This window comes from Uranotaenia lowii, chromosome 3 (assembly GCF_029784155.1).
Source record: "Uranotaenia lowii strain MFRU-FL chromosome 3, ASM2978415v1, whole genome shotgun sequence".
In the NCBI taxonomy this organism is placed as follows: domain Eukaryota; kingdom Metazoa; phylum Arthropoda; class Insecta; order Diptera; family Culicidae; genus Uranotaenia; species Uranotaenia lowii.
This window is the reverse complement of record NC_073693.1, coordinates 219,491,078-219,563,166: the sequence shown is the minus strand read 5'-3', so window position 1 is coordinate 219,563,166 and position 72,089 is coordinate 219,491,078. Positions and strand designations below refer to the sequence as shown.

At 34.8% G+C, this 72,089-nt stretch overlaps 1 protein-coding gene and 1 non-coding gene across 2 annotated transcripts; one reads left to right on the top strand and one right to left on the bottom strand.

Annotated features, from left to right (window-relative positions):
* Nucleotides 1-35,909: 35,909 nt before the first annotated feature.
* Nucleotides 35,910-48,385, bottom strand: LOC129756724 (uncharacterized). Its single transcript, XM_055753719.1, has 2 exons — nucleotides 47,465-48,385; nucleotides 35,910-36,691 (listed from the first exon to the last, which is right to left on the bottom strand). Exons 1-2 carry the CDS (start codon nucleotides 48,316-48,318, stop codon nucleotides 36,133-36,135), a joined length of 1,413 nt encoding a protein of 470 aa, XP_055609694.1. The 5' UTR covers nucleotides 48,319-48,385; the 3' UTR covers nucleotides 35,910-36,132.
* On the top strand, nucleotides 37,058-37,129 carry Trnap-agg (transfer RNA proline (anticodon AGG)). Its single transcript has one exon. It is a non-coding gene; the product is annotated as a tRNA-Pro (tRNA).
* Nucleotides 48,386-72,089: the final 23,704 nt, after the last annotated feature.

Below are 72,089 nucleotides of genomic sequence, written 5' to 3'. Positions count from 1 at the left end.
GCATGCTAAGAAAAATGCTTCTTGTCAATCAATTTGACTTTTCATACACCTGGAATGAATATAAATAGTTTGATTCATTTAATGTTCGACAAAGTACCGAAGAGTGGGGAATATCACTCCCAGAAACGATACCCAACTGGTAATTCGCGTGGTTGAGAGTATTTCAATTTCTCAAAGTGAAAAATCCTTATAAAACACCAATCGGTCGTTGCTAGCTGCATAATTGCTGGGGTACTTTTCCCTCCCAGGAATAATTGTAGCCGAGAAAGTTTGCAATTTTTGAATAATTGGCATGGACCTTAATAGGTTACAATTGCTTCAGTGTTGGGGGAAAAACACTACCGAGCTGTTCTCTTAGTTCATCTAATGGAACCCTTGTAAAATCTTTACTCTTGACTGGTATATTTTTCTCCCGGAAAATTTCACCAACAGATTCATCACCTCAATCGAAGTTATTTCGAGAGAAAATTAATGCCATAGCAACTCGTGGTAACGTTAAATTATTTCGGTGGGTAAATACTTGAAGAAAAACCAATATACCAATTCTTTTAAAAATATTTCGAACTTAAATTTTTATCAAACATGTACTCTTCAAATTATACCGGTAAACACAAGTGAAAACAAACAAATAGAGTAAAACTCCTAATTTAATCTAAGGACCAGTTCAAAAACGATTTTTAACTGCATCTGGTTAGTGAGAAAAAGTGATTTTAATTTCTTCTTCTCCTTTTTAAGCAACCTAGACGACGGCAAATCAGGTTAAACTCGCCTGCCAGAGTCTTTAGTTGACCTAGATTCCGCCCAGAGAGTAACAATGCAATCCGCATATTTCACGATCAACCCTCGTCGACTCTCTGGTCCACTTACAGAAAACACACAAGTGGGTGTTCCTTCGCCGTCCTTCCGTTTGGTTTCGTTTCGTTTCGTTGCATCTGAAGTCTGAAGCCGGTGGCAGATAGAAAACTGTACCGTTCCGGTGTTCCGTTTACTGTACATCTCCTAGGAGAAATCTCGTTAACGAAGCTGATCTTTTATCTTCCAGGTCCGATAAAAGGATTCCACCCGTTGCTGCTTCCGGTGGTTTTCCTACTAGCAGTTCATTAGTGTGTTTTCCTGATGGCAACTAGAGTGTGTAGCAATTAGCAAAACGTGATGCAAAATGAAATTACATCTCTTTATGTTTCCCCGCATCGTTTGTTGGTCCGCCGCTCGTAGTGGTAAGTGATATTCCGCTGCTGCCATGGGAACGGAAAAGTTGCTTGAGTGTTAAGTTTCTCTTTATGTCTGTGAATGGTCAAGCGAAAATCTGTTGCCAAGCGAAAAGTTACTGTTAATGAAGAAGCGCTAGCATGGATCTAGGATGGAACTCGATTGGAAGTGGGATAAAAACGGAGTTGGGAAGTAGTGGAGATTGAATAAAAATGGAATAAACAATAAATGAATAAGGAATTGAAAAAGGATAAAGAAGGAATAGAAAAGGATTGAAATTGAAAAATAATTCAAATTGAAATGGAAAGGAAATGGAGTTGAGAGCAAATTGAGATTGGAAAAAGATATAATGGAAATGGAATAAAAAGGAAACTAAAACGGAATGGAAAAGAAATTGAGAAAGCTTTAATATGGAATGGAAATTATACCAGGCGCGGTCCTAGATCTGCCTCTTGGGGTGAGGGTGGAGGTGTGTGATTTTCCAAATTTTCAAAACTCTTATCTATACATATAAAAAGCAACTTCTGTGGGTTTGTTTGTTTGTTTGTTTGTTTGTTTGTTTGTTTGTTTGTTTGTTTGTTTGTTTGTTTGTCCTCTATAGACTCAGCCCTCTTAAGAGCTAGAGAGCTGAAATTTGGCATGAATGCTCATTAGGACCAGGAATGATGAAAAATGTTCTCAGATTTTCGCATGACCCCTTTTGAAAGGGGTTGTCCATACAAGACAAATATTGTTTTCACGTTATTGACGTTATTTTTCGTCGGATTGTGATAAAAATTTACACTTAGAGGTTTTGAGAGATGGGAAATTGATTTCAGCTACTGAATTTTAGGTCAGGGGTCGGCCAAACGGGTCGTCCATATCAACTTTTCAATATTTTTTTTATATTGACGTTATTTTACATCGGAATGAGATAAAAATTTGCGTCCGGATATTTTTAAGGACGGGCAATCAATTGCTGGTATCAAATTTTATGTAAGCGGCCAGCCAAAAAGGTCATCCATATTAACTAATCGCTATTTTTGCGATATCGCCGTTATTATACATCGGATTCACATGAAAATTGGTACACGATAGTTTTGAATGACGTGCAATCGATTTCAGGTTTCAAATTTAGCACAAGGGGTCGGCAAAAGGGGTCGTCCATATTAAATTTTCAATATTTTTGTGATACTGACGTTATTTTACATAGGATTGAGATGAAAATTTGTACATAGAAATTATTAAAAACGAACAATTGATTACAATTAACCAATTTTGGATCAGGGGTCAGCCTAAGGGGTCGTCCATATTAACTATTCACTGCTATTTTTGCGATAATGACGTTAATATGCAATGGATTGGTTTGAAAATTTGCACATGGAAGTTTTGAGGGAAAGGCAATCGATTTCAGATATTAAAGTTAGTAAAAGAGGCCACCGAAAGGGGTTTAATTTGTTGGCAATAATTCTTTTTTATCAAATAATGGAGTCAAAATTTATACCCGGGGGTTGGAACGGTCAATTGATTTCTGATTTTATAATTTGAATCAAACGACAAAAAAGGCGGTCTTCCATATTACCTGTTTTTGCAATAACTACATGAGTGTGTATCGCATCGGGACGAAAATTCATATATTGGTATTTTTTTGACACGGTCAATTGGTTCTTGATTTCAAACTAAGTAGCAAACGACAGAAAAAGTGACCGTCCATATTACGTGTTCAACATTTTTGCAATTATTGCTTAGGGGCCGTTAAAATATTACGTAACGCAATTTTCGAGAATTTTCAACCCCCCCTCCTCCCTACGTAACACATTCGTCTTGAAATTTCTTAGCAAAATTCACAAAGCATAACAAGCTGCTATACCCCCTCCCCCCCTAAAAGCGTTACGTAATAATTGAATGATCCCTTAACAATGCATTCGCAAATGCATCTGGAAAATGCCTGGCAATTGACATTCATTAACTGCTCATGACATATTCTAAATTGTAAGCGAAACGGAGTTCGTATGGGATCAGCTAATAGATATATAAAAATGGAGGCGTTTTCTTTGTAACACAATCACGTTTAAACGGACGGTCGGAATGAACCGAGGGGTTTTCGATTCAGAGATGGTTTGTATAATAGTTTTGAGAATCTTACTTTTTATGGAAGGTGGGCTCCCATACAAAATCAACTTAAAATGGGACATAAGTCGAACAATTTAAATACGATTTTCACAAAAATTAATTCACAAGCACGAAGAAGTTAAGAATGTGTCGATGTAGTTAAACATTTATAACCACTTATGAATTGAAAAGTAAAACGAAGTTAACCGGGTCAGCTAGGGAGTCAATAAGAAGCAACCCCCTGGCAACTTGAGAGTTCCGTCGAGTTTCGTGCCCAACAAACATTTTTTGCTGAACAACCGCTGAAACATTGTTTAGTTCTAATTTTAAATCAGCTATCTTGCTGAAAGAAGGCAACCCAAATTCAGAGAGAAGCTGCTGTTCAGCCCTTAAACATCGAGATCTGGAGAAATTAATCAGCGAAGATGACATGAAACCACATGAAACGTCAATTGACGGAGCAACAAAAAAAAACAAAAAGAATGTTGACCGATGTATGTCCGATGTTTGCCAGCTACTTTTCCCCTCCCGTGTTATTTTTTCTTCATTTATCTTGTCTCGAACTTTCAACCTACGTCTTGTTGGTCGCATGCCGCAGAAGGCAGAACCAACCATGCATTCTGCGAAGGAACAGAAAAGTGTCGCTCTTAAGCGACCAAAATATTTTTCAACCAAGGTCAATTTCATATGAAGAAATTGAAATTGCTTCGAGAATAAAATGTTAATTTCCCGGCAAGGCCATTTTATCATGCAAAATGAGAAATTTCGAATCATTAGACGATTCAAAAGATAATTATTTTGATTCGTCATGAATAACAAAAAGTTTGGTATTGCTGAAAGACGCTTTCGAAGCTACCCTTGTACAGGTGACGGCTGTCAAATTTGAAGGTGTCAAAACTGGTTGGACAAAGGCTGAACGAGTTATTCTTCAGCCAATTTTCCCCTACTTTCTATTGGCTGAAATAAAACTTCCTTATATGCTGAAACAGCGCTGAAATATTTCTTTCTTCAGCCATAAAGCTGAAACAGCAATCAGCACCTCAAAACAGCATACGATCAGAGAATTGGCGTTTTTAATCAGCAAAAATGTTTGTTGGGTGTGCCTGATTCAAATACGCAGATGTAGTATGTGTACCGCTTGTTTACATACTTTTCGAACTATGCGTATGGATAGGGCACATCATCAAATTTGGTGCAAATCAAGAAAATTCATAACTTTCAAATGAATGAAAAAAGGTGTCGTAGTTTCAAACGTTTCTTTGAAAAACTCATGCAAATCTTAACCCGAAAAACTAACGCGTGCTTCGTCACCAAAGTTCGTTAATAGATTGAACTCTCATTCATCATACAAGTATTGGTGTACTTCTATATGATTCCAAACACACCACTACAATCAATCTACATTCAAATCTCATAAAAAGGGAGATTCAATTTTGATCAGTGCTATTTCTCTACCACAGTTGACACATACTTTGCAAGCTTAGGGTGTGTCGACGACACAAGCTATAATATTATTCCTAACAATACTTTTGTTGTTCAAATTATTTTTGTGTCCCAGGCTCTATTTCCTACAAAAGGTTCAACCGAAATTATTACACTTATCCAATATTTCACCTGTTAATTTATTGCAAAGGAACAGTTTTTCCATAGAACGAGGAATGTTCTGCTTTAATTTGAATAATTTGTCAATCTAAAAATTTTATATGCATCTCAGTTTATGAGAATCACTTGATGATTGTTGTGGTAATGTTTTGTTTTACCTTATCCTCAATAGTTTCGGTGGAAGGGGTACTTGTCCCAAAAACTGCCGTAAATCAGTTAATTATTTTGATCAGTCCAGAAGTTTTAGATTAAGTTAAGAAGGACACAAAGATTAAGTGAAAAAAGTTCATGGGACTAACAGTAAGGCATCTTTCAATAATTATTGTGTGTAATTTATGTTGCAGCACATGAGATCCGATTTTATTGAAAATATATGCTTAATCTAGAACATACAACAACTTTAGCCAACTTTTCATGATCCGAATGCTAAATACAGCTATATTGCATTGGATGAAGAACAGATAATTGAAAAAATGTGTAAACATCAAGTCTGTATAGAGCCGTCCACACTTACCACAGGTGGGGTTTGGAATCAGATTTTTTTTGTAAATAAACTCTTTTTTCTTCATTTTCAACCACCGTTTCTTTTCCTCACTAGTTGTTTCGAATGTAAGGATTGTTTCAATGCAGAGTTTTTAGTCAAGAGCCGTCTAGTTTACGAGAAATTTGCAATTGAAAACACGCACGTCAACTCGACATCGTAGTTGAAAATAGAAAATTCCCAAAAAGTCGCTGTACACATCCGTTACTGTCGGAATCGTATCTTTTTCACAGTTAATGGATACAAGTAAATTGAACATTCTGCATAAAAAGTTTGAAAAAATAGTGCACAATATTGTTTTAATATCCATCGTCCACACTTACTCCGGTGTACTTTACTTGTAGGTTGTACTTTGAAAAAATTTAAATTAGAGTGAAAACTTTTAAAAAGTTTTCTCAATACACTTATTTTGATTCACTGCGAAAAAATGTTGATAAAAAGATAATTTTCGTAATTTGTATTATTGGTCATTTAAAAATTAACACTTTAAGAACTCTTTTGAGAATCGTCCGATATAAATGTCATTTCACAAATGAAAATAAAACACACATTTTCTTAGAAAAAATCTTCAAGTTATCTACAATATTTTTCCAGGGCATATTCATATCAACGCAAGACTCTTACCAAAATTTTATTGATTTTCATTTTGCAACATTGCGTTTGGAAATCCAAACAATTATTTGAGAAATGTCTATATTAATAATTGCTATGAATTTTAAACTGAATATTTAATTATTTTTCTGAAGTTTTTTGCTGAATCGTGATTCGAAAATATTGCATTATTGTTAATTTCTATTTTCGATTCTTCAATTTTCAATCATAAATTTAATTCTAGAATAAGATCATTAAAATCATATTCTTAGGTATGAAGCTTTCGGAACTTCATTTAGATTAGATTTTTTTTATTTCAAGCTCTTATACTACATTTTGAATTTTATAAGAACTTAATCGAAAAAAAATAATAACGAATTTGCAACGAATGATTTATGAAAAAACTGAAAAGCCGTATTTTTTTCATGCACTCAATATTTTCAAATTATATGTATAATTTTTGAATGAAATAAAAAAATATTGAATAAAAAATAAATTTCTAATAGTAAATACTATTTCAATATTTTAATGAAAAGTCATAATCAATTACAATTGGAATAATTGGAGTGGATTTTTTAACTTAAATAACTAAGTTGGATTTCTCCTCAAAATTTTGAATATTATTGTTTAGATAAGCTTAAAACAGTATCGACGATATAATTGATGTGAATCTTAAAGTCCAACTGTGTTGATTAAAAATAAGAAAAATGTCTTCTGAATGTTCAACTCGAGCGATTGCCTTGTTACAGAAAAAATAGTCGATTGATGACGGAATAGTTTTTTCTCACCTTAGGAAAATTAGAACATAGGCAAGTTTTTTGAGCCTATGCTTAGTGGGCTTGTGATATAGCTTAGCCGATGTCCGTAAGTTCGAGCCCAAGAGTAAACAACGAGCACAGTGTACCGGATAAGAGCCTATGCTTTGAAATTGATTTTAAGAATAAATTTCTGAAGTCGATGTTTTATCAGATTTTGTCCAGTTTCAGAGAAGTATTTTGAGTATTTTTAGAAAATTGAATAGATATCATTAGAGATGTACCGAATAGTGCGAACGGCTAAATACCGACTTTTGACCTTTTCAACTATTCGGTGAAACGAATATTTGGAAAATAAAAAGCATGAACATGAAAAATCGTAAATAAGCTGAAAAGTGTTCAAAAGTACCGTCTGCATCACCATATTCTGCAAAAATTACCATTATACTTTAAAAGTGATGATAGAATTAATGAAAATTAATTTCACTGTTTGCATACAACACAAACAACGCGCAAAAAACTGCACTCACATACATACGCAAGTAACGTGAGCCTAACAGCTTTGGAGCAAAAGAACTTAGCATAGCAGGTAAACACACAATTTTTTCGTGCTTTGTATAGAATTTGAAGCATAACTGATACCAAGTTGCAACCAAATAATTCAAAGTTTCATATTTTTCATGAAATTGATTATAACCATTAAATCCCTTAAATTAAAATTTATTTCCATAATTTTAATCATAATTTGGTCTCAGAACAACTTTCTCGGAACCATTTCATACTTACCATAATTTCGAAAGTTTTTAATTTATGAATGATTTTTTATAAAAAAAAATATTGATCGTTATCAATGTTTAGTTGTGATAGCGGCTCAAAATTTATGAGGCCCTTGGAGCCAAAGGAATATAAGTGCATAAAAGCTAATGAAAGACGTAAAATATCACAGTAAACGAGTATTCGAAAGAAAAATGAATTATATATTAAAAAAAAGAAGCTTAAATTTAATTTAAATTTAATGTACAATTTTTTGGAAATTTTCCAACTTTAAGTCATATAAAGTTGACATATACATTTTGCCAAAAACATACGAAAAAAGTTTTGCTCATCGACTTTAGAATGAGATCAAACGAAATGCAATATGTCTTAAAATTTTTAATGTTCTCATATTCTTTGTTCAGAACTTAGGCATTCACATTCGATAAATATTATAAAATGTAAATTGAAAAACATTATCCAATAATTTAGAGTAGACAATCAAATGCATCAGGTAACAGATAACAAAAAACAGAATAGAATATGGAAATTTGCTCGAAAAAATTAAAAAAAAGTATTTGCGAAATTTAATACCATGAGAAGAGTTTTTTCGGAAACACAGCATATAGTGTCTGTAAATTTGGTATACGGTGAAGAATACTTATAACACGATTGAAAATGGACTTAACAATGTCTGGGATCTTCTGTATACGAAAAAAATTAAGTAAAACGGAAGGAAAATCATTTTTATGTTCATCCCAGAAGATATTCACGTTCAGCTTCCGCTGAAAATAAATAACTAAAAACAAATAAGATGGAGGTAAGCATCACGATCACATTTCTTCAAATATAAGTATGGTTAAGGTTGCCAGAATTTTTTTTATCACGTATCCGGAAAATTTGATATAATAATCTGGCAAAATCCAGGATTTGGTTTCAAAATTGACGGCCAAAAATCCGGGCAATCTCCGGGCAAATTTTGCTAAAAGCTCAGCAATTACTAAACAAAAATAAAAATAAATCATCAAAACTGATCGGCAGATTTTAAATCGTATTTTAGGCCAGGTAAGGTCAGTTTGCCAGGTCAGCTAGTATCAAATATAAATAAAAAAAAAACTTCGGTAATCTTACCATTAGCTTATAATACTTTCAACTAATTTTGTTGCACAATAAAAACTACAAGTTAAGAACACCAAAATAATGATTTTGAGTAGAGCTAAAAATGTTGTCCTTTTTGAAGACCAACATTATTGGTGACAAATATTATGATTGAAGATCTTGACTATTTTGAATAAGAATTAAGATTCAGGTTTCTAAATAAAACACACATTTAGACTTCATTATTTAGATTCATATTCAAGTCTCGATAATCATTTTTCAAAACTAGGATTTAAAACTAAGTTAAAAAATCAAATCTGATATGAAAAACAAGAATTTAAATTTAGTTTTCCAAAAGCAAAATTTACGTTATAGCTCAAATTTCGAATTGTTGGATTTAGAAATCAGAACTCAATTTCTGAAGAGAAATTATATTCAGAGTTTAATCTCTTTTGTTTTTTCTAAGGTTCAGATTCATATTTCATTATGTCGTATGAAACATCTTAAGAATTCACAGAAAACTGCTGCAAAAGTTATAAAAACATCTTTAAAATTTGTATTTTACATATAGAGTATTTTGTCCAGGCTAAAAAATTACAAAAATGGAAAAAGTTGCGACTAGTTAATGTCAGTTTTTGTATTTTGTTTCGCAATAAAACTGTTTGTTAACATTTTGTTTCATACGACATAATTTATTTTCTAAAATCGAATGCAGATTGAAGACATCTGAAAAAGATTTCATACTTACTTACTTACTTAATGATCCCGCGCCGTTCCTCCGGTGCATAGGGCCGTGGTAAAAGACCTCCACTGTTGACGATCCGGAGCCAGCGTCTTCACCTGGTCCCAGTCAAGATTCTCGTCGACAGTTCGGATTTCAGCGGCTAGGCTTCGCCGCCACGAATTTCTGGGTCTGCCTCTTCTTCGATGACCTTCTGGGTTCCAATCTATCGCCTCTTAGCAAATCTCGTTTTCATCTCTTCGCAGCGTGTGCCCAATCCATCTCCACTTACGTTCCCGAATCTCGATTTCTAGCGCCTTTTGATGACACCGGCGATGTAGTTCCTCATTCGAGATCCAGTTGCTAGGCCACCAAGCGCGGATGATATTCCGCAGGCATCGGTTTACAAATACTTCCAGTTTTCGCGTCGTTACCGCATATGTGTACCAAGTTTCGCACCCGTACAGCAATACGGATTTGACGTTTGAGTTGAAGATTCGGATTTTTGTTCGTAGAGAGATCTGGCGCGACCGCCAGATGTTTCGGAGACTCGCAAACGCAAATCGGGCCTTTCTGATCCGGGTTTCGATGTCTTTCCTGGTACCACCATCAGGCGTTATCTGGCTACCAAGATACTGGAAGCACTCCACTTTCTCAACTTGTTGCCCAGCTACCATGAAACTGGAGGGATTTCCTGTGTTGATCCCCATCGACTTGGTCTTTCCGACATTGACTTTGAGACCTGCTGCCTTGGAACTTTCGGTGAGGTCGTCGAGTTTGCTCTGCATATCTGGTTGTGTTTGGGCGAGCAAAACAATATCGTCAGCCAGGTCAAGGTCGTTCAGTTGCTCCATTGTTGAAGGATTCCACGGCAATCCTCGGTACGGTGCACAGTCAATCGATCCAATCAGAATCTCATCCATTACGATTAGAAAAAGTAGCGGTGATAGAATACATCCTTGTCTCACTCCAGCAGTTACCGGGATTGGTTCGGACAAGACACCGTCGTGCAAGACCTTGCACGAGAATGCCTCATACTGTGCTTCGATGAGATGGACTAGTTTCTCTGGGACCCCTCGTCGCCTTAGAGCCGCCCAGATGTTTTCATGGTTAAGTCGGTCGAATGCTTTTTCGAAATCAACGAACACCAGCAGAAGAGAGTCCTGGAATTCGTTGATTTGTTCCAGTATGATTCGTAGCGTTGTGATGTGGTCCACACATGATCGTCGAGATCGGAATCCAGCTTGTTGCCGTCGGAGTGTAGCGTCTATTTTCTCCTGGATCCTTTCATGATGAATGAAAATTGGGAAATAAAAGAAAATCTGCAGCGTGATTGAAAGCGAACTGAATATTTTTAATTGAAATTCGATTGATTACACCCAAAACCGTACAAATTCAGTTACCATTTTTTTCTTCTTCCTAAACATTTTTTATTCACGTTTTGAGCAACGAGTCCCCAAATTCAGCGGTAAACAATTGAGGTCCGATGACAAATGCTATACGAGAAAACGACTGTCCTTCTCATTGGTCCTCCCATGATATGCTCATTATTCATGGAAATTTTTCTTTCGTTCACTTTTCCGGGCAACTGGACTGGAAAAGTCCCTTTGCTGCTGTTGTTTTTTTGCTTTTGTTCTGCTGTTTTTACACTATCAAAGCTATGATTTTGTTTTGTTTTGTTTTTTTTTTTTCCGCTGACTCTGCTCCGGTAAACAAAGAAACAGGTCAACGATGCGATGAAAGCAGTTGTCGAAAAAAAAAGAAAACAGCTTGAAAGGACCCACGTTGCAGATGCTATTATGATAATTAGAAGGTTCTGGAAGCAATTTCGAATGAATGCGGGAAAGTCGTTTGTTGGTCATTGACATTTTTTTGCGGGTGACTTTCGGCTCCGAATGGCAACTGGTTCGTTTTCGGGACAAAAACTGATTCGTTTGTTGTTTGCATCTTCCAACGAGCAACGGGTTCCGCTGAATTCGTTGACCGGAAACGGCTAATTAGCTTCTCTGGAATCGAGGATTTGAACATTTTTTTTGATGGAAGTATTTAGAAATTAAAAAAAATGTGATTTCACCCAACATCTAAAACAGCGATAAATGATGGTATCCATCCAAAAAATTAATAAATAAATGAATAAATAAATAGATAAAGAAGTTTACGGCCTGTTCAAAAAGAAATCAGTTTCAATTGTGAAATCGAATATGAGAGAAATAAACTTTTGATCCAGCGGTTATTTCACGAGTCTGACTCGTAGCTTATTATTTTTTCCACGAATTAAAGACACGAGTCAGGCTCGTGGTGAGTAGAATTCGACACAGTTTTTATCCGCATTTTGAATCTTCAGTGCGCGTATTATTTGTGAGCCTTACAAGATAAAAAAAAAGTAACTCCGTAAAAACGGTAGCATGAGAAAATTACTCAGATCAGTAATCCATCACAGTGTTACGCCAATCCCACATTCACACAGTAGATTGAGTTCCATGTAACTTATTTATTTCCGGCGTCCGCACAGAGATTCGTTCCTCCGAAGCTGTCTAAAACATCGTTTTCCATCAATCTATCCTCAAGGAACGGGAACAGTGAAAAAAGGGGGAAACCAGTTCCTTACAATACCCAGTATAACGAATCTTGTAAGCATCAGCCGAAGCTAAATGTGGCAGCTGAGTCTACCCCCATCTGCAGTGATGCTGAATCGAGCTAAAACTTCTCCGATGGAAGCCGGCAGTGGATAAGTGCTGGAAAACATTCCATCATGTCTTTGCTGATGTTGTTCGCAGGCAGCCCTTCAACTTAACACTCTTTAAACTTACAGTATCCGGATATCAGCCCTTGTTGTAAAAGAACTACGGGATTCCACTTAACATCAAAAGAATACTTTTCTTGTTTTCAATTGGTTCTTTAAAAAGTTTTAAAAATAATTTAAACAAAATTTTAAAAAAAATCGAAAAAAGCTTTACTTAGCACAGTTATTCCAACGGTTGAAATCTACCTACTCAAAAGCATCAATTTCGTCGTACGTTTTCTGGGTGACGACAGGCTGATGTTCTTTTCAAGTGTAGACGAGACAGGGACAACACACTTGTTAACGATTGTGTTGTCCCCAGTGAGAAGTGACCATTTCTGGGGATATGTGAAGAACGGAAACGAAAACACCGGGCGGGTACCATGAAATTGGACAACTTATACTATGTCCCGTCATCGGTGGTTTGACGTTCGTCTGGTCGAGAGAGAGAAAGTTTTGAAGTCGAGTGCTCTCTAAGGTATAAACACATTTGAAAACTCATCATAGGGGACTAAGTTCCTAGGAATTGGCAATTTTGACGAGTGTTATTTTGAAGAGTTTGGAGTTGTTGTGGTATCAAATATAACACAATACTATTTGTATCGAAAAACAGTTAATATAATCATATCTATTCTAGTCAAGTCCTGTAAAAAGGTCAGGTTACAATAGTGATTGATACATTGGATTATCCATCCGTCATATTGACAACACTTTTCTAATGATTTCCTATCTGTTCAACTGGCAACAATTCCAGTGAACACTATACCTATACACTATAACTATACCTACACGGACAAAACAAAACTACCCACTGGACTACTCACTACTGGGTTGATCTGCATAAAGCCCAAAGTACGTAGTTTTGGGTGAGTAGTTTTGATCTACTTTGAGGTTTTCATCAAAGTACCCACTGGCTGGGTAGCATTTTTTCCTGCATTGTCAGACATTTTCTTTTAGCGAAGGTTTGCGTTTTTCATTTTAGGTTATAGTTTCCTCGGAAAGAAGAACCTCTCAAGTTTCTGGTAAGTTGTTCTGTTTATTTTCATAAAAAAAACTAATTTGAATAAACAAACACCTTTTATTTCACAGGTGCAAAATTCACTTTCCGGCTTGGTTATTTTGAGCCAGCATAACATTTTTCATACGATGGTAAGTGCCCTACCAGTCACCTGAAGTAGCATCTCTCAATGCATTTCCTGGATCAGATACCTCCGGCGGAAAAGAACGAGAGAAGCAACAGTGGGACGGTCGCATTCAAAGCAGGCAAAAACGAGTCCGGAAGGCGCAAGATGTGGGTTAGTTCCGCTTCCGGCAAGAAAGCTTCTGGTGAGTTGTTTTACTTTTGATTCCAAGAGAATTTCAAATCTATTGATTAGAATCTTGTTTCCTACTTTTCAGCTGAACCGCCATTGAACAGAGCGCTAGATGGTCCGGAGGGTAACGCTTTTTCCACTGCTTCGGCTCAACATAAAATTCACTACCGCCTGATGGCAGCAGCTAGCAGTTCAGCAACAGCAGCAACATAAGTTGGAAGAAGGTTGGCTCGGGCTTGCGATAGGAAAGCTGCAGCGCTCACAAAAAAAAATCATCCAGCAAAACAGGCTGGGCGGATCGTGGCGGAAGACCAGTGACCTTCATCGCCGTCCAAACAGATGCAGCAACACAGCACAAGCAGATTAATGGCAACAACGACACATGGAAGGGACCGATCTCATCGACCGGGAAAGGAGGGCAGTGGCAGCACCGGAGGACATCCGCCTAGCTAACATCAACAAAGTGGATATGATTCTATCCGTATCCGGCACGAATTTGTGAATCAAATCCCAAACCCGCTGCCCTATCAATGATCGACATGATTGAAGTTTAATGATCTATCGTATTATCAATGTATAATGTGAAAAAATGAATAAATTCACTATAAAAACTACGAAACCTGGCTTTAATAAGTGGGTCCATGCTTTAAAATCATGAGAAATGTCACAAACAGCATTAAAATATCGATCCGACGTTTTTTTATTAATTTCCCATAAATAAATGAAGTAAGTCATTTTCACCCACTGGGACCTTAAAGCACAACTACCTACTTTTAGGTTGTTGTGCTTTAACCTACTAGTAAGTTCCTGCACTGAAGGGGCGATTTACGTCAAAAGTACCTAGAGTAGGTTGTTTTTTCTGTCCGTGTAAGGGTCCGGCGCCGATTGACCGACGTATAGGGTTGAGATAAAAGATCTCCACTGCTTGCGATCCAGATTCAGCGTCTTCACTTGCTGCCAGCCAAGGTTCTACGGAGGCAGAGCATGTGCAATCGCTTATTAACTACAAGAAATCACCCGAACCACAAGACCATAATACACCACGTACACACGACTAACTCGTTCAACTGCTGAAATACGAAAGGAGGAGGCGACGCTGACGAACAGCGTTGCCAGATTGCAAACTGCTCAAGTCCGTAGGTTTGACGGAAATTGAAGAATGTATTGATTTTGGGCAACTCTTTTTTTTATTGTCTGGTAGAATTTTTGTTTATTCGCAGAATCCCGTTCATATTTTCGAAAATTCATAGAAAATCCGTAGGAAATACTGAAAGCCCGTAGATGGTTAGCATCGATCTGTAGCTCCGTAGAAGTGCTTAAATTCCGTAGATCTGACACCGCTGCTGAAGAGAGAGACAACGTTTTGCTAACGTCAGAATGTATTCGTACGCGCCACACACGGTTAATGCAATCTATGCAGTATATGTCTGCTGTTAACTCTTGCGCCGAACACAGCATCGCAAGCTACACGCTCCTTTTTTTAAACTCAAAATTAAGTAGTTTTGGTTCAAAACAGCACTTCGGTGCACAGTGCAGTGGTTTAAAACTCGAAAAACGTGATCATGGGCTTTTTGATGCCTTAGATGCCAAAATAGTTTAATAGGGTAGATACTCTAGATTTCGACAGGAGCTAGTTTTCGACAAAATTTTAATGAAAGGCTTATCTTTCTGTTTGGTGACTCAAGCTATCTATCTTCATATTTTTCTATTTTTGCTCTCCCACTTTAGTATACCTTGAATATAAAAATTCCTCTAAATAAATTATTGAATAGTTGTAAATAAATAATTTAAAAGTTACATTCTAAATCACCTGTGAAATTCAATTCCAACGACCAAATAAGAATGATTTTGAATCACGAAAAACCCCCGTTTTATTTGATTAAAAGCAACATAAAAGGAATCAATGGAAAGGTTAAGGTTCTGAGATCAATCTTTTCGGTACTTTATTGAATATTTTTGCTAACATTTAATGAAATTTCAACTGTTTTTTGAGCTGTCGAAAACTAGCGCTGAAAATTCTCCCAATAATCTATTTTTCGACACCCATCTTCTTCTGTATGTTTATACTGTTTCCATGGTGTAAAAAACGCCGTGAAGTAGACCAATACGCCAATACGCATATATTCATATTGCTGAGCTAACAAAGAAGGTGGAAATATGCTTGTCGAAAACTAAAACTTTTTGTGTCGAAAACTAAAATTGAATGTCGAAAACTAGATCATCGAGAGGTTTTAGTAAAAGGCTAATAAAAACGTTGTTTTGAAACTTTTGATCAATAAAAAAGGTAGAGAATGAAGAAAAAAATCTGATTCATATAACCAATCACATTTGAGTTGAATAACTTTAGTCAAATAGTTTATATACCTGGTTTTTCTGACAAATCAAGCCAAAACTGTCGAAATCTAGGTATTTTACCCTAACATGTTCTACAATGTTTCATTATTTTCAATTGCGCATATTTTACCATTTTTTTTTTCTGATAGATCCACCTAAAAGTGAGATATTTTTTTTTTTATTTTTTGAACTTGTCATCCAATCAAAATGATGTGTTCAAAACACTTGTAGACAATACAATTTTTAAAAACTTTGTTAAAGATTTTGAAGCTCTATCTTTCAAAACAACAAATTTATAGACATTTTTCTAAAAACTAACCTCAAAAAACGAAATTTTCGTTTAACTTTTTTCAAAGCGACTTTCGAGTCTTACTTTATATGAGAGAGTTGTAACAATTGTAAAAGTACACAACTTCATTGAAGGTGTCAAGTTTCTATCTTGGCGTTAAATGGTACTTTTTGTTTAATTACGTTTTAAAATTGCATATTTTCATTGTTCCATATCTCTAAAAGTTGCAAACTTATGAAAACAAAATTATATGCATTTGAAAGGCACACTCTTAAGCTTTAATGAACATATAATTTCATTTGTATGTATCAAGTTTTACTACTAAAATCATTTATCTGAAAGATGGTAGTTTTGAAGTTTTTGTTAAGCAAGCCTGGCAATCTCTTGCTGTTTAGCAAAAGGAAGAATGAAATCTTCTTTTTTTTCTATTCCTACCGTTGAAAAGTGAAGTCAATAGTTCTTAATTTGTTAAGATTGAATAGTTGGCCCTGTCTAGAAGCGTTAGTTCCATTATTGTGAGTAAATCATTTATCTGAAAGAAGGTAGTTTTGAAATAATGGGCATTTTGCGTATTTTATCAACACACATCTTTACAAATATTGCCACTTTAACACGAAAGTGGCATAGATGGATGATTTTGTAACCTTCAATTTTCATGGCTTTCTGTAAAGTTTTGTCTTTGTTTATAAAGTTTTATTTTTGGTTAAATAGTTGTTTAGGAGAAAAAATAGAATGAAATATTAAAATTAATATTCATGATCTTCTTCTTCTGATTGTTCTAAATCTAGCATGTATTTTGCATCGGCAACAAAGGAAAAATGTGGTCTTGGCTTAGATTTTCTTAGGCTTGTTATAAGAGGGTCCGAAGATCCGAGCATCCGATGCATAAGGTCGATGTTTGTTGCTTGCCTTGAAAATTTTCGAGTGTGATGCTCTCTAAAATTTCGAATATTCTTATTCCTAGACTCTTGAGCGTCTTCGGATAATTGCCCAATGGGTATTAAAAAGTGTTTCACGATTTGAGCCCCATGAAATAAAATTTTGTGAACTGCTGCGGGTATATAATACCACGGATACAAATTGACTAGTTTCATGGCCGTTTCCTTAGAAAACTTATTATATTTTTCCACATTTATTTTCTGTCCGCCTTGCTGTATTGCCATCAGATCTTTCAGATAAATGATTTACTCACAATAATGGAACTAACCACGGTGTGTGAAGGACTTAAAGAAAAAAAATACAGTAACGCTATTTTTTGCATGGGCAGAAAGTAGAGCTTTTCCCGGTTCATTTCCACCAGAAATTAAAATATTTGGTCGGTGACCCCCCATACAAATTTTTTTTTTTTCAAAATTTTCTATTTGAAATCTTTATCAAATATACATATATTTCTAGTGTTTTTTAATTTCAGAGGTGCTTATTCCCTTAGTTCTAACTTTCAATATTTTTAAATTAAACTCAACAATCATATCGAAAACTTTGAAAATTTTTAAAAATTATTTCAAACTAGTTACAGAGCTATTAAAACGAAGAAAATAGCATAAAAATATCTTTTAATCCTGAAATTTATAAACAGCAAGCAAATCCTGTCAGCAGTCTGAGAGGGTGAAATTATCTGAAACTTTAAAAATTATCTGGAATAATTTGAATCTATTTGAATCCATTATCTTTATATATTCTGATTGTGGAAACACTGGAGAGTATTTCATTTAAAAAGAATTAAGAAAATCAGTTAATACAAGAAACTGCTATAACTTTTTTGTTATAACGCTTATCGTGTTGCGCTCTGGAGTAGAAACGTTTGTCTTAATTTAAGCTTTTAAAAAATAGAAAAAAATCAATATTCAAAAGTAAATGATTTGTTAAAAACAATTTGTGATAAGGATTCAGTTTTTATACTTTTCCTGAGTCAAATGTCCAAAATCTCATTCGCACTTCAGACTCAATGCAAAACAGTTCAGTAGTTTAATCACTGATTAATCTTGCTCAAATTTTGCATGTTATTTTCTTTTCATAAAATGATTATTATCAAGCTGGAGTGTTTTATAAGTCATTTTATTTCTATTTTGAGTGCCGATTTTAGTAACTCTCCTGTACTCTGTGATTCTCACATTTTATTCAAAGAGCAAGCATTACTTTTAAGGTTAAATAATCCTAGCTCTTACAGTTCTCAACCCACTATACTATTAGAATAATCTCTTGTATTCTTTATTTTGAATTTTGAAGTTTTTAGGATTTTTTTAAACGGATGAATCTAATCTAAAACTGTGATAAATTTGAAATTACCCAAAAAATACATTTCTATCTATTTGTCGATCTTAAATTTACAAAAATCAACAGTATTGTTGGCAAAAGTGAATTGAAAATGATCGACAGCGAACTAGCCTTAAACGCGTTAGATTCATCATGTTTTGTTCTTCCCATACTTATTTTAGTTTTTCTACTGAACACCGCAGTCCTTTTCTATTATTTAAAAAAACAGTAATGAAGCATTAATATAACAGGAAAAAAAAACATAATTTCTTCTATTTCATACCAGTTGTGGTAAAAACCTCTAGAAATCATAATTTTGAATTAACCATAGAAATCCATAAAAACTAAAACAAAAATAAAGTGCAAAAATCTGGTCTAAAACTGTCGATGAAATTGAAACTTCTCCTGAAAATTTTTTTTTTCATCTTTAATCCATTTATTCAAAATTATCAACAGTGTATATAGTCTTACGCAAAAATGAAGTTCAGATGATTGATAGAAAATTTATTCACCTTCAATATGAGGAAAAGTAATTTGAAATTGATTTTTTCTGAGGCCAAAGATGTACGGATTTCAGTGCAATTACTTTTACTTTTAACTAAATTTTGTATTTTAAATTCTATTGAAAACTGGTCTGCGGAGATTTGTTTAAATTTAAATCTTAGGTAAAAGAAATTAAAAAATACTAAAACGAGTGGTATCAAACATATATTTTTTTTAAAATGCGTATTTCTATGCATACAAGTATTTTGGAATTTATTCAAAAAACAAGGTTGAAAAAAAATTTTTTTTTAATATTTCTTTGGAAACCTTTCAAAGGATGTTGGACTATTCTTATTCATTTATCTTAAAATTTCATTGAATCAGAAATAGTTTTACAAGATATACACATATGAATGTAAATTTAGGTTTCATTTGGATATCACCCATTATAACAAGGATATTCCAAATAATAAATTTCAAATAAAATCTATTATATAAAATTCTCTTGTAACGGTGTTTGTAGTACTACTCCTCCGGAATGACCCAACCAATTCAAATGATATATTTTTTAGAATATTCTGTGGGCATGCGAATCGGTTTATATCGAATAAAAACAACAAAAAGTCGCATCAATTGTCCGTAATCATTAAATTTTTAATAAATTGAATCAAATTAAAGTCATGGCCTTCAATTTTTTCGAGATTTTCTTTCTTTTGGGCGCCGGGCGGTTTGTTTTTCGTCTCCATGGTCGAGGCGTCGCGAGCAAACGTCGTAGGAGGTTAGTAACTATGGCATAGCATACTGTTTAGTGGGAATATTTTGGCGCGCATTTCTCAACCAAGCATTATTTCAATGCATGTGGTGGCCATATGAAGCCTAGATGTGTTTTTTCTTCTTGATTCCTAGATCATTTGTACAGCACATAGTAATGAATGACGCCTACATTTGATCCAGATTGATATTTTGCCGATCAAATCATAACCATTTTAACTTTAATTCGTGTTATTAAAAGAAGGAATTGTTGTCTGAATAATATGAATTTAGTACTGATGCATATGAAATAATGGTATGACTCTTTGCGGACATTTGAAAAAAGAAAAGTGGAAAGATTTGGTTTATAATCCAAACCATCTGACTAAATAAACTTAACTTTTTTTTTAAATCGTTCACCAAAAAACTGTTTGTTTAAACAGAATTCAAGTACGTACTTAACATAAATGTGTGTGTTTTTTTTCAACATATTTTGGCTACATAGGAGAAACTTTAGATCCGATTTTTTGTTGAATTTTTTTTTGTGATTGATATTCCAGAAGAATAATTTTTTTTGAAAAGTTTTTATTATGACCTAAAAGTGTTGAAAATAATATTAACTCCTGGCATTTCACACGGTGAAACAAGTGGCAACGCACCTTTTAGCCATTAAACATATACCAATTTTTCTCTAAAATAGTGAGATAGGGTATCCCGAGTGTTAAATCTGAAGCGGATATTTAAAATTTTTAAATGTCGAGGTAAATTTACATGAAAATTTCCAGAAAAAAAAATGAACTCATGAATTCATCGTAGCCTTAAAAGATTAGTTCTTTTTCATGTATTTAATTTGTTTAAACCTGCATTTGAATTAAATGTTATTGAATCTTGAAAATATCACATAATCTTAAATAGAATCGCAAATCATCTTCAACACTGTTTAGGAAAATTTAAATCATACAACAATGGTTTAAATTGGCAGGTATGTCTTTAAGGATAAAAAAGAAAATATACATGCTTTAATTCGGTTGAATAACAAAAACTTAAACCTATATTTTCTCCTTTCAAAACCAAATTAAATTCCTTTGAACATTAACCCAATAAATCAAGTCTTCTTGATTTAATTTGCATTTTTTGCTCGAACAAGTAAAAAAAGGGCGAAATTTTTTTTTGGACATGATTCTGATGAAAATATAGATATAAATAACCACTGCTTCCAAAAGTGAGGAAAGTGAAGCTGCTTGAAAATGGTTTGTAAAAAATCTTCTCTAATGTTTTTATTTCTTCAGTTTTAAAAAACATACCATCCAAAGCTACTCGGGGCCAAAAGTGCTGCGCTAGGCAGAATATTGGGCAAACACTCCAAAAATATTCCCGATATTCAAAATTCTTCTTGCATAAAGTTTCTTATGCAATGAATTTAAAATAAATGTGAAAATTTTGATTTCGATTTAATCCTTAAAGTGAACTCGAGCAAAGCGGAGTAAATCAACTAAATGGTATACAATAAATGAAACATAGATATAATCAACATATGTTATTTATGGAACAAGTTATGAAGAGTGGATTTTTTTAGCATGAGGCTTGCCAAGTTTGATGGTAACGTTGAGTGCTGAAAAAATCGAATTTGCAACGGGAAACTGATACCTGATACCATTCGGAAATATTCAAAGCATCCGAATCAAAGAAATGTAAATGAAAAGGATTCATGTAAGATGCATTTAAAATCAATTGGAGAGATTTTTTTAAATAATTTATGAAAAGACCCGTGGAATTGAGTTAAATTCCTAGATTTGATTCCGATATAATTAAGCGGATATGTTAAAAAAAACTAGGACGTGTTCAAGAAAGCGAGACGATTAACAACTCAAAATTTGATGCTTTTTTTAAGTCAAACAGCGAAAAAAAATGGAAATTGACGCCAAGTTTAACATGGTAAGACGAAGTTTACCGGGTCTGCTAGTGTTCATATAAAATAAGCTTTTTAGTCGAAATCACTAATATTAATAGGCGTTGAAATATTTTTATGTTTCAGAATGACAAAAACTTGAATACAAAATTAAAAAAAATAAGTTTTAAGGATAAATATTTTAATTCCATTGCACTGGAATAATTTTTCAGATTGAAAATTTATAAATATAGACTATAAATCTTCAAAAAAAAATCGTATGAGGACTCACCGACCAAATATTTTAATTTTGCCTGGAAATGACTCAGAAAAGCCTAAATTTTCAATTTCTGAAAAAATAGAGTAACTGTTTTTTTTTAAAACATTTTCTAGAAACACACCGTGTAACGCTTATAATCTTAACAAAATAAGAACTGCCGTCTTCACTTGTCAACGGTAGAAATAGAAAAAAAAAGAAGATATCATACTTCCTTTTGCTAAACAGCAAGAGATTGCCAGGCTGGCTTAACAAAAACTTTTAAACTACCACTAAACTCTTTCAAATGAGTGATTTTAGTAGTAAAACTTGATGCATACAAATGAAATTATATGTTCATTAAAGCTTAAGAATGTGCCTTTCGAATGCATATAATTTTGTTTTCATAAGTTTGCAACTTTTAGAGATATGGAACAATGAAAATATGCAATTTTAAAACGTAATTACACAAAAAGTACCATTTAACGCCAAGATAGAAACTTGACACCTTCAATGAAGTTGTGTACTTTTACAATTGTTACAACTCTCTCATATAAAGTAAGACTCGAAAGTCGCTTTGAAAAAAGTTAAACGAAAATTTCGTTTTTTAAGGTTAGTTTTTAGAAAAATGTCTATAAATTTGTTGTTTTGAAAGATAGAGCTTCAAAATCTTTAACAAAGTTTTTAAAAATTGTATTTTCTACAAGTTTTTTGAACACATCATTTTGATTGGATGACAAGTTCAAAAAATAAAAAAAAATATCTCACTTTTAGGTGGATCTATCAGAAAAAAAATAATGGCAAAATATGCGCAATTGAAAATAATGAAACATTGTAGAACATGTCATTAACCTGTTTTGACATCTAAGGCATCAAAAAGCCCATGATCACGTTTTTCGAGTTTTAAACCACTGTGCGGTGGCAGCCCTCAACTTTGAGTTCGACTGGGCAATCGCAAAACTAAGTTCTGATAGGCATACTCAATACTTAGTTCGGCAGCCGAACTCGAATTTATCCATTTTTTCGAGGGTAGCTTATTTTCAGGGAATTAAAGGATGATGAAAAATTAGTTGTACCCGGATGTTGCTGTTCCGGTACCTACATTGCATTGGAATTACAGAGCGGTGGAAAGTTTTGACATTCCCGGTCAAAGAAAACTTCCGGATGTTACTTCCTATGGGAAGTAAACAACATCCGGAAGTTTCCGGACATTCCAAGCCGCTCACCGTATGGTGACAATGACGGACAGAATTTTACGCTGGCACGGTGAACATGCATTCCATTATGAAGTTCCTTCAAAGTCTTCCGGTAATTGTTCCGGAACGACCAAATTTTGCGACGTGTTCGTTGGTTGCTGTTCCGTTTCGAACTGAACTCGCTAAGTGTTTTCAGTCCAACAAAGAGAGTTCAATTTTTAGTTCATAAGGTCGAACTTAGCTTTGCTCCCTCGCCGAAGGAAAAAAAAGGATCAATTTTGAGTTCGCAGTTCGAACTCCGTTTTGAACCATCGCAAGGAAGAAAAAGGGTGCTTAACTTTAACCTTCCAAAGCCGTTCGCAAAATTTCCGTACAAATCTATTTTTGATAAATTTGACCTGCAGTTTACGTACGTTCTCCTGGCCGCAAATATTTACCGATTTCGATGAATTTTCATTCATTGTATAGATAATTTATTCTAGTTGCTCAATATTGAAAAATAAAGTCGAAATATTTTACAAAATCACCAGTAGCTGATTCCGAATGAAAAAAGTCCCGAAAAAGAGCTCTTTTTAGAATGCCTATAACTTGAGATAGGTTCCAAATATTGCGCTGAATTTATAATATTTGGAATTGTCAAGAATAAATCTATCCATGGATGTATAAATTTTTGGTGGTCCAATGGAAGTTTTGGCCACTATCACGGAACTTCCGGTAGAAAAAATTCTTACTTAAAAAAAGTCACCCAATTTTGGCTTTGCATTGCTGTATCTCGGTTACCAATGGATCGATTCTCTAAATTCAAATTTTAGTTTTTTTTCGTTAACTTTATTATTATTTTCGTAGAATATAGTTGGTTCCTCAAAAATCTCAGTTGTTCAGTATATGGTAATGAAACTCACATCTTTTTTGTCATTTTTCAAACTCCCCCTCGTGTCGGTGGGTTTACGCGATTTTGTTAGCGTGATTTCTCTAAAATTTGAACTCAAATTGGTCACTTTTTATATACCTAGAGATTCATTAGAATCTCCTCTTTTGATTGACATACATTTTGTGTGGAGTTTTGAAAATTTGTAGCAACGTTTTTCGAATTTACTGAAAGCTGCCAGATTTCAACCAGTTTGGTCCACGTTTTCAACAGGTTGGTGTACAAATCTCGCACCCCTCACGTAGCCGCGGGAGAAACAAATCCTGTAGCTCTCTTTTTGTCGCTCACCAAATCTACCACCCAACTCAGCAGCAGGAGGAACTGCCGTCTCGCCGCGTGGTTTGTTGATTGATTGTGCTGATGCTGATGCCTCTTTGCGTAGTAAATGTTTTGATTTTAAAATAGGGAAAGATTATTTTTCCAAATTGAAATAAGCTTCTTGAATCTTTTTAGATATTTTATCATTAGAATTCTTCAGTGATACATTTGTTTTGAATGTTATCATGATTCTTTTCTGAATTTTAGAATTCTTCAGTGATACATTACATACATCATGATTCTTTTCTTTTATTTCAAGCAGTGTCTACTGCAGGAGACACAAAATCTATGATTCAAGTAACAAATATTCTGAAATTTTAATCAGAAACTTTAATCAGAAATCGGAATTTGAATCGGAATCTGAAATTAGAATCTGAATTTTGAAATTAAATCTGAATCTGAAATCAAAATCTGAATCTGAAATCTGAATCTGAAATCTTAATCTGAAATCTGAATCTGAAATCTGAATCTGAAATCTGAATCTGAAATCTGAATCTGAAATCTGAATCTGAAATCTGAATCTGAAATCTGAATCTGAAATCTGAATCTGAAATCTGAATCTGAAATCTGAATCTGAAATCTGAATCTGAAATCTGAATCTGAAATCTGAATCTGAAATCTGAATCTGAAATCTGAATCTGAAATCTGAATCTGAAATCTGAATCTGAAATCTGAATCTGAAATCTGAATCTGAAATCTGAATCTGAAATCTGAATCTGAAATCTGAATCTGAAATCTGAATCTGAAATCTGAATCTGAAATCTGAATCTGAAATCTGAATCTGAAATCTGAATCTGAAATCTGAATCTGAAATCTGAATCTGAAATCTGAATCTGAAATCTGAATCTGAAATCTGAATCTGAAATCTGAATCTGAAATCTGAATCTGAAATCTGAATCTGAAATCTGAATCTGAAATCTGAATCTGAAATCTGAATCTGAATCTGAAATCTGAATCTGAAATCTGAATCTGAAATCTGAATCTGAATCTGAAATCTGAATCGGAAATCTGAATCTGAAATCTGAATCTGAAATCTGAATCTGAAATCTGAATCTGAAATCTGAATCTGAAATCTGAATCTGAAATCTGAATCTGAAATCTGAATCTGAAATCTGAATCTGAAATCTGAATCTGAAATCTGAATCTGAAATCTGAATCTGAAATCTGAATCTGAAATCTGAATCTGAAATCTGAATCTGAAATCTGAATCTGAAATCTGAATCTGAAATCTGAATCTGAAATCTGAATCTGAAATCTGAATCTGAAATCTGAATCTGAAATCTGAATCTGAAATCTGAATCTGAAATCTGAAATCTGAATCTGAGATCTGAATCTGAATCTGAAATCTGAATCTGAAATCGGATCTTGAAATTTAAATCTGATATCTGAATCTGAAATCTGAAATCTGCAATCTGAAATCTGTAATCTGAATCTGAAATCATGGACGTGGATTTTAGAAATGTTGCCCATCCATTAAAATATTAAATCAAAAAAGATTCAAGCAATTCCTACAACAATAAAGCATTCATTTCGTTATCAGCATCAGCACAATCAATCAACAAACCACGCGGCGAGACGGCAGTTCCTCCTGCTGCTGGGTTGGGTGGTAGATTTGGTGAGCGACAAAAAGAGAGCTACAGGATTTGTTTCTCCCGCGGCTACGTGAGGGGTGCGAGATTTGTACACCAACCTGTTGAAAACGTGGACCAAACTGGTTGAAATCTGGCAGCTTTCAGTAAATTCGAAAAACGTTGCTACAAATTTTCAAAACTCCACACAAAATGTATGTCAATCAAAAGAGGAGATTCTAATGAATCTCTAGGTATATAAAAAGTGACCAATTTGAGTTCAAATTTTAGAGAAATCACGCTAACAAAATCGCGTATCCCCACCGACACGAGGGGGAGTTTGAAAAATGACAAAAAAGATGTGAGTTTCATTACCATATACTGAACAACTGAGATTTTTGAGGAACCAACTATGTTCTACGAAAATAATAATAAAGTTAACGAAAAAAAACTAAAATTTGAATTTAGAGAATCGATCCATTGGTAACCGAGATACAGCAATGCAAAGCCAAAATTGGGTGACTTTTTTTAAGTAAGAATTTTTTCTACCGGAAGTTCCGTGATAGTGTCAAAAACTTCCATTGGACCACCAAAAATTTATACATCCATGGATAGATTTATTCTTGACAATTCCAAATATTATAAAATAAGCGCAATATTTGGAACCTGTCTCAAGTTATAGGCATTCTAAAAAGAGCTCTTTTTCGGGACTTTTTTCATTCGGAATCAGCTACTGGTGATTTTGTAAAATATTTCGACTTTATTTTTCAATATTGAGAAACTAGAATAAATTATCTATACAATGAATGAAAATTCATTGAAATCGGTCAATATTTGCGGCAAGGGGAACTTACGCAAACTCTCGGGTCATATAGACCCGAACAGCCTAATTACGGATTTTTTTGAGGGAGCACTTCCGGTGGTCACAGGAAGTTGCCTGATACTACAGATTGTGTATTTCGTGATTCCCCAGGGAGGTTTTTAAAATCAAATTTTTGCGATTTTTTCTCGAAGAGTTATGATGATTTGAATGTGCGCTTCGGGTCATATTGACCCGAACGACTTTGGAAGGTTAAGTTCATAGAATCGAACTATGTTTTGAACCTCGGTCGTACTTAATTTTGAGTTAAAATAAAGGAGCGTGTATTTGAGTTACTGAACGTGCAAATTGAGGGGAGGCGTTGAAACACACTCGAGACCGATGTTCACACCGCAGCGATTATTCTGGACTGACGAACCGCGTAGCCAGATTACGCCTGATGGTAGTACAAAGAAAGACATCGAAACCCGGATCAGAAAAGCCCGATTTGCGTTTGCGAGTTTCCGGGACATCTGACGCTCACGCCAGAGGCACACAAATAATCCGCGCTTGGTGGCCTGGCAACTGGATCTCAAATGAGGAACTACATCGCCGGTGTCATCTAAAAGCGCTAGAAATCGAGATTCGGAAACTTAAGTGGAGATGGATTGGGCACACGCTGCGAAAAGATGAAAACGAGATTTGCAGAGGAGCGCTTGACTGGAATCCAGATGGGCATCGAAGAAGAGGCAGGCCCAGAAGCTCGTGGCGGCATAGTCTAGCCGCTGAAATCGGCACATCGTTAGGTTGGTCCTCAGTCCTTGGTCCGTTTGATGTGGACCTTCCGAAGCTTAACCAGCTCTCGAATAAACATGTATCTCAGGTCCAAATGCATCGTCCCTTGATGACTCCTAGGTTCTTCTGTTAATTGAATAGAAGGGACGTTGTCATCTATGATTAGAAAAGAGTCGGTGCTAGCCAAACCTAGCTCACAAAGGAGGCTTGTTAACCACATTCCTTTCTTGGTCGCCATACTAATCACTAATCACTAATCGTACTTCCATAGCCAGAACTTATGTCTGAGTCCCAAAGAACAATGAATGAGTTATTGTTCTTCTTGTCTTTGTTCATGTTTTCAATCATTTTAACATAAAAATATTAAAATGATCAAAAACACAAAATGGTTGGGCCTACCATGGAGCAGAGAACGCAGAGACAACCGGAACACAGGAACAGGAAGAAACGTGGACCACCAGTACCATACGTTTCAAATGGGCAGTATCGTTGGGAGCATGCTAAGAAAAATGCTCCTTGATGAAGGAACCAATAAATAAGACCATTCTTCAACGGCTGGAAATGATTTATTTTGTACAAAGAAATCACAAAACTCAAGAATACAAAGCATTTTGAAGATGTTGATGTTATAAATAAAAGAAAACTGAAATTTTAAGTTTAATTTTTGATCGTTGAACTGTTTTGGATTTCAGTGTGCAATCATTTCAGGTCATCGACCAAGGATAAAGCGCCTTTACTCGCTCTTGAAAATAAAAAAGAGAGACAGAAAATATTAGAAGAACATAAAACCTTCCGAGGTCTGTTAAGAGCTCGAAAGGTTTTTTCCGAAAAATTTAAACGTATGATCACCCATTAGCGCATATCCAGAGGCTACATTTAATAAGATAAAGTGAATAAATACTTAGCTTTACTTCCAGATCCTCATTCAAATTCGGTAAATCCTACTATCGAAGCAAGCCGAAAAAAGCTGAATATCATGTCATTTCTTCAGCAGGTCAGCCAACATCAACCACTCGCCATGAACCTATCCAGATCACATTTTCTCATTTTTTTTTCTATTCCCCCAATTTTAACTGCATTTCTTCAGCTAATATCATTTGATATCGTTTTCAATCAAATTAGCCAATTTGTCACATAGCTTTGCTCAGTCAGCGCAGCCTTTTCTTTTTCACTCCAATGAACTAAGCTTAGTTGCAAATTTCTCACTGAAACTCTAATCATTGCCGAAACTAAGCCAATAAAGCTTCGAAAATTTCCACACTAAAAAGCTCAGCAAAACGCATGCATTTTTAAATATAAATAAAATTTCAGTAATACACTCGACACCAGCATTAGCACGTACACAACGAAATACACACACCATCCTCCCCCAAGCAATAAACAAATTCAATCAACCATTGAACAAAATACTTTTTCAATTGTTTGTTGCTCAACCGATTCAAGTTTGCTAATTTCCATTAGCGCAAACACCATCACGACCAGCAGGAACACACAAATTTACACCTTTTCTACCAAAAATCCTTATCGAAAAATAACGATGGCCATTTGTAAAAATTTCAATTTTTCAAATCTTCGATTTTTTTTTTTGCACTGTTAACTTCCCGTTTGCTCTCTTCATATTAAAAGACTTCATCTCCAACTACAACAACGAGCGTTGCAAAAAAAAAGAATTCGACCGTCTTTTTATGAGGAACTTCTCATTCCTCTAAAGGAAAAATAATTTTCGAGGAATAACGAAGCAAAACGCGACCGTGGAAAATTAACGCGACCGCACTCGAGCAAGGCCAACTTAGTTCATCCTATTCTAATCTAACTTGCGCATGATGGAAAAGTGGAAATATCAACATTTAAACAACAAATTGTGATATTTCCACTGCGCAATGCTGTTGTTGTCCAACGGAAGGGAGGGCAAGTGTTTCAACTCCCATTCACCTTATCAACATGGATCATCAAAGAAAAAGTATACGATATTGAATCACCTTTTAATTTATTTTCTATGATCTCATATCGAATAAGGCTACGTGCAACCGACCTCTCAGGTTTATGTTAGTTTAGAGTCTGTTTCCAAACCTTCAACTTCCATAAACACAGTAATGCACGCCGTCGCCGTGACCCATTACAGCCTAGGGTACGGACATTCCTTTCTTGGTCGCCATACAGAGTGAAACTAGTTCAGCTTCTATAGATGACAGACCGACCGTCTGATGACGTTTCATTAATCATGAAACCAGATTACCAAATACCTTCAAAGCATGACCAGAGAAAGGATTCCTGTAGTCTAGACCAGCTTTCTCTAAGCATTATCGCATATAAGTTAAGCCAACTTTTGTTTCAAATGCGCCGTTGCCATCGCTTCAATCTTCTTAAACTTTTCAAAAACCTCGAAATACGAAAAATCGATGCCCATCTAACGTGGTTTCTACCATGTATCCGCATGTCCTAGTCCTTGTCCTAGTCCTTGTCCTAGTCCTTGTCCTAGTCCTTGTCCTAGTCCTTGTCCTAGTCCTTGTCCTAGTCCTTGTCCTAGTCCTTGTCCTAGTCCTTGTCCCAGTCCTTGTTCTAGTTGATTTTGTTTTTTTTGCCCTATTTTGTTCAAATAATTTGTGAAAATTTATCGCATCAATGATAACTACATCGTTAATAATCTGTCCCAAGCGTGTACATTTTTTTTGTTTTGTAAAATTCCTGTAACTATTGATGAAGGCTAACCACTATCATAAATGATTAATCTAATTGTATCGACTGTTTATTACGATTGGCATTATGCGACATACAAAGCTCCCATTCTGCCTGCATCATCATGCAATGCGATCGAATGACAAATGTATCTAGAGCATTCCATTCCTTCTCAATTTAGTTTGACCGATCCACAAAACCAGGCCAATGGCAAGGCAAGTGGACCTACACAGACAATGTCAAACATACTTCAATTAAAAGTCAATTAGCTGCAGGAATTTATATCCGTACTGCTTCGCCCACCCAATAATGTTTGAATCCTGATTCCGTTTGCAGATTGAAACACCAAATGAATCTAGTCGCATACATTTGTCCGACATTAACGCCATTGAATGCTCGTGTTGATTTAGGGGTTTTCCCTTTCATTACATTTTTATAAGGGTTTTCTCTCAAGTTAGTCTCCAGAAAACAAATTGAATCCGATCCCATTTTTCATGAATTATAAATTCTCATGTTTTAAATTGTTTGACAAATTAGCCTTCAAACTTTGGGGAAGGAAAGATTTCAAATATGTACAAACATCCCTTCAACACGCCTCCTTCTGCCTGTGAAAAGTCCCGGGGACCCGATGAATCCGCAGAAAATTCGGTCAACAAACGGATCGTGTTGTGATTAGGTGGTTGGTATCTCAGTTCATTTACAATTTTAATTTAGGTGGGTTGGATTGCTCCGAGGACGTCGGAAACTTTCTCGGACGTCGGGATTCCCGGAATAGTTGTTTGGGTTGTATCGTACTCTGGTCCTCCTACTATTCAGTGGATCTTTCGAAGGAAAAACTTTCAGCTCGAATCAGCCGGGGGCAGCGTTCATCAATCTGGCCATTGACCGGATTTCCAGGGATTCCTGGCAAACGAGCGTGTATCAAACCGTTTCTGTTTGCATAAACTCACACTTAACACATTTTCACTAATGGATTCCGGGTTTTTGTTTGCTGTTGGCTATGGTTATCGTACCAATTGAGAATGAGTTCGGGGTTTGGTTGGGAAAAACCGCGTCAGCTGGGAACTACCATCCCCTCAAACTTTTTTCCACTATTCACCTCATCTCAAACCAGTCACGTTTATTTGGTCATATGAAAACAAACTTAGAGGATATAATAGCAAATCCGTACCTAGAAACACTCACTAGGCTGAGAACGTTCATTGGATTAGTTTTGGAATGGTCACAACAACAAATATTAATCAGAACCACATGATTCTGTTTAAAGCGATTGGCAATGTATTGAACCTCGAAATCTAAGCCTGAGGATAAAAAACCAGTCTGGTTTATCCCACTATGAGATTTTCGATTTAGTCACGTATCATGTACAAAATGAGCTACCCGTATGTACAAAATGAGAGCCAAATTTGGCATAATTTGCTCTCAGTTAGATATGAATTCAAACACCTTAATATCCCAGATTTTTCGTCGTACGAAAATAAGATATTATTTTTTTCATATTTTTCTGAACTTTGGAAGTAATGAAATGTCATTGTAAAATCAACACTTAATCGTGCATATATTTTTCCATTAATACTTTGGTATTGATTTGTCATCATATTTCAGCATTTGATACTTTAATGGAAAAAATAAAAAATGGAAAAAAGGAAACACCAAATAACGCTATCATTTTGGCATTGAAAACTCAGTTCGGTTACTGTTTGCTATTGACTTAGACATCAACGTCTGCTCGGAATCTGTAGGTCACATTGCTTAAAAATTTCGAAAGAAACTCAAATCATAAAGGTTTTCAGTGTTGCTTATCATGTTTGATACATGATGAACAGTGTTTCTTGGGATATGAATGATTGATCTTACAACTGGCTAGCAGTATATCGTAATCTGGGGTAAGATTGATCACTTTTTTCAATATTTCTCCATTATTTTTTTTTGTTAAGGGGAATGTGGCATGTTTCATATTTATAAAACCAGTACTGAACGTAAAACATGGTTGCAGAAATTTATAAGACTGTTTTAAAATTGATTTAAATATCAATTTTGTCTTTGTTCAGAATTCGATGCTTTGGGGTAGCATTGATCAGTCTCCATTTTAATGGCTTTAACGAGTTTTCTTGATCATAAAGGATCCTAAACACCTTCATAATATTTACAAATGCAAGTTTATCAATTATACCTTGCTTTTTAACGTTTTCTTTTAAAGTCATTTATAATCGAAAAAAGAACAATGATGCTGCATACATCTAGGGGCAAACATAATAACACTGCTAAATAGTTTTAGCTTCAAAATACAAATAAAATTTTACCTTCACGCACTCCCCTAGGCCCTCCCATTATTTTCATTTTCATTTTTTTTTTCAAAGTTGACCATTTCAATGGGCTCCTATCTATTTGTCCAATACGAGCCTACTCTTGGAAAATGTCCTTATTTTTTAAAGTTCAAAAAATCATTAAATGACTATAAAATATAACCACTGATCACACTGACATGACACTTAGAACAAAAATTCAACCGTTTTCTGTCTAATTTTTTTTTGTCAGATTTTGTAAGTTCGCAATACCGACGGCAGGTGGCGAACCTGAAAAATTTGACAAAAAATGCCTGTAGGAAAAATGTACCCGTTTAGTACGATTTAATCGTAGAAATTGCCTGTTTTTATTTTAAAGTTGAGTGGCATTTCCTAAATGGGGTAGCAGTTCTTCAAATCGATCGATGCGCACTCTGGAATCGATATTGCGTACTGTTGGAAAAATTATCCAGAAAACGAAATCGAGTGTCCAGTCAGTATGGTCAGTGCTATAACTATGCATATACAAAGAAAAAAAAGTTGTTCTTTCACATTCAACAACCCGTTTGCTTCTTAACGCTTTTTGTTATCATCAGGAGAGCTATATAGGAGAGCTATAGATATTTTAAGATTTGAAATTATATTTTTACTAACAAAAAAAAAACCAGCAAACATGAAATCGCATTAAAAATGATAACTCAAGTCATTAAAAACGTTACTGCGAATCGTAATTCCAACTAACGCAAGTAAAATGTCGTAAAAATCGTTACTCGAAGTCGTATTAAATGGTTTAAGTCGGATATGATAAAAAGTCCGCCATGTTTGCAGATTTTGAAGACGATTTCGTTCCTTTTTTTCTCCCGCGTGGGTCAAAAGAGAGAACAGCTTTGTTGTTCTCTTTGCGACCAGCAGTACAACTAGATTGCTAAAAATCAGATGGTGTATTTGCAAGAATTGCCCAATGACAGAGGCAGCAAATATTGTCGCTGGCAACATTTCGCATGCGTTGAGAGAAAAAACTTATGCTCTCTTGGATTCTTTCAGTATGTATGAATATGGTGTCGAAATCGTATACTCTTATCGCTTTAGCCAGAAGTTGAAAATTTGTATGTATATTGCCTCCACTTTGGTAGGTAAATGCTGTTTTTTCGTGTTTCATACGATCATTCTATACTGTATATGACACGTACAAAGTTGTTGAAAAATATACCTACAAAAATGTTTGCTGGGAAATTTCAAATACAAACCAAATTTTGTCTATTTGATACTCAATTAATAGATTCTTCTTTTTATGCACAAAATAATTCAATGGATTTTCTTCTATTTTCAAAGATCAACCCTTAATTTTACAAAAAATAGAAATATGTGCATTTTTGGCTTGTGTTGTTTATTTATTTTAAAAATATTTTTTTAATGGATCAATTTAAGGACCTTTTGCATTATTTTTCCCCTTAGGGGAAAACTATGACATCTGTCGCATCTTCAGAAAAACTGATTACTGCTAAAAGATGGCGGTACAGTAATGAGTCGATTTTTAGTGGGACGTATTGGAATAATATATAGTATATGTACCAAATTTAAGAAATTTTGAAATCAAAAGTTGAGTCTTTATAAACATCAAGGACTCAGTTACTTCTTCACATCCTTATCAAAAAATAAATTACACAAAAAAATTGTTATCTTTTTTTACTCTATAACACAAAAAAATTGTTATCTTTTTTTACTCAACATCATCTCACTATAAATCGGCATAATTAAAACCAAAACCAAACGACCGACCAGTTAGGCAAAAATTCCAGGAATAACTGGAATCGAAAACAAGATAGGACCATAAAGATCTGAATAAATGCAGTATTGTTGATGATCAACGAACAATAAGAGATTACTTAGCATTATTTATTGTAGAAAAAGGGTTAGGCTTGATTTGAAATTTCAATCACGTTTTCCTCGAACCGAACCAACTTTTGATTTCGTCCTCATGAAATGTTACGCGAGTCGTTTCTTTGATCATGAGGTTTGACAGCTCTACACGCTAGTGGTGACATCTCTTTGTAAACTAGCTTCATACATCGATCCATTTTCACTTAAAACTTTAGGGTGGTAGCCAAACAGGTCATGTCGAATTTCGAATACCGACCGTATACATTTTGTAGATTGGCCCAAAAACTGACCATTGCTCAATTTTTAGCCGAAACGGACTTGATTCAAGGGTGCCTTTCACTTGACCTAAATTGTGTACTTCGTTTATTTTCCATTAATTTAAATTACAAATTTTTATTTCTTGATAAGGTAAATTTGAATAATTTCTTGTTTTTTTTTAAACAATAACCTACTATATGCATCTTTTTTATTAATCATAGATTTGTTTTTTAATCCTAAACCACTCTTGAGTGTCAATATGAAACTATTAGAAGTTTGACGGCTTGTAACTCTATTCAGGTGCATCCAAATAAAAATTTCTTCGGGGATGCTCAATAAATTCTTGAAATCTTTGATTTTGCATCACTCTTTTTTTATGGACGCGCCCTGAAAGTCCAGGAAAAAAACTTCCGAATGAGACCTTACGTGTCAATTTGACACATCTCGCTTAACACCGCTCTATCTCTCTTGTTTCTTAACCGATTTTTACAAAATTTGGTATTGCAAACTGAAAAAAGGTTCGTTAAATAGCTACCTTTAAAATTTCGTCAAAAATTCGGTGTTTCGTATTTTGAAAATAACAAAATACAAAACAGTGCCAAATTACGTCAACTTTTCAATCCTCTTTTCAAAATTTATCTGGTGTGAATTAAACAATTTTGACGGTTCATTGATTGAAAAGTACGGTTTTACACCACTTTTTTACATTTTTTGTGAGCATGATCTTGAAAAAATTAGAAAAAATACTTCCATGTGTGCAACGTCTAGCTTTTAACTTCAGTTTTCTTGTAAACTAAGTGAAATTTGTTTTGTACATTCCGTAGCTGGTCTTTTTTCCGACGCATGTTTTTTCAGATTATTTTCTCAGATTTTGAATAACAGAAAACTGAAGTGTTGTAGCGGAATATTGTCTGAGTATCATATTTGAGTTACTTTTAGAGGTTTTCAAATTTTCAAATAAATTTAGTAAAAATCGGTTGAAAACCAAGAGAGACAAATTGGTTTTAGTCAGAAGTATCAAATTGACACTCCAAGGACCGTAACGAGTTCAAATTTCAAGAACGGATGATGGTTAAAACATATCTGTATAGATTTAAAATTCCAGTTTTGTTTTTTTTCCGCTACAGAGTCATGCATTCCAACCCCCAAATCTTGTTTATCGAAGATCTAATCTTTCATTCTTATCAAAAAATGTGAAATGGAAAATAATCAAAATGTCATCATGACATTGTCATGTTATCAATTCCATAAATTGTATCTGCGAATGTTTTAGCGCAACGATTGTATTGTACTACTGTATTCAGTTACTGATAATCAATTTATTAAATGCTTATTTCAATCTTTATAATGAATCTAATATCTTATTTCTTTTCTTTTCTCAACAGGTGAGTACCGTAATGATAACTTTTTTTGATCGACAAACCAAATTGAGCAATGAAGTAAGTACACATTAAAAAAAATAATACCAAATTTATTTTATTTTCATTCATCTTGCTGCAATGCCATTATCTTGAAGGTCTTTAATAGAACCATTAATAAATATTTTTCATCAACTAACATCACTATCCGAGCATTCGTCTTTTATTTTTTCTTATTATTTCTTCTCATAGAAAATCATACACCGATGTAACAGAATCAAACTTTCTATACTTTTGACCGAATGCAACATTTTAAATGTTAGACAAACTAGTATTAAAGCTTTTTCAAAGCCTTTTTGAACTAAGCAATTGTGGTTATCACAGTTTGAAAACTACTCCCACTAACATCCCTAAATTGTTCCATTCGGGAGTCGTCCAACTTCCGCTGACCAAGTTCACGGCACAGTACCAGCATCACCAGGGAACAGAATCCATTGAGGGCCCAAATCACCACCAGAACTATATCCGGCGAACTCCACAGCAGCTCTATTAACAGGAACGTTCCGTAGGGTGCCAAATTTATACCACTAAAAACCAGAGCCAGCAATGGGATCAATTTTTCCGGAGAGCATAACTCCAGAAGTATCTCCAACGCTGTGGCGAAAGTGAAGGCCGTCATTGGAATGGCCATCCGGGCGGCACAATCTTCCTCGTAGTAGAAATAGGCTACTCCTGATAGGAAAGTTGCCACCTGAGAACAAATGGCAAACGAAGATCCGGTTCGAAGGAACAGTCCCAGAGATCCTAGCAGGGTAAATGCGACTCCGTTCAGGAGTACATTCCAGAAAGTTTCCCACGAATCGTCGGCTACAAGGAATGGTTGAAACGGTCGATTCAGAGTTTCGTTGTTGTTGAATAACCTGTAACGAAAACATGGTTTTAATAGATTGAATCCTAATTGCAGCATGATTTGATCTCAGAATAACAGCATTGAGTTTACAGTTTAAAGCCCTTTAATTTTGATTCATCATATGCTTGCTTAACATCTCTAATACCATTCAAGCGTCATAACTTGAGCACCCTCTGAAAATAGTTGACGAATACGAGAGACCACTCATTTATGCATCACATATTCTATGGTGTGCTTTGGAACCGAGTTATTCGAGTTTTGACGTTTCCCTAGCACAAACCTAATGAAAATTAAATTATTGTTGGATCGCTTTACCTCAGTGTGGTCATCGAGAACAAAGAAAACAGTTTGCTTTCGGAATTGTACCTCTCCAACGGGCTCGTTAGTCTAGGGGTATGATTTTCGCTTAGGGTGCGAGAGGTCCCGGGTTCAAATCCCGGACGAGCCCCACTGATAGATTTTTTGTTTAATGTGAATGGTAACGGTATTTTATATACTAGATAAGATTCCAAATCACTTTAGTGCATGCTTAATCAAAGCAATTGAAAGATTCCTTTCAACTAATTAAAGATTGCTTTGATTCGGTAGAATTTTTCAACCAAGTAGGGGAGATTAGGGCATAATGGCCACCTTAAGGAAAACGCTTATTTAGAAAACAGGTCTAATATGAGAATTACATCATTGTTTTGTGTTCAGACACTAAAATAGTCTATTTCCTAATTGGCTGAAACTTGAAAAAGTAGATAAAAACGTTTAAAAATGCATTTTAAAATTTTTTGCCGAAAGCTGAAAACCAGTCAGTACATCAAGGCATAATGAGAACCCCCCCCCCCCCCCCCCCCCCTGGGGCAGTATAAGCACCATTAATCGGGGCATGGTGAGCGTTTTCTGCCGGGGAATATAGCGGCGAATTCAGTTCGATGAAGTTTTATTAGTATTAGTATAGGCTTTCTAACGCTGATTTATGAAATTCATATGACTTTGGTAATGTGGATTGCTTATTTTCAAGTAAAATAACTCAATTTATCAATTTTTGGCATGATTATCCTATGAAATTTTTGAAAAGCACCATCTTAATCTTTCCTTATTTCAACTAGAGGCATAAGTTCCACAACTAGAACTTCAAATTTGAAACGAAAAAAAAAATTACAAAAAAATAAGGAACAATGGAGATAATTGATCACATTTTCTTGTGTCCGTCAGATCTTTTTTTTTTTAAAAATTACAAAACTCGCCGTCTTTTGCTTTTTCAAGCGGGCGTGTAATTTCTTGTTTCTTTGCTCCAAAAATGAAAACGAAACTTGATCCCTTTGTTAATTTAGAAGCATACTGGTGGGACATTATAAAAAGTGATATTTTTTAAGTTAAGGGAGATTGGATCCGTTATTAAAGGAGACTTGATCCTTTACTTAGGCGGCCCTAATCTTTGAAAAAAATGTCAAACAAAATCGAAAGATGCATTAACTTGTTTTTGGCCATTTAATTCTCATTTTCACAGATTTCAGAAGTCTGAAGTGTCAGTAAAAGAGAATTCTAAAATTTTTTCTTCAAACCTATAGTCATTGCATACTTAAAGGCACTTTTATAATTTTTAGACATAATCAATTTTTGAGCCCTTTTCACGAAAATTTTATCGGAAAAATATTAGTTTTTGGATAAAAATTTCGCTCTAAGCAAAGATCACTATGTGTTCAGAAGCAAAATATACCTTTTTGAACACTTGGGATCAATTGAAATAAAAATGAACATTTTAGGAAGCTTCTCCTGGAAAAAGTAGAGATTTTATCATCGCTTCGGAAACATGGCATTATAAAGTTCATATTATACTCTAACGTTTCACATTTTAAAATGAATAATTTTTGTTATAATTTTTTCATGAGCGAAACATTTTAAATTGATATAAACAGTTCTTCATGATACATTTTATGAAAATTTTCAAACAAAGTGCAATAACTTTGAAAAACAATTTTTATTTATCTTTGAGCTAATGACAGTTATTTGATTCTATTTGGCACATTTTTTTTAGTAAATTTGATCTTTGTAAAACATTCCAGTTTCGAGATATAGCTGAGGAATCAAGTCTCCTCAAGGATCAAATATCCTCATTCTCCTCTATCCGTAACTTCAATGAAAAATTAACAGTTCTTAACCAAAAAATCTGTTTTTAATTCAACTCAAGTAATTCAAAATGTTTATTAAATTTGAATATATAATGTAGCTGAATATTTATTGAAACCGTTAAAAAAGTGTGATTTTTTATACACTATCTTGAAGCCTTCCTATGATCGTCGAAAAAGATTCAAAAATTGAATTTTAAAAAACGGAACATCTGCCATATGAAAAACTTTTTTTTTATTGATAAAAAGATTAAGACAAAAAACGCGTTTACTTAATTCCTTATTAGTTTAAAATGTCTATCCTTTTTTTTCTCTATACATAAGCCCAATCTTGCTAAGGGCTTACTGTGTAAAATTGAACAGAAATATCATGTAAAATTTTAAAGCTGTACCACTTTTGTTAGATTTTTAAACATTTGATTTTTTTTTCAATATTTGTGATTTTGCTATCTTTTTAAAATGTTCGGTTAGTCATCAATGACTTTGACCCCATCCTGATATCAATGACTTTGACCATGTAGGCAATTTAATTACAACGCTAGTTTTTCATATAGAGATGTATAAAACTGGAAATTCCCAATAAGAACCAATTATAAAGAACTAAAATACAATCCCAACTCAAAAAAGTTTAAAACTAAAAATGATGGTTTGAGTTCAACATTTGTAATTTCCGAAAGATAGAACGATGAATCTCTTAATCTTTCCGTTTGATATCATTGATATAATCGAAAATCAAGTTGAATTTCAACCAGAAATCTGTTGAATATTATAATTCAAAGAATATTGTTTGAAAAAAATTAAAACTCTGTGTTCAAACTTAAATTGAGGGAAATATCATGATTTAAAATTCCGTTTCCAAATCGGAGTTCAAGTTTAAAACGCGCTACAAGGGCAGCTTAAGAATTCAGAATGTGAAACAAAATTCGAATCAAATTTCCAAATTTCAATGAAATTCAGCATTCATTATTTTGTATTTCATAGTCAATACTTTTAATTCAGTTGTAAGAATCTAAATTTAAATGAATGTTTGAGCATTATTTATTTTTACATCAATGTAGGTAGGTACCTTATATTTTTTAAAACACCGATCAAAAGCATTTTCAATCTTAATTATTCTTCTTCTCTTATAAATTCTCCTTTTGATGTTGCTCTCATTTATTTAAATCATTTTTTTCAGATCTAAAATAATCGCACCGGTGCAAGTTTTTAAGTTGTAATTGATTAATTTTTAATAAGAACCGATTATGATACAGGCCCCAATATTTATATTTTTGCGAGATGCAAAGAATTTAATAGCAAATTTTGTTTAAATCGAGACCACTAGTTCCAAATATACAATTTGTTTTAATTTTTTCTAACAGCGCTTGTTTTCGATACAACTATTCAGGAAAAATCGACTGGGGTGTCTAAAACATTTTTTTAAAGATTTGGGAACAAAATACTCGAGCAAAATTTTCAAGTTTTCGCTAATATTTTTTTCTAAGAACTTTAAATTTTACATTTTTGAGCTTACATGCGTTAAAATTTCTTAAAAATATATAATGACTTGAAAAAAAATGATAAAAATGATTTTAAGTAAATAATTTTGGAAAAAATGTTAAATTTCGAAAGAAATTTCAAAATAAACGACGAAAAGAATATTGAATTTACTTTTAAACTAACGAGCAAATCTGTGTCAAATTTACAAGAATACTGTGATAAAAGTGTATTCTCTATTATCATTTCTATCGAAGACATAATGTAGTTTTGAATTTAGTGGAGAAAGTTACATTTCATTCATTCAACAATATACTCTTACTCTTATACTTTTTTATTAGTACAGCGGATAAATCTTAGTTTCTGCTTTCTAATGATTTGTAGAATATTTTAGAGTAAATCCTAATAACTCTAAAGCTGTTAACTGAAGAAAACATTTTGATATTGAGCGGAACCATTTTGAACTGTAAACATCTTTAAGAGCTCTCATTCCTTGTTTTCGTGTAACTGTGAAAGTTTCAATTAAATTTTATCTTCTAAGAATTTAAAGTTAAAAAATTAATGTTTTCACGTAAATAACAGAAACTTAGCCTTCCAAAGTTGTTCTCAAGATATCCGTTCATATTCAATTCTTATTTCAAAAAGATATATAATTCTCACTTTGATTCAATTCACTGTATCTTATTTTGAAAGAATCGATTCTCTGAACTCGAATTTTAGATTTTTTTATCTTAAAAATTAAATTTGTTAATTTATTTGATTGATTATTTGAATGCGCGCGTTTAGGGTCATATTACCCCGAACAACTTTTAAAGGTAAAGACAAAGTCAGTAATACAAAATAAGATGTGTAAAATTACAGATTTTGCATGAAAATTATACATTGCTTTAAATCAGGGGTGAGCAACACGCGGCCCGCTGGCGCATGTGGCCCGCGAGATCCTTTTGTGCGGCCCGCGAAGCTTTTTGCTAATTTTTATGCCTTAACTTTTTGCTACAATGGATTGTTGGGAAAATTTATATGACTTAATCAAATATGCACTTATCTGCATTTGCCCACAATCAGTCAAATTGTTGATTTTTTCTGATAATTCAAGCATTTATTATGTTCTGTTCAATGCATAAATGCAATATTGTTTATTGGCATGACATTATATTGGAGGTTTTTTTATACAGAGTACATTTTTCCTAAATATTTCCACTTTGAAAAGCAAAATCTATCAAAGTGCATCGGCAGAACAGCCAAAAGTCGGAAGCTACACATGATCAAATGAATTTCGAAGTCCGTTGCAGAAGTCATTATTTTCGTATCAAACTAAAATAAAGTAGTATGATAAAAAATGTGCTCAGCGCTTTTTTTTTAAATTATTTCATCCAATTAAGAGATATTAACAATTACCGTGGAATCTCTGCTTTATGTTCTTTTGCCAAACTATTTGAATTGGTGGTCTTGGATCCTTTTTTCACGTCCTGCAAAAATTACATCTCCAATGATCAGCACGGATTCATGCCCAAACGCTCTACAACAAGTAACTTGCTAACGTTTACTTCTGTTGTGCATGAAAGTTTCGCTGCCAAATCTCAAACTGATGCAATCTACACCGATCTGTCCGCTGCATTCGACAAGGTGAACCATGAGATTGCCATCGGAAAACTCGAACGCTTAGGATTCTGTGGTACGCTACTGGGCTGGTTCCGCAGTTACCTAACCGGTCGTAAATTGATTGTTCGAACGGGTGACACGTTTTCCAGGCAGTTCCCAGCCTCCTCTGGTGTGCTCCAAGGTAGCCATCTAGGACCGATCATTTTCCTAATTTATTTCAACGACGTGTTGTCACTCCTCGACGTCCCCAAACTCTGCTATGCCGATGACCTAAAACTATTTTACATCATAAACGACCACGACGACATAAATTTTCTGCAATGTCAATTTAACCTCTTCGCTGATTGGTGCGACCTTAAATGTCTGCCATTAAACCGCAACAAATGTGCAGTCATCAGCTTTTCTCGTAAGCGGCAACCTTTAATCGCGAAGTACTTCCTAGGAGACGAACCCATCTCACGTGTGAACCACGTTAACGATCTTGGCGTTATCTTAGATCAGCGCTTGGAATTCAAGGCACACACCAACTACGTGATTGACAAAGCATCCAGAAGTCTCGGTTTCATTTTTAGAGTGGCGAAGGACTTCAAGGATGTGTATTGCCTGAAAAGCCTATACTGCAGCATCGTTCGTTCCATCCTTGAATACGCATCAGCTGTCTGGTGTCCCTACTACCAGAACGGTGTCGATCGGCTCGAGGCTATCCAGCGGCGATTCTTGCGATACGCCCTTAGACACCTGAACTGGCAAGACCCTTTTCGCTTACCTAGCTACGAAAATCGATGCCGCCTCATAGATATCGATACTCTTCAAGCTCGCAGACAAGCAACACGTGCCTCATTCGTCGCCGACCTCCTGTCATCGCGAATCGACTGTCCCATGCTACTGGAGGCTATTCCGCTTATCTTCTGGATCTTCAGTTGTACATTCCCCTTCGAATGAACAATTACGGAGCTAACAGCGCCCTCATCGGCTGAATGAGATCGTTCAACCGTTTCTCGGCGCATTTTGACTTCGACGTTTCGAGGGATGTTTTCCGAAGAAAAGTGATACGGGCCTTGAGAACCCCATAGTTAGACTTAATGTTATGTTTTTAATTTTTAATTTTAAGTAATCATTTGGATCAACATGTGATCCGTTGATAAGAAATAAATGATAAGAAATAAATAAATCAAGGTATTTTTGAGAAAAAAAAATCTGATTTTTTGTGATTTTAGCCAAAAGTTTATTGATGGATTTCTGTGATCCTAACTCCTTTAATTTCATTGAAAATTCATGATAAATTGGGTCTTATTTATATTTTGGTAGGGAAAAATCAGTTTTAAATGAAAATCTTACTATACATTTCTAATTCAAAGTAAGAACCCTAAATTCTATATTGTAATTATAATTTTGGAAATCCATTCAAAATTCAAAAATTTGAATATTTCGATATTTTGTGTTTTGTGACACAAATTCTGTGATAAAAATGTGCTCAAAATTCTGTGAAATTACATATTTTCCTGTGATTTCAGTAACTTTGCTCTAAACAAAGAATAAAGTTTACAATAAATTCCAAGTGTCTCATGAATCGCGATAAAGTTAGGTATATTTAAAAAAAATGAAAACAGTAAGTATCTAGCTCAATTGATAAAACAATTATTTCCCAAACCGATTTCCATGAGTTACAGCTCAAGTGTAAACATCAAACACTAGGGAACCGGATAGGTTTTCACTACCAGGCCAATAATTGAATCGTATTACAAAATAGCTAACCCGGTGTGCAAATTGTAGAGTTTGTTTTAGAGCGCTGAATTTTAGAAAATATAACATCTGGGCACGAATTGAACCCTTTATTGAATGAAAGATAATAAATAGATTCCAAATCTCTTTTTTCTTTTCATGAAGGTTTATTAGTTTATTAGTTATCAAAGATTGATTTTGTTCAAAACCGATCTATTCTAAAATTCCACACGCTATCTCACCAAAATAATAGTTGAAACACATAATCTGGCAAATGTTTTTGAAGGGCCAAAACTTTCAAAAACAGTGATTAAAATAAAGGCATCAAAAAGGTTGTTCCCTTGTGATAGTCCCAGGAGATAAGGCATGTTCAATATTAAAATGGATACTGGATTTATACTTAAACTTTTTTTGAGCTGTGCGTATTCACTTTCAGGTTCCAAACCATTTTGAAAACAAAAGAAATTATGTTTTGGATCATCTTCAAGGCCGGATTCAAGGGGGGGGGGGCAAAAGGGACAATTGCCCCAGGCCTCCCGGCTAAGGGGGGCCCAGAGGGAAAAAGAGTTTTAAAATTACTTTAATCATACTACTACAAATCCATGAAAAAAAAATCAAAACTACAAAATCGGAATGAAAACTTGAAACATAAAAACTAAAGGGCCCCCTTGAAATAATATCTAGATTAGTTTTTGTCTTAAAAAAGTTAAGGGGCCCCCTAGAGTAAGCAGTGAAGGAGCTCTCCCACATTTTGCGAACTGAGAATATCAAAATCTTATGGACAAAACCAAATTCGAAAAAAAATAAAGAAGAATATGAGGCAAAACACCTCAGATTTTCATTTTTTATCGAATCATATCAGGTATCAGGTATCAGAAAAGGGGTAGGCTGGATAGCGGCACGTTATCCAAACAAACGGGAAAATTGTGCCTAGCCTTTTTTACAGATTTCATCATATACCTGAGAAACCTGAAAACCATAAAAGGATTAGAAAATAAATAAATATTTAGGGCATAAAGCCGATCCACGTAGGGATTTTGAAGCATTGAAGCTTATAACCACATTGGGTGAAAAATGACAGATTGTTATTTTAGTTTAAATTCTTAGAATTAGATACACTTATAACAGGATAGGCGAGAGTACTTAAAAGCTTTCTAGCAAACGAAAAACAGGCAAATGAATCATACATTATTGATTCACAACTACAAAATTCAGGAGATTTGAATTTACAATGATCAGAAAATGTTCTAACCAGGATGCTACAATGAGGGCAAATAAACGATTTCATAATGGCAAAGTTGGCATTTAGCCTATCCACATAGGGATTTTTTGAGCAATGAAGCTTTTTTTTAATCATAATATTGGAAATAAGGACTTTTTTTAACTTTCTTTGTTAAATTCTGACATATATTTAAAAAAAAATGAAGTCGGGCAAAAGAGGGACCTGTACACACTAAGTGAAAGGTAAATATAGGTACAATAGTACCTCTGAATCATAGCTTAACCATAAAGGAGATTCAGAGCACAAAGTCTTGATTTTATATATTTTTATTTAACTGACCAGTTAGCGCTCTGGTTAGACGACTACAATGAGCTTCGCCAAATTTGAAACTAGCGATATTAACGCGTGTCAATACAAGAGAAGTGACATATAATAGGTGAAACAAATATGACTGTCGACATGCGATACAAGTTTTGATCAAAATCTTGGTTTAATAGAGGGAATATTGAAGCCTTTTGGCAACCTAAAAAAAATATTTTTTTGAAATTTTTTCCACGGAAACGATATTTGTACGGCTTCAATGATTGAATACCCATGACGCAATTTTAACAATTAAATATCTTTATATGAACGGACATTTACCTCCACAAAATTCTGTTAGCAATCCAAAGATAGAAGGGACTGAATACTTGTCCATTATAAGGAAAATACACTAATTTTGCGCTTGACGTAACAGATATAACTGATGTAATTTAGATCATATTCTTCTATGATTTCAACAGCCAGCCAGAAGCCAGATAGCCAAAAGCAATGGGACCGTAAGCGATGCGTTTGCGATTCACATTTGAACACTTGTGAAGAGTTTATTGAACGGAGTTACTAGGAGAGCAGAGAGATTAGTTAAATGAAAAATCATATTCCAAATTGGTAAAACAAGAAAATATGGAAGAATACAGCTTGTGCAAATGCATGTACTACATATGTACTATTGGCATACCCTTCTCGAGAGAAAATACGTACAAAGGTTAAAAAATACTAGCAAGAATTTAAAACTGATTCAGATTCAAAACATTTACTTCCAATGTTTTAAACTTGAAAAACTTCTGAACTCTGCATGCAATAGTTGACCTTGACCTACTTTCTCCCCCGCCCAGATACAGCCTCATTGATTTCCAATAGACAGAAATATGAGATGAACGTATCTGGGAAGTACTGGATAAGTCGCCTCGTACGACATGAACCAGTATCCCAGTGGCAGTATTCTTTAGGCCGCTGCCACACAGCCAAAATCTTATGGACAAAACCAAATTCGAAAAAAAATAAAGAAGAATATGAGGCAAAACACCTCAGATTTTCATTTTTTATCGAATCATATCAGTAACGACACGATATTCTGTACATAACAGGTAAAATAAGGAAAAATCATCTCCTCATTTTCATAACATTCAAACGTCTTGCACAACAATAATGTTTGTTGTTACGTTAAGTTTCAAAGTTATGGTTTCTGAACTAAAATAGCAGAATAATTTCAACTGATTTAACCAAAATTTTATCATCTACTGAAGTGAATATCCTGAATTCAGCATATCACTTAACAAATGATCATTCTCAAATTATCATAAAAACGATCTGATAGTTGAGTTGCTATTTAGTATCATTGAGTGATTTTTGAGTGAGGCATCGAATGAAACTTTCGTCACATTTAGAATAACAATTTGATAAAAAAAAATTATCTGATCATATTCTAAAATATCTCATGAAAAAAAATATTTTTTTTGTGTTTCAAAGACATAGAATTGAAATTCACATTTGGTGCAATTACTGCTTTTGGTCTGATTGTAGCTTTGTATCTATTTTTTTTAAATTTAATTCATATTTTGTTTCTCAAAACTTGATTGGAAATTATGATTTAGATTTGAAACACTGAATTTTGGTTCTGAATATAACGTGATTTAAAGTTTTGAATTCTTAAACTCTTATATCTGTATCTCTATAGAATGTTGATTTAATTATTTTGTTTATTTGTTTTTTATTTAGTTTTCTATGTTTCAAATCTTTATGATACTTCCTATTTGTCACTAGGTAAATATTTCTCGAATGAGCACAAACCAAACGATCAATGATGATATGAAAATCATTTAAAATATCTATCTGGTCATTTTTTAAATTAGAGAATTTAAGTTGGTGATAAGGGTTTTAAAAAAATGAGAATTATTATTTTCATTTTGCAGCTTAAATCAGAGTTTTCATTTCTAATAGATTTTTAAACTCTTCCGCAATGTTTGCACGTGATTGATCAACAATTTTTATTTGAAGATACCAGAAACTATTTTCTACGCAGACAACATGACTATTTGAAGATAGTATTCTGAATTTATCTCCAGTTTTTTTACACGTTTAACAGGTTTTGTATTTTCTGGGTAGCATTTGAATAAAAAATCCAATTATAGGGTTCTCCCGGGAAAAATGGCCCCGGGCCCCCAATGGCTTAATCCGGCCCTGATCATATTAGAAGTATAATACTACCACTGGAGTTTACAGTGGTATAAAAATAAAATCTACAACATTAAAAAACAACCGCAAAAAGTAACAGAGATTCTGAAAATCGATCAAACAATTACAATGCTGTGTTGCACTTATTTACCATTGCAGTATAACGTTGCTAATTCCAGTCAGTGTAATGAGCGCCGTTGCGGTGACGAAGATAAGTTTCCGATAGATGAATGGTTTGAATTCTTCAAAAGATTCCATCAGCGCGTCCTTGCAGAAGATAAACGGATGAAACATTCCTAGATGCAGCAAACAGATAATCATGTTGAGGTAATACTGTGCATCGCTCCAAATTTCTTCCAAGGAGTTTACAATCCAGGGTAGGGTAACGGCTCCCAAATTAAGGGCTATGATTCCGTAGATAATACACGAAAGTCGTTCATGCATTGGACTGTATATAGTAATTAAGTAGAAGTAGATTAACAGTTTAGCACTCCAGAAAAGCTCCGAGATAAATCCAAAAGTCATCAACACTCCATCCATATCTTCAGGCAGATGAGCCAGTAAATAACACAAACTGATCACCAAATGTCCTAAACCACAAACATTTCTCACTAGTCCAACGTTCTTGCAAACGTACAGCAGCCATGCTACCAAAAGTGGACCAAAAATGCGTCCCAAATAAAGATTGGGTTGGTAGTTGATTTCCAAATCCTCCTCTTCCGGTGCTTCTTCTTCAATCCCGGTGAAGAATGCATCATGTTCTGCCTGTGACTCGGCCTCAGCTGCGGCAGCTTGCTCCAGAATCCTCTGATACGGATCATAGCCCAAACCCACCAAAGCCAAAGCCACCACCGAAAGATAAACCACACACTTCTGAAGCGTTCCGCACTGACTACTTCCGGTTCCAGCACTGCTATTGGTCGATGTCAGGGAAGAATTCCTTCCCATTGATGAACCGTCTCCCTGATCTTGTGACCGATCCCCGAAACTCCAAAGGCCAATCATTGCTCAATCACTGGGAAATGGCAACTGACAGAAATGGCTCCCCCAAACCCAAAACGACTCGAAACAACCTTGCCCGGTTTCAACTTTAAACTGGGTTAGTCAACTGCATTCAGAACTCAGCTGAGTCTCTCGTTTCCAACGGAAACTGTTGCAGTTGTTGGTTCGATTAAGCTTCCGCTTCCGCGATGTCCTCGGGCCAACCCAGAACTGATGGCTGGCTGGCTGGTAGTGTGTTGTATTGTCTCCTTCCTCCGGTTGCGTCCTTGCCCTAGGACCTCCGTGTAATCCATCGTGATGGATTGAACTTTTTTTTTCTGCCCCCCTCCGACACCCAGCTGCATTCTACTACCCATTACCCATTGCTTCCTTCCTTCCGTCGTTGGTTTTGTTGAGCAAACTGGGTACTCATTCATTGCCACTTTGCTCCGGCTGCACTTGGAGTTCAGTGGCGTCGGTCAAGAATGGGGTTTTGTAGTCTAATAAAGTGCGTTTAAGAAATATAGGATTCCGATTTTGAGGTCTCTCTTCTGAAACGCCATTGATTACTTTTGAAAAAAAGCATCCTGCAACATTGTATTTTTGAAATGATTAATTTTATACATGGGACATATTTGAAAAGATTTACTGTTTAGGAATAATTTAATTATACATTTTTTTTTCATTTTTATTCAAAATCTGATTTTCTGATACTTTCATAAATATGATTTTAGGAAATTTGATTTTTTAAAGTTTGATTACCAACTCCGAGGACTTTTCTTCTCAACTGTCGATGGAACCCCTTTGATTGGTTAGATCACACAGAGTTTTTGTTGAAATTTCTCATGCACACTGGCTAGGTGACGTGAAACGTCGAAAAATAACATCTAGTATTGATAGAAGCTGTGACGTCACTGTTGCAGTCTGTTAATTTAAATGGGAAATTTTATTTTTTATTAACAATTCAAACACTCTGCAGAAATTTTTCAATTTAAGGCATAGAAGTCTAGAGATGGATGAAATTGGATGAAGGAATTGTATTGCCTTAATTAAGACGATGGAAGCCAGGCCCGTGAGACGTACCTGTCCAAGGGGGAGGGGGGGGGATCACACAAACTGGAAATAATAATAAATATTCCTGATACGAATAAAAAACGGAATCAAAGTTTCAAAACAATGCTTTTTCTGGTAAGTCATTAATAAACATTTCTAAATAATTCTGAACTATAAATTTGCTGGAAAATAAATTTAAAGTAGTTTTAATTACAAATTTTAAATCAGTTTTTCCAAAGCACTAGAAAAAATACAGGAGTTAGAATTCCTAAACAAAACCAAAATTTAAAGCTTCGGACAAAAAATTCAGTGCACAGATATAGAATACATAAAATATTTATTTATTTATTAATTTCGCCAAACATCGTAGGATACAGACATGTTCTTAAACCTAGGATTTGCAATCTTAATATTAACTTACATACTACAATGTTAGGTTCTTCTGTAAAAAGCACTTTTTAGCTGCTGTTTAGACATAGTAAAATCTATGTTCTGGTAGTTTTTATTATAATTTTGCATTAGACAATTGATTGGACTATTTTGTCCATAATCAGTTCGAGCAGAGGTTAAAATAAAAAGATTTTTGGTTCTCAACTGGCGACACGGACAATAAAAGTTTAACTGATTTAGTGGATTAGTAGACTGGATACGCTGATTAATTATGTCGATTACAAGAGAGATTGCAGCAAATTCTCTTCTAACACTTAATGGTTCAATATTAATCAATTCAACACCTAGATCTCTCATCTTATTGATTCTCTCCACAGGCTCTTTTCCTAATGTAACTTATTCATATAATGGATATGTTTTCCTTGTAAATACAATATTTGAACATTTTTTCACGTTTAGTTCTAGAAGACTTTTACTGCACCATTTGTAAAATATATTTATTTCATTTTGAAACACCCTGAAATCTTCTTCGTTATTGACTTTCGTATAAAGCTTCAAATCGTCTGCATATATAAGCACGTTTAGCTGATTCAGTAGATAAGTAATGTCATTGACGTATAGTATAAATAATAAGGGACCGAGATGGGAGCCTTGAGGCACACCAGATGTAACGGAGATGCTTTTCGAAAGTGAATCTAACAATTTGTGTACGGTTTGTCAAATACGACTCAATCCATTTCAGCAGTTGTGCACTAAATCCGTTTTATGTAGTTAAGAAATTAACAAAGGAATGTCGATTCTATCAAAAGCTCTATTGAAGTTCGTGTACGGAACGGAATTTCCTTGATCCATGGAGTGGATATTATAAGAAACAAATTCAAGTAAATTAGCCGTTATAGATCGTTCTTTACAAATCCATGTTGCTTATCAATTATGAGTTGATTATATTTTTTTTTCATTCACTATTGCTTCAAAAAGTTTCGGTATGCACGATAAGATTGCTATACCCCGGTAATTTTTAATGTCAGACTTTTTCCCTGACTTGAAAATAGGTACAAGAAAAGATTCTTTCCATACTTGAAGAAAAACACCGGATTTCAACGATGAGTTGAACAGAAGAAACAAGGGCATACTTAGTTCATTTACAAGATTTTTTAAAAGTAATGGAGGAATTCCATGAGGGGCAAATTGATTTGTGTATTTCCTCAAGGGTGATTGAATCCACCACAGTCAATGATGCTGAGTCGGAAAAATTATCGAAAAACGCAGTGTCGCGATCGGCTTCCGAAAAACTGGTGTAAACGCTTTGGAAGAAATTGGCAAACAAATTACATATTTCATGGGAATTATTACCGTTAGCGCTGTCCAAGTGCACATGAAATGGAAAATTATTACTTCTTAATTTAGAAGAAGCTTCTTGGGTTGTATTTAATGTTTTTCTCTGTTTTCCTATTTATTCTTCGAAGGAGGTATTAACACACATGGCTAGTTGGTTGCATGCTTTTTGATATTCTAAACCAGTGGTTTTCAAAGTGGTCCCTACCGCCCCCTTGGGGGCGTTGAGAGCTTCCAGGGGGGCGGTGAGCTCAATGTTGAAATTTGGGGGGCTTTGGAAAGGCTCAGGGGGGCGGTGAGGTCGTAATTAACATTTTCATAAATCACGAAACAACGTAGACTTGTAATAACAAGGAGTAAGTTGGATGCAAAAAATAAAATTACGTTACAAAACTGTACACCAGGCTGAACATTAGAATATCTATGAAAGCAAATTTTGGTTCCAGTATCTCAATGATTATTTTTAGCTGTAAATGTAAGAACTAAAAGATTTTTTTTATATTGTCACTGAATTTGTATTCGCTCTACATGTTGATCTTGTTTGGTAAGATTATTTTTGGTTATACTTAAACAAGAATAATTTTAGATGGAAATGCTTGATTTTCTTTAAAATTTAGGTATTTTCTCAAAGCATCTGCTAAACAGAAAATACCTCCAAAAAATCTGTATAAAAAGGCGTCATCTGTGATTTGGTGATAGATTTTTTTGAAAGAAAATATTTAAGAATTATTTTAGATTACAGAATTTTTATTTTAAGTTATTATTGTTTATAGTTTTATAGCCTGGATTAAGCTATTAGAATCTAATTTTAACTTTAAGACCCGTGAATGCTGCATAACTTTGATCAGGAGTCAAATTCAAATAAAAAGAAATAATACTATTCTTACGTTATTTTACCGGCTTGACAGTATTTAATTTGTATTAAATTTAGTGTTCAACACTAATGCAAATTAATGGTGAATAAAAAAATTTGTTTACCAAAATTTAAGATACATAATTTAATATCAAAATAATTCATTAGTTTAAGTAAGCGTCTAGGAAACTTTACACAAAATTAAGTGTTTACTGGAGGATTTTTAGCAATATGAGACCCTTGGAGCCAATAATCATAAGTTAAGGTTGCCAGACTACCCAGTTTTATTCAGATTTGCCCGAATATTTAATGAAAAATTCGACAAAACCTTGGTCAGGTCCGGTTGCCCGGATTTCATTGAAAAAAGCCCAGATTTTGCCGAGAATTATCCATTTCATTTGCCAAAACAAACAAAATTGAAACAAATGATGTTGTTAATAATTTTTATTTATACGCACGAAAACAAATTTTTTTAAGCAAGTTTTATGGAAAAAACCATGTTAAGTTTTTTTAATGCGATTAAAAACTGCTGATAAATTATGACGGAAATTTTTTTTTCAAGTTTTTTTCTTGATTTTTTGTTAAGAGATACCTGGGTTTTGAAAAAAAAATGCCTGGTTATTGGTCGACAATTTTGAAGTCAAATTTCCGGATTTTGCCATATTTTTAGATAAAATATCCCGGATTTATCCGGCTCGGGTACGTGCTGGGAAAATTCTGACAACCTTAGTATAAGTGCATAAAAGCTAATTTTGATAAAACACGCTTTTAATTTGTTATATTTGATCATTTTCCATATATTTAAAAAAAAATGGTATTTTTCTTTCGAACAAAATAGTGTGTAAATTCTAAAAACCTGAAAAATCATGAAATATAGTTCGAAATATTAGAAACGTTTGACAATTTTTAAACTTATTACCCCCTTCCCTTTTGACTCTGAGGGCTCCATATAAATTTGAATGAGTTTTGAATTAAGCCTTACAACAACGTCAAACCAAAAGCTAACGACTTTCAAAGATCCAGATTTTCATTTTTAATAGATTTTCTGAAAATTTACCCAGGAGGGCATTGAGCTTGAAAATTTTTGCAAAAGGGGGCGGTGAGTGAGAAAAGTTTGAAAACCACTGTTCTAAACTATTAGCTAGCGATGGTGTTTTTTCCATTTTTTATGAGCTTTCTGCATTTTATTTCTAAGATGCTCTCTAAGATAACAATAGATCTAAAAAATATGTTGAATCCGAGTTCTAAAATAAATTTCAGATCAAGTCAGTAATTAACCAAGATTAAAAATTGTTAGGCAAAATGATAATATGTATATGATTATAAATTTATTCATCATTTAAAACGAACCTTTTCGGTTCCGTGGTTAGAACATGAATTAGAAAAAATATTTCATCACGGATTGAAATGTAGGAAGGAAATAATATTTTTTTTTTTTTTTTTTTTTTTTTTTTTTTTTTTTTTTTTTTTTTTTTTTTTTTTTTTTTTGTAGCGGCCCACCACACTCCCCCACACCAAAAAGCTCATTAGAGCCCCCTGGTAATGGACGCTACTGTTCTCAGCATGTCTGGCAGCAACAAAAATTAATAAAAAACGCGGGCAAAATTTTACTCATGCTGAGAACTGAAATGTTTAAATTTAGTGCGAGGAAATGTAATGATAATACTAAATTAAATACTACATGGATCTCAATGGAAAACAGATTTCCTTTAAAGAGATCCACTATTTGATATTAATACTACTAAGCAAACATTTAATCAAATAAGACATTATAATTTAAATAATTAATAAAAAAAAAGAACACACAAAGAAACTAAATTGCTACAAAAATTAATTATAAAAGAAGAAAACTGGTCACTGATCGATCGGTTTTTAACGACTCAATTTTTCTTTTAATAGCTGTATTACTTTGAATTTATAATTTAAGAGAATTCATTCAAAACACAAACCTCGTTTATGTTTCATTTTTATTTGTATAAAAAGGAGAAAATATTTAATTTTAATTGAAGTGATCAAAGTCAGAAATAAATTATTTTTTTATAATTTTTTATCTTTGTTTCAAAAATACAAGACTAACGAAGCTCATTTTTGATGTTCACAACAAAAATTTTACATATTTGTGAGTTCCACTTATCATTTAAAGAATGATCAATAAAAATTTGCATAATTTTAAAATAAGGAATTCCAAGTTTTGATGTCAATGTTGAAGGCACAAAGAATTATTAAAAATCATGATCGATTAAAAAATAGAAGATTTCAAAAAATAAAAATAAGTTAAGCGTGTCATGTTTCTATAATTTAAAATTTAGATTGATACGATTTCAAGTAATTTATGGTTTTTGAACACAAAAATTTACATTTGAAAAACAAAAACATACTTATTTTAAAAACATGTAAAAATCTCTATAGTAGGACCATAAAATTAGGTAAATTTATTTTAACATCAAAACCAAATATCGAAATAAAAAATATTAATGTAGAGAAATGAATCCAACTTAGATGAAATTTCAGGGACTAGATAAGAGAAAATCGATGTTGAAAAACATGCGAAAAAAATTCGCCTTGTCTCCCGGTGAGACTTGAACCCACATCTTGCGCCTCTCCGGGGCCCATGTATTAACATTCTACTACAGGAGACCAACCTGGCGTATGCATATTATACTGGTTGAGTGTCGATGTCTATCGGAATGAAGGGAATAGTTCTCCCATGTGATCATAATCATTTTTCTTGGTCTATTTCTATTCCCATCATTTCATCTTACGGTAGTTGGAATCAAGTTTGGACATTTTTAAGCACGGCAAGATTTGCATTGCCTTCTCATATCCTGCACGGGTTGTCAGTTATGATGAGAAATGATGCGTTTGCCGTATTTGGATATCCAGCCAATTTCGGTGTTTGGCACCGCCTTATTTCTATTTTTAAATTGCGACCCAGAGATGGGTCGCAATTTAAAAATAGAAAAAAAAATTAATTTTTAAAAATTTGCTAAAAAATTTTTTTTTAAATTTTTTATAATAAACCTAATAAAAAAATTCAATTGATAACTCCAGGGAACATCATTTCGGATTTGGTCTATCACCTCCAGTTTTATAGAATTAAAAATTTAAAAAATGAACCAGATTTAGGTGAAATAAACCATTGAAAAAAACCTACTTGAAAATCAAAATTTGATTCTCAATTTGTTTATTATCTTTTTAATTGAAGAGTAATGTTTAGCTTAGATATTCTAATATCAGAAATACAGTGATCTTAAAACGTAAAATTTTACGTTTCATCATTACTGTCTTCCTGAAATTATACAACAAAGGTTAAAATAAAGTGTTTTATTTCATTTGACAAATTTGTTGAAGAGCCAAAACGGTTTGACTTGTGTTATCAAAAATTTCTCAAATTCAATTTGGTTCAAATTTTGTTTTGAAAATTTGTCAAAATTCCCATTTACAGAATGAGGAAAAGTAAACAAGACATACACTTTTATTACTTTTTTCTCAAGTCAAAATTACTTGCAGAATTCGGGAAATTTGATCATTGAACCTCTTTTTTATTTTTATAATGTTTTACAGATTGTCAGAAAAAAATCGCAAATTTCTTAAATGATGTTTACCTTTTTTCAAAAGTAATTTCAATAATCGAATACTGATAGAATAAAAACTAATTTAGTATCCTAAATAAGGCCCCCAAATTTATCTGAATAAGCTCATAGATTATTTTCACCTCAGAAAAATGTGAATTTTGTGGATACATAAATGATTTTTTATATTAAAAGTGAATAGCTATAAAGTAATGGACATGAAGTTTAAGAATTAATCATTAAGTTGACTATCGTGAATAGTAAAAGCCTATCACATGGCTCGCGCCTTTTTTATGTATTCAATGAGTGTTTTGTTGAATGAATTTTGAAGTTAAAATAGTTGGTTTCAAATTCTGAATTTATTTAGTTACACTTCTTGAAGAAACCTCATTCTAAAGACGAGATACATAGTGTTTCTAGTGTTAAAATGTGAATTTAAAAACAATTGTTTTATGGAATTGCAATTCAAAATTTAAATTTATCATTTCGTTTTTTTTTCAATTTTGTGTCGTAAAATGCAATGCATTAGGCTTAACACTCAACGTTCCGGAGGGAGCCAAATGACATTTGGGAACTTCAAATGACTATAACTCCTATTCCAATTCCAACCTCAATAAATCTAATCAAGCTAAGCTTATCTAAGCTAGAAATTTAACCTCTCTAAATCTTACGTGATTACTTTTTTCTCTTTAATTTGGATATTTTGTTTATCGCCACGCAATAATTAAATTAATAAATATTAAATATTAATAAATTAATTGACTTTTTCTGGCGAGTTTTGGACAGATTATAACTTTTTTACCAGTTGTCTATACGTTACAAGTTCGCTTCTGTTCAGTGGACACTAAATTCAGCAGGCAGAGTTTACTTACAATAAATTTGACAATATCTTTATTGTTGGCTGCAACATTTTGACCTGAGAATATGCTTAAACAAGAAGCTGGATTTATGCTGATTTTTTTTATAGATGTCACTAGGTTTCTAATTTTGTTTTAATTTTCAAAATAAGTTAACCACCGTTAATTAATTTTGTAAATTTATTTTTCAGCATATCGGTGAAATGTATATTCATGAAGAAAGAATATCAAAACTGAAAATTGATGAAGATGGATAGAGAAGTGAGAAGAAAATTTAACAGATGTTGAAAAGAGCGAAAGAGCATTTTTGCGAGGAAAACTTATTAACGTACACCATACTTTACCCCGTAACATTTCATTATTTAGGAGAAGTAGTACCGGGATAGAGGTGGCACTGCCTTAACCTATACAATTAAATCTGGTTGGTCCGAAGTCTACATGTGGTGAACACGTATAGCCTGTCCGGAGTATACGGGTTTCCCGGGTTCCCCGGGTTCCCCGTGAAGGGTATACTTTTGTTGTTAAAAATTTGAGCCAAAGTCGCGACCTAAAAAGCCTGAGCGTCAGCAAGTCTTGATTGCAAACTCTGGTGCCTTTGTTCTCAGAGCGACTGGTTGAAAAATATGGCTGGGAAATTGTATACCATGACTTTTATATGATTTAAATTATTAGAAATTTGATTACTGCGGGTAATCGATTTAACTGTATGCTAAACAATGGCATGAAAATAGGTTTTTATCAAATAAAAACCTATTCTCATGCCTACATAATATTCTAAAAATAATGTCCTAAGGATTGGTTCAGGCAGAGCTGCAAATTATCAATGTTAGACGGCCAATGTCAGCTGACTTTGATACTGCTTTGCATGTCTATGTCATGCGATACTGTTTTTTGGTCAGCGACATATGCTTCCAATGGCATGACCAAGTTTAATGAACGACATCATGCTTGCTACGACTTTTTTCTTCTTACGGCCAACAGCTACGTTTTTTCAACTGTGCGCTACTTATAACGTAAAATTCCGCCTAAAACATCCAGAAAATGATATAGAAAGATGCTCATACGTGTGATGCGGGTGGAGTACAAAAATTTCATTCAATATTGACATTGCTGCCTGACCGACATTGTACCTTGGTCATTCATCTCGTAGATGACTTTGATATTCTTTCGATGACATTGACTACTAGACGATGGTCGGGTCGAACGAAATTGACTAAAATTTACCAGCCTTGGGTTCAGGTATTTCGGAGGAGAAGTGAGACAAACATAGACAATTTTATACAATAAATGTTTCGGAAATTATACGAACAATCATATTTCTATTTATTTTTGTTTTTGTTCTGTTTAATAAAAAAATTCAACTTATCTCATGACATCAAAAACTCATTTTGTGCCAAGTTTGATCACCATCTTTGAATATCGTTCGAATTTTGTAACATTTTACAATGAATTTCTTATGAACCCCTACATCCTCTCCAACAAAGGGGTTTTCTAATACAACTACTCATTCAAATGAATCATTTAAATGTGTTAAAATATGTTTGTGTAGAAAATTTGATGAAAATTACTTGTAAATTATTCAGATTGTGTCATATATTATGACAACCATTTGGTGGGTATATCAAATTTGCAACACAAATATACGTGCAAATATACGTGTAAACATATCGTATATAATTCAGCAAAACCAGTATATACGTATCATTTTGGAGACCATATAGGTACATTAGCACACATATTCTTGATTTGGATTGTTTTGTCGTAATAAAATCATGCAATGCATTTGAATACGATAAAGAATATGCATGGGCCGCACATTGTAGGTGCTGATATACGAATTGTCGTAATGAAAACATGCAATGCATTGAAATACGATAAAGGATATGGGCCGCACATTGTAGGTGCAGATATACGAAAATACGTTTAGATAACATTCATACGATATAATCTGTAAAATAATATACGACTTCTGGTTGTCTAGGCCGCTCTCCCAAGCAGGAGAGCTCTGAAACTATTTTCGAAACCGTCCCCGGTCCTGGAAATGGCCACATAACAAATTTCACGTTGATCGCTCCAATAGTTTCTGAATCTATATGGTAGAAACAGAAAGGCAGAAACAAATTCACTTTTATATATGTAAATAAATTGATTCTACAGATCGTTCTAAGAATTCAAGTTTCTCAAGACAAAAAAAAGTGTTCGTGCTATTTTGAAAGTTCTCATTTTGTTGTTGAAACGAACGAACGAAATGTAACTAAATGTCATGTTTTATTTCACCCGAACTGTGAACAGCAAAAATGACAGATACTAAAAAGCACTATCAAAATTTTAATATCGTTTCTGTCTTTCCGCGCTAATGACCAAAAACGGAAACGGATTCGTGCCAGCCCGTTTGTTTTTTTTCCTCCTTGAAATTGAAATTGTTCAAATTGATAGAAAAAAGCTCTCCTGTTTCCGCTGCCACCATTCGTTGTTGAAGTTTCATTGTATTGATGATGGGGTTAGTTGATTTTTGTGCATGTGCATGTTTCCCCTTCCTTCGATAAGCCTCGGTGACTCGGCAACAGTTTTATTATTTTATGCTACCGTCATCGTCACCCCGAAGCGAAGCCTCATCATCGTCATCAGAAGTAGCAGCGCCCTCATTGGCGTTAATATTTCGTTCAATTGCCGCCGAAAGTTTTCCTGATTGAGTTGTTCAAGTTCGAGGTTTAACGTTGTAGGTGAATCTACCCGGGGAAATATAGCCTTGTCCTTTTTATTACGATGTCATTCATTTTTTATTGGGATGAAGTTCTTTGAATACCTTACGCTTAGCGTGATAAGTCACGTGGTTTTGTATTTTCAATTCAATCAACACGTTTAATTAGACTTTAAAATTTAAACAGATAGAGATAAACAAAATAAAATCATAGAATTCGTTTTCTATGTTTTTATTTAAATTTAATCTACTGTTAGTATATTTTTTAATTAAATTTTCTTATAGCGTTTAATCCAATCAGTGTAAACTTCTAAAGAGTCTGAGAAAATTCTGCACTCCGTTATTCCGAACGGCTCAAAGATTGAACAAACATTTCCTTTTAGGCACAAACGGCAAATGTGTGGAAGCTCAAAATTTTCAACAATGAAACCTCCTCCACTCACCACAATCCTCGCAAATGTGGGTTGGTGGGAAATCGCAAACGCCAAAGGAACGGAACTCTTCAAGCTTCTCTCGAAGCAAAAATCCTTCTCATGGAATTCCAGGAATAATTAGTTGCCCCAAAATATTTACCTCAACCGAGCGATTTAATGGGAATTCAACCAAAAAAAACCCCATCAGCTGAGTTCATTGAAGGTTGCTGAAATTAATTCGCGATATCTCCCTTCTCTCGATAACAATATGCCCATGAAAAATGAAAGCGCTAATGAAGCGATGCTAGTGGATTTTTAGTGCTCACTACCTTTCCTGAAATCGAACTTATTTAAGCATTGCAGCAGCTAGCCGGCAGCAGCGAGATTTTCTTTACGGGTCAGTGCTCATTTTTCAACTCGCTGCTTCCGATGAAAAATGCTGCTGCTTCTGATGCTTTGAACCGGTTCACTGAACTACGTCAAATTTGGAAGCACATTGTGTGGAGCTTTTCTGGCAGGGAAAAATTGTATAACAAAAACAAGGTCCTCAATCGAATAAAGCGGTGGTGCCGCCATTGATGGAAAGCATTTCTCGTGAAACTTGTCTTTGTTTTGGTATTATATAAATAAACCTTCAGTCAAATGATTTTGATATTTAAATTGAAAAACATTAGAAATTTGGTTTTAAAATCTAAAAATTTCAGTCTGTAACACAAAGTTACAGTTAAACCTTACGTCTAGGTGGTCGGATGGTTAGCGTGGTAAGACGGTAATCGCTAGTCCACTGATGGCATGGGTTCGATTCCCATCTCTGTATTGGGTATTAAATCACTGATAAAATTAAATGTTAATCTTAAGTTGTCCACGTCATTTATTCAGTCTGTAAGCCTAAATCGGCTAAGATGGTGTGTGTCTTTTTATACAGTTGGACTTACCTTAGAATTAGCGAAATAAAATTTCCGACCCGGGAAAGACTATATTTGTTTCATCGTCCAATCATATACATCCAGCGGCCTCTGGCTACGCGCTTCGCGGCCGTACTCGCTTTCGAATCATATTCCGCATAGGACTTCCCCGCCTCTTTTTACAATTCAAAACTTAGACCTCTCCTCTAACGACTTGAAAGCCGGCCTTTAGTTGTACTGAAAACACAGGTTTCAGTGGTGGAATAGCGTTAATCTTTATTCAAGTTTGTTCCCAAAGTCCTTAAATAACTACATCCAGAAAAATATTAATATGCATGCCATAAGATTCTCTTATGAACTGGCGCCATAAGAAAAATCAATGAAATTCATAAGATTGTCTTATAATGGAATGAACTCAAAGGATGATCACCGGTTTCAATGAGGGTTTGTTGCTTTTCATAAGTAGATATTTTTATGGGAAAAGCAATGTCGCATAAAATTAAAATAATTCAAGATTATTTTTCATTTTATTTTATTTTCTGCTTAATTGGTATGAAGAAAACATTATGGAGACAATCAGCTGCCTTTCAACACCCGGTTCCATAAAAAAGTTGTATTGCGCCTCGGACCTTTGACTTCCCGCTTTTTGCCGGTAACCAAGCTGAAAAGTAAATAAAACATAAAATGTTCCATTTGAGTTTACAAATAGTTTCAACTAAAAATACATTTCAACTCAAACTTACCATTTAGCAGAATAAAATCACATCAAAGTATTCGGTAAAAGTAGTAACTTTACAAATGGTGAGTGCTTCTGACGACTACGAAATACATGACTGATGGAATGAATGTGTTTATCAATTTTTCACAATGCCGTTTCTTCCATTTTTCAAAGGAACTTCGTATGAGAGTTAGAAGAATTTCATAAGACTCTTATGAAAAATAATTTTACACTCTAAATAGCAGTTCATAAGAAGCATCTTATGAAAATTGTAATAAGAATTTACCTGAGTGTACACATTACATTAGCGTAGATATTTGTCACTTTCCACTTCTCATATACCCTGACCGGAACAGATTTGTAAACCATCGACATTCTCTCTGACAGTCGCACAGCCTGCTTCCATCAATTTCACTGTCACCATCAAACGAATGCGACCAAATTCTAACGCAACAGCCGACTACCATCAGTCGAAATGTCACGCATTCCCCGATGCGTGATTGTCGAATGAAATTTCGTGTCATGGTACACGAGAACGATGATTTGATGGTCAAACGACCAAAATTCCCGACAGTTTATGACGTCGCCTGTCCCATTCACGCAGCAGAAAGTATGGGCGATGGGCGCGCTCGAAATCCCGGTATATGATTGCTCGTGTGTCAAACAGAGAAAGCAATAGCCTTCACTCCAATTTCACTCCGATTAGCTGTCATTCTTATGGAAATCTGTGTAAGAGTAAAGAGCAAGCTTTATTCTTTTTAGCAGGCCCAAGCCCAATAGGCTCAATAAACGAAGGTAATCCTTTCTATTCACTCTCTCCTGCGTAAAAAATATCCGCTGCTGAACAGGGCCGGGCGTGTTTGGATGTGTTGGTCGAACAATGTGGAATGATTGATTTGCAACGCATGGAATGATAGTCAAACGACTAACCACTACAAATATCCGAAATATCATTTGACATTTTTTGCTCTCCGATCAAACGATAGCGCATTCCATGATTATCAAGAGAGATGTGTTGTGACCGTCTCCGAAAAATTTCAAACGATGGTGACCGCTTACAAGACTGGACCGGAACAGTATTCATTTCTCAATGAGTAAAAGGCGATTACTTCTCATTACAATCTGCCAACACTGCAGTGTAACTACTAACCGCAGTATGAGCAGTTTCAGTTTACAGTGTGATGATGAAATCATTTGTACCGTGGTTACCATCTACACCTGTCATCCACAATCTCTATTGTTCTCAAAAGATGAATTGGCAAAAAAAAACAAAAAACCGTAAGTTTCAACAACTTGTAACTCGAGGCCCGCTCTTCTTCCACGACTATCATGTAATCTGCCGCTATTTGAGTACGCTATCAGAGATCAGACCTGTCCTCTGCTCCGCTGCTTTTCTGGACATGTGCCTTTCACAGCACACATCCGCGACTACTCAGGAATTACTCGGTTGATTTTCGGCGAAGACGTCATCCTGCACCTACGCATGTTCGTGAGTCATTCTGTGAACCTTGGGCAGCTGAACAATACGTGCTCCGAAATCTCGACTGTGTCGCCGCAGGTGTTACCGACTCTATGAAACATATGTGACCAGTTAGGAATTGCCTCATATAGAAATCCACCTTACCATGGTTTTGGTCCATCCACAAGGCGACATTTGGGATCAAGCTATGGGTCCACCGGCCGCCTTCCGAGCTGTATTTCAGCTGCTGTCAGTAGGTCATCGAGGCCTATCTATCATATTTCCGTACATTGGAAATGTACTTGCTCTCGTAACAGAAGACATCATCTTCCAACATAATCTTGTTGGTTCTCTTCTTTTTCTATCAGTTGTTAACCCAGGTGGTAAATTCAATTTACGGATTGCATTCCAAGGCACGGGTTGTTTTCCTTCCTTCGGTCAATGTCTCCATGTCGTGGAGAGAGTCAATCTCCTCGTTCAGCTTCTTGACGTATCCTACCAAACGCTGAAACTCGTAATCAACTCCCGAGGCAAATCTTCTGAGCCAACGGGCATGAGATCGAATCTCGGTCACGGCAAACATATACGTATTCGAAACGCAAAAACTGATATTGAAAGGAAAAAGATAGAAGGTTAATTAAAATCATACTTCCTGATATACTTCCAACTGTATTGCATTTTTTCAATTAAGTAATTGCAACCTCCAAATTTCCCACTCTTTGGAAAACCTAAAAAAGAAACAACAACGATTTGTCTAATTTACGATCGATAAGCTTATTATGTTCACTCTCTAAGGTTTTTGAGAAACTATTGAAGCAACAAATCTCTGCTTATGTTAATGACTTTAATCAGCTTGATGAATGTTAGTCTGGATTTCGTGCAAATCATAGTACACGCTAACTTTTGGCTACCCCTTAAAGGCGTAAAATTGACCCGTTATTGAGAACCCCCATGATCTGTCAAATAACGGGTCATTATATCGGATCAATATTACCCCTTATTTTAAAAGGCTCGATTCCCTTCAAAAAGGGCAGTTTTAGATGCGTTACATTAAAAGCGTTAAATTCGGCATGATGAGAGATGTTATGGTAAGTTTTGATTGTAAAAATTTGAATTGTATTCTTTCCGAATTTATATTCATTCATTTTATTTCAGCAGCACAGCAAAGTTCCGGACGAGCCAGGCAGACACAAATGGAATTTAACATGAAAACACGCACCGAGGCGATCTAAAATTGAAGGTAAGATTGATGGTTAATGTTTTCTTAACTTGAAATCTAATCTTTTCTTTTCTTTCAGGATGCATCGTAAGATAATTATAATATTCAAGCGGGGAAATCGAATATTCCAATCATCTGTAATATAAAACAAGTTATTTAAGTGAATCCAAATTTAAAGAGGCGAATCTACCAAGCAAGCCTCTCTAATAAATAAATTAAAATCCAAATTTAAAAAAAAATTGGCATCTCAATAAACTTAATTAAATAAAACATGTTGTTTTTATTTATTTTCCAGGGAACACATTCTCTATAAACAGAACCTTTAATTTCCACCATACGGAAGCTTTTGGAATAAGGGGTAATTTTCATCCGCTGCGTTTGAAATAAGGGGTAAATTTCATCCGGTGCAAGCGTTATCAAGCTGAGTACCCCGTAAAGGGTACAGCGGCTGTATCCTTTAAAAGGAGTTCTCCCAGGCTCATCGAATAACGGGTCAAAAGTATTCGTTAAGGGGTAGCCAAAAGTTAGCGTGTACGGAAACAGCGCTCATCAAAGCCCATGACGATATTGCGAATTTTATCGATAAAAAAGGAGTTGCAATCATGTTGTTGATCGACTTTTCAAAAGCTTTCGATCGAGTGTCACACTCAAAACTTTACCAGAAACTACTTTCTTTCTTCAACTTCAGCTCATCTGCCGCAAATTTAGTCAAATCTTACCTTAGTGAACGCAAACAAGCCGTTTTACATTCCAATATCCTTTCAAATTGTACCACTATTACTTCTGGTGCACCACAAGGATCTTTTCTTGGCCCTCTTTTATTTTCCTTTTTTATTAATGACCTTCCTTCAGTACTCGAAAGCTGTCAAAATCACTTATTTGCTGACGACGTTCAAGTTTATCTTTGCAATACGGGTGAATACAATCGTTTTTTAATAGCTAATAAAATAAATAAAGACTTAGCTAAACTTGCAGAGTGGTCTGCCAAAAACGTTTTAGCGATCAACTCATCCAAAACCAATGTCATCATTTTTTCTAGAAGCAAGTCTGTTTTAAAGCCACCGAGTTTTGTCATAAATGGAGATCTTATTCAATTTTCTGATTGGATCAACAATCTTGGAGTCATTTTTGATAAAAATCTCACTTGGACCCTTCCATTTAGGCAGCAGATTTCAAAAATTTACGCTACTCTGAAAAGATAAAATATCATCACTAGACACTTAGATTCCAACACCAAGCTTAAACTGTTCAAAACTTTTTTACTGCCACACTTAATATACAGTTGTTTCGTTTTTCCAAACGCTAACTTTTCACACTTAGACAGCATGTGAATAGCTCTGAATGCATGCGTAAGATATGTCTACAGCCTCGATCGTTTTTCCAGTGTAACTTATCTTCAGAAAAATCTACTTGGTTTCAGTTATTCCAATTTTTATAAATTTCGCAATTGTATGCCAATTTTTTAAATCGTTAGCAGTATAAAACCACCCTATTTATATTCATTGTTGACCCCCTTGCGCAGTGTACGTTCCTCTCGTTTTCTCGTTCCACATCATAATTCATTGTACTACAGTAATTCTTTCATTATTAGAGGTATTAAAAACTGGAACCAGCTTCCAATGCAATTAAAATTAAATTTCTCTCAAAACAGATTCAAAGAGGACTTACTGACTTTACTCAATAAAAATTAATGAAACCAAGATAAAAATATGGCCTTATATTACAAGAAACTTCAGGATTAGTTAAATTTTTCGACTTAATATTATATCCTTAACTGTAGCGATTAAAAAGATCATTGATCTTATGTTACATGTGTTAATAAAGAAATTAAATGAAATACATAGTACACTCTCTGTGGGTTGGTGGTTCAGCATTTATAAGATGCTAGCCATCATATCCTTGGAAGATGTACGATTAAAGTTAAGTTAGAATCTCTTCGAGGAAACATTACGTTTCATTGAGATCTGTATGTGTTTTGGTTCGTTTTATTAAAAAAACTAAACTAAACTAAACTAAAAAAAGAACTAAGCTGATCCCAGACGAACTCCGTTTCGCTTTCAACTTGGAATATGTCATGGATAGTTTGCATGAAAGTCAATTGCCAAGCATTTCCAGATGCACTTCCGAATTCTTTGTTAAGTAATAAAACGTCTGATACTAAATTTGATATCAGAAAACAATTGACAGTGCAAAAAAACCTCCGTGTGTAAATTTCGTCTCGATCGTTGCATAACAACGCAATTATTGCCAAAAAGTTAAACCTCTTTCGGTAGCCTCTTATACAATCGGTGATATCTGAAATTGATTGCTCATCCCTCAAAACTCCCGTGTGAAAATTTTCAAAGCAATCCATTGCATAATAACTTCAATATTGCTAAAAACAGTAAAAAAATAATTAATATGGACGACACTTGACATCAGAAATCGATTTTCCGTACCCGAAAACTACCGTGTGCCAATTTTCATCCCAATCCGACGTCAAATAACGTCGATATTGCAAAAATATTGGCTTTGCCGGCCCCTTGCACTGAATCTGAACCGATTTATAAAAACGTCAATATTGCATTAACAATGAATAGTTGATATGGACGACCCCTTTGGCCGACCCCTGTTTGTAATTTGGATAAGTGAAATCAATTGTTTGTTCCTAATAATTCCTATGTGCAAATTTTCATCCTAATCCGATGTATAAAAACGTTAATATCACTAAGATATTGAAAAGTTAAAATGGACGACCACTTTTGCCGGCCCCTTACACTGAATTGGATACCTCAAATAGGATTGCACGTCTCTCAAAACTATCGTGTTCCAATTTTCATCTGAATACGATGTGTAATAACGTCAATCTCGCAAAAACAGCGAACAGTTAATATGGACGACCCCTTTGGCTGACCCCTTACACAAAAACTGATACCAAGAGTTAATTTCTTGTCCCTCAAAACAGTCATGTGCAAATTTTCAACACATTCCGACGAAAAGTAACGGCAATATCGCGAAAACAATATTTGTCTTGTATGGACGACCCCTTTCAGAAGGGGTCATCCAAAATTGAAAAACATTTTTCATCATTCCTGGTTCTACTAAGCACCCATGTCAAATTTCAGACCTTTAGCTCTTAAGACGGCTGAGTCTATACAGGACAAACAAACAAACATACAGAAATTGATTTTTATACTTATATTTAGATTTGATCGCTACAAAACGAATTGTCTCTGGATTACGATGTCGATAACCGATCCAGGCTTCTCAAAATCGCCCCCACACCCGTACTTAATCATCAACTATATTAGGGTAATCACCTAGCTCCTTAAGCGCTCAACTGCTACTCCCTTTACCAACTTGGGTCGGGACGATCTCATCAGATCACCACCGATTCTCGGTGTTTCCAGTATCTTTGTTCATGTTTTCCATGCTGTAAAGGTCTCAACTCCAGGGAAGAGTTCGCCCTCCGCAGGTGTGGTCGCCTTTATTGTCTTCAGGTTATTTCTTTCGAAGCCTGGCACAGGGTTTATCTGGTGCCCTTACGAGGCCAGACCAGACCAGCGCAAAGCCGGGAGAGGCATCCAACGCCCACACCGACTGGGTGTTCAGCCCAGCTACGGCTAACGAGGCTTTCCAAAAAGACTAGCCTTATTACGGGACGGGCGCACCCTTTTAACCCCTGGCCGTTTCGGAAGATTTCACTCCGCCTTGCTAAGGCTGTAGATCTACTACGTCACTTCGAGTTTCCACGAGTGTACCATTTTGCTCGTCATGTCGTCATAAACGGTGGGTGTAAGTGTAGTTCTCTCGGCTGCACATCTGCAAGAGTGCAGACACGTTTCTGCTCCGGACCACGAGGAGGTGGAACTACTTCCTAGTCAGGACTAGATCGGGTTTTGGCAACCAGCTTCTGTTTAAGCATCTGGTTGGCTTGTTTGCTGGCATAATACGGCCGTAATCCTTCGTATACAGATTCGACGAAATTCACTAAGTGCTGAATTAAACCTTTTCGCCAAAACACAGAGGAAGTCCCGAGGATTAGTCCGGACTGCTCTGATGACCTTTGTTCGTAGATCACGATCCAATGTTCATCTTCACATTTGGTTTGTTAAACACGATCCAGCACGATCCCAGTAACGTTTGAGCTTGATATTCCCAGTCAATGAATTTGAGAGCCTTGCCAATCATTTCTCCTGATCATTTAGGGTTCTCGACGTGGGTTCCATATTTCGCAACAGTTAATCATACGTCCAGCAGAAGTTTGGGTGTCCATTCCGTAATGAATCTATGCACTTAGTGCTCAAGTGAACGAAAGAAAATTGAACTCTCTTTGTTGGACTGAAAACACTTAGCGAGTTCACTTCGAACTGGAACAGCAATCAACGAACAATATCCGACAAACTATGAAGGAACGTCATAATGGGATGTCCTCCGTCCTAAATGTAAAATTGTGTCCGTCATTGTCATCATATAATGAGCGGTTTAGAATGTCCGGAAACTTCCGAATGTAATGAGAAGTAACATCCGGAAGTTTCCTTTGTAGTTTTGACCGGGAGTGTCAACAAAACTTTCCTCCGCCCTGTACTGGAACAGCAACATCTGGTTACAAAAATGTTTAACAATCCTTGAATTCTCTGAAAATAAACAGCCCTCGAATAAAAAGGATTCCAAACTTAGATTTGAGTATGCCTTTCAGAACTTAGCCGCCGCTCGTAGCCTAGAGGATAGCGTTCCAGTTTTCTAAGCCAAAGGTCATGAGATCAAGTCTTGGTCACGGCAAACATAGTACTCTTTCTGTGGGTTGGTGGTGTTAGCATTAATAAAATGCTAGCCATTATATCCTTGAAAGATGAACGCTTAGTCTTCAGTAGAATTTAGATCTCTTCAAAGAAACATGAAATTTCACTGAGATCCTATATGTGTGTGTTCGTTTTTGCCTTTCTTTCAGAAAGGTATAGTTATCGGTCGATTTGGGAGATCATTAATTATGGGTCTTAGATATACCTTTATAGGTACCTATCGAATCAGCTCGTCGAGTTCAGACGATGTCTGTGGATTTGTGTGTATTGGTGTGATTTTTTGTAAACTTTTTTTTGAACGTTTTTGCGAAACTGGGCAGTACAATAAAAATGATTTTTATCTTAAAAAAAATTGATTTTTTTCTTCTTCGTCCTATAAAAGAAAGAAAAAAAAACAAAATAGTTTGAACATTAAATTTTCATAGTAATTATCATCAAATCATCAATCCAAAAAACGTGTCAATTTGGCTTGCTAGCCACAACCAGCAATCACTAAAATCGAGATTATCGTATCTATGACGTCAAATTATACGTGACGTCATAGATACGCGCTTGCTATCTAAAAGTATGGACCTGTCGATGTGTGGAAGGGAGAACAGACAGACTTCACTCCCACTCAGGTTTGATGTCATCGTGACAGAAACCGTGTGGGAGGAAGACGACAGTTCAAACTTCCCCGGCCAATGGTCGAATTTATTCATTTAAATGGTTCAGTTTGAAACCGAACCAATTCAAAAATTTCGGAACCGGAGCTCCGAATTATTAAACTTAAAAATGGTTTTCACCAAGGGGTATGACCCCGAAATTAATGAAGTCGTTGATGAGTACGTCGTGCCCACACTGCATGGTACGAAAGCGATAGTAACTTCGAGACTTCCCCAACATTATATTCAGGCATAGATTGCTCTGAGAAGGGGAAAACAACACGGGTACGCGGACGATGTATGCACATCCTCTCATCTTCTCACGTGCCGTTCGTGCTTACGAAGCTTTTTCTTAAGCAGCAACGACAGGAGAGTATTTCGCCCTTGGAAGCAAATTAAATCCAATAAGACAAATGGTACCGAATCCTCTCGAGCTTTAAGCTATCGGGCTTATTTTTTTGTTCCCTTTACTCTTCCTTTCTTCAGATCTAACGTTGCGTTGTTGTTGGGGTTGGTGTCTAGCAAAAACGATGACGGCTTGGAGATCAATTTGAACAGAAGCGTCACCAAACCCTCTATAGTAGAGTTTTAAGCATTTGGGATTTTTTTTGGAACATGCATATGAAGCTAGAAAGTTAATAATCATTATTGACAAAGTTGAAGAAACAGGAAAAAACTCCGAATTAACCATTTTTGCCAGGTTGACCAAATACGAAAATGACAAAATCGACAAAATTGACAAAATTGAAAAAATTGATTAAATAGACCAATTTGACAAAATTGACGAAATTGACAAACTTGACATAATTCATTGATTTGACAAAATTCACTAAGTTGAAAAAATCATAAAATTGATAAAATTTATAAAATTGACAAAATCGAGAAAATTGGCAGAATTTACCAAATTGACGATGAAAAAATGGACAAAATTCATTGAATTGACAAAATTGACAAGATTGATAAAACTGACAATATTAACAAAATTGACAAAATTGACAAAATTGACAAAATTGACAAAATTGACAAAATTGACAAAATTAACAAAATCGTTTTTATCGATTGTAACAAAAAATCGTGTAATATTTTAAAAATCCTTTTTTATCCCCTATAGTTTATTCCGTTTGATAGCTTCATTTAACGAAAATCATTTACAAAAGTGATTTTTGTAAACATTCTACCGTTATAGATTAAAACACGCAAAACAAATATGTTTTGAATCTGAAAGAAAGGCTCAAATCCACTGTTAAGTGTATTAAACCGGGTTTTTGAACTTAGTTTTGCGATTGCTCATTCGAACCATTAGTTGAGGGCTGCCACGGAAGTGCTGTTGTTCCGGGTTGCGGAGCAGAGATCAAACGCCGATCTTTTTAGCAGCTTTACAGGCAGCTTTAAGCTGTAATTTTATTCAAACATTTAATTTCGGGATATAATATGACAAAAATTGTGACTTAGATAATTCGGTGCGATTCTTATTGTTATAATTCCGACAACCTGAACTCTTTAAATGGGACTTGCCAAATGCTGTGAACGGAAAAGGAAAGTTTGAGCGAATCCGTATTTGAATTCGACGTTACTTTAGCAAACCTGATTGCCTAAAAGACGATATTTTAGGCGGTACTGTCCACTAAAGAATTTCCTTGCTCTCCTGATAATGCCGACAACCGTAACACGCTTAATTGGACTTGCCAAATGCTGGGAACAGAAGAGAGATAGCTCAACACCAGTTTTTGCATGCGGCGTGGATTTCTTCAAACCTGAGTGCCTCAAAGGCGATATTTTAAGCGGCACTGTATACTATGGAATAGCCTAGCACTACTAATAGTTCCGTCAACCGAAACTCGCGTAAATGGACAGGCCAATTGCTGTGGACGGAAAGGAAATAATTGAACATGCGTCTTTGCATGTGACGTGGATTTGGCAAACCTGAATTACGCGAAAGGAAGTATTTGAAACGGCACTGTCTACAACAGAACTTTAAAGCACTATAGTTTTAAGTAGTTCACTAGGTAGGTATCAAATTAGTAGGGTAATATTACAATTTTTAGTTAGGGTAAATAACTAATAACCTAGCATGGGAAAACAGTCTGGAGTATGCGAACTTTTCACCGGATGTGGTCCTGTCATCCGTCGTTGATCAAGAAACGTCAACCAGCTCGCCGCTGAACTGAAGTTGAAAGCGCCGACGTATAATGGCGCGACGCTTGAGCTGGACCAGTGCACCCAGTTGCCAACAGCTGTGTTGAACCAAAACAACTTAATTTTGAGTTTGAAAAAAGGAGCGTGCATTTATCCTATCGATTCAACGCTATCAAAAATATTTTCTGAAAAAATATCGCTTTTTTTTATTAATTTCTAAAGCCATATGGCTGAGTGTGAAGAGATGCTACAAATTCAATTCTTTAATTTTCAACACAGATATAGAAGTAGAGTTCTAGATATAATTTCAAAAATAAAAACTCTCTACCTTCAATCAATCAAGAGTATTGTTCAATGAGTTCAACCAGCTGATAAACTACGAAACGCATTTCCAGCAAAGTAGCATCATTATGAACTGTCAGTCTGAATCAAAGGCAAGAATGTGCTTCCACTCCACCGGATGATCACTCCCGGTTTATGTGTGATTATCTGCATCATCCAAACAACGGATGGACGAACGGATTGAAAGTTGAAAGCAACCAGAAAAAAAACAAAAACAAAAAAAGGACGTAAATCTCATCATCACTCAGAGTGATCAGCACCGGTTCCGATATATGTAAAGTATCTAACAAATGCGATGGCGTGGCTCCATCGCGCTTCCAATTCTACATTTATGCGTGTTGTTGTATGTATGCATACATCAGCCGGTGATAATCCTGCTAAAGTGAGCAGCTTTTCACCAAATAAAATCAGATTCTT

Bases quoted from the DNA above. Each gene is read 5' to 3' on its own strand.
- LOC129756724 (XM_055753719.1), bottom strand. From the start codon at position 48,318: ATGATTGGCCTTTGGAGTTTCGGGGATCGGTCACAAGATCAGGGAGAC. The intron at 36,692-47,464 runs GTAAATAAGTGC...TTTTCGTTACAG, and splicing joins AGCAACGTTATACTGCAATG to GTTATTCAACAACAACGAAA.